The following is a 72,089-nucleotide window of genomic DNA, read 5'->3' as shown; positions in this document are numbered from 1 at the left end:
GTGGGGAGCTAGTTCAAATACCTACAGTGGTGAGCAAGTGATACATAAACAAGGGAAGTGGGGAAGGAGGGAGGACTCTGGTCAGTGGGAGAGCGTGTGCTGTGTCTGGAGAGGACAGCAGTCAGGAGCCCCAGAAGACTGGTGGCCTGTAAGAGTGTAGCCTGGAGCTGCCAGATTTTCAGAAGCCAAAACTGGGAGATTCCTCCCCCACGCCCTAGTGTGACGTAAGGATCTTCAAAAGTTGTCAAATGTTTTAAATACCTCTTTAGGTTGAATTTGGCCTGTAAAGGCCCTATTTTGACTTCCAGACTATGGCAAATTGAGCCAAGGAATGAACAACTGAGTTTATTGGCTATTGATAACCATTTATCAGTATGGATTTCTATTGTTTCAGAGGCTTTTGATCCAAGTCCCCAGCTTGGCTTTACTTATGTTTTAAGCAACAGATAGTGATTCAACAACAGATATTTTAATGAACATTAAAATAGAACTCAGGGTTCTGCTTCAAGCTTTGTGCAGAAATGGATCTAGATATGTATATTCTATATTGGGTACTCTCTCACTCCACTTTTTCTGCTAACAGTTGCATTAAAATGAAATCATTTAACCCATGGATACTGATGGCATATGGTATTAATACAAATCTATGACACTAATTTAAGCACACGAAAGTGAAGAGTGAACACCACTGGTTGAACAACAATGAGTAAATCTAGTGAATTGCTGTGAGTCTAAATTCTAGCGGCTGCTACTTTTCTCCAGAGATAATGTTGACTCATTCTTCCAAAACACTTAAAAGGGAGGTAAGGGGTAAAGAGAAAGCAAAATACAAACTTCAACTGGATGAAAGATACATTAAAAAGCAAGTGTTGCTCTCTTTACTCCTGTTGCATTGTCTGTGCTGCTCTGGGGCCCTGTAGCCTGAAAAGGGAAGAAGATTAAATATTTTCACATTTGTGTGTAAAGGCTGTTAAATAATATGGAAATCTCCAGAATACGCAGCAGAGACATGTTAAAGCCCAGTAACTCATCACAAGTTACTAGCTAAAGATTTGAACACTTCCTTACTTATCCTTAAGGACTCTAACACCAAAACCCACAAATGTCAGCATAAGTGGGTCATATTATACATTTATTAAATCAGTGGCCAAGTGATAATACTTTTTACAACTCAATGTTTTTAATGATCAGAATCTGTTCTTATGGTCTGTATTTTATTTTTCTTTTTTTGCGGGTGTAACTCAATTTACAAAGTGTAGAGAAGTTTTGAAAATAAAATCCCCATTTTAAAAAAAAAAAAGGACTGAATACTTAAGACCGGAAGAGGCCAGAACTCTAAGTTTACAAAAGTATGTACTTAAAACTCTTCTCTGCCAGGCAGAATCACTAGCTGGCTAGGGCCACCAGGATCTGTATGTTCTGACTGTCTTGATGCCACGTAACTGGGTGCTGGGGGAGCTACAGGATTGCCTGTCTGATCTTGAAAGACTTCCGTCGCCTTGAGCCAGCCTTGCTAGAGAATACTATGTAACTACATGTGACAGCTATACCCTTCCCAAAGGCATCCTGAATCAACCATAAGGCGTTTTGCAGCATTTACTGTCTTCCTTAGACTTCTGAGCTACTGTATCCCTGTGTTTTGGTATTGAATTCTGCTTATTCCAAAAGCTCAGACATCATCTAAGTAGTTGATACTACTTTCTTTTTTTTTTTTAATTAATTAATTTATTTATTTATTTTTGTCTGTGTTGGGTCTTCGTTTCTGTGCGAGGGCTTTCTCCAGTTGCGGCAAGCGGGGGCCACTCTTCATCGCGGTGTGCGGGCCTCTCACTATCGCGGCCTCTCTTGTGGAGCACAGGCTCCAGACGCGCAGGCTCAGTAGTTGTGGCTCACGGGCCCAGTTGCTCCGCGGCATGTGGGTTCCTCCCAGACCAGGGCTCGAACCCGTGTCCCCTGCATTGGCAGGCAGACTCTCAACCACTGTGCCACCAGGGAAGCCCGATACTACTTTCTACAGAAGGTTTACTTTATCCTGTTCCAAGTCCTCCTCTAATTGTTAGGACCTACGATTCATGTCTTAAAATTATTTTGGTTCTAAGGACTTTTTAAACAAGTCTTCACTAACTAAAATCACCTGTTCCTTGTCATTCTAGAAAGTTCTTTATCTTGCCCTTCAAACAAATCTACGTCTGTCTGTAGCTGGCTGGTCATATACAGTGAATTAGATGGAGACTGAAATACGCCTGCTGCTTTGCTCCTCAAACAAAACCCCCAAAATGCTCCACCTCAAGCTAGTTTCTTCTCCGACCAAACTATGGATTTTGACTCCTTTCATTCACTAAACCTCTTAGGCTTTAACCTCTCTGAGCTCCATGCTGCTTGTTTACCATAGCCCATCCTCCGATGGACAGAGCCCAGTGTGACTGGGCCATCTGGTGATAGATTCTTGGAGCTCCAGTATCGGAGCACATAGTTGGCCTTACTCTCAGACTCCTGACTATATGTCTACTTTCGACTCCAGAGAGTAAGTCCAATAATAAGTGTTAGATAAGTTTTATTTGTTCACAGAGCTCTATAGGCCACCAGATGATGGAGAGCAGACATTTGCCTCATACTTTTGTTTTTTGTTTTGTTTTTTTTTTTAAATCATTCAGGGCCACTTTGGACAGAGGCTCTGATTCTTTTAAATTTTTTTTTTTTTTTTACCTCATACTTTTAAAGTCACAGTGGTCCCTCCTGTGGTTCCTCCTCTCAGCTAGTCTGTGAAGAAGACCAAGACTATTCTGAGGGCAGGTGTAAAGAGAAATCAATTAGCTTACGGTTTCAAAATAACCATCAACTATTTTTCCCTTAAAATTTGAAGAAGTCTTATGTCAGGGAGATGTAGGACGTAGAAAAGTAGGCCTCCTATGTATCCTGAGTACTAATGGGAATATAAATTAATATAACTTATCTAGAAAGAAATTTGGCAGTTATCCTATCTACTCCCTTTCCACGAACTTGTCATAAGGAAAATTATGTTAATGCCAATAAAAGTAGTACATAACTAATTTTATTATAGATAATAAGAAATGAGCAACGAACAAATAGAACAGTTACTCTAGTATTCTATGGAGTACTAGGTACTCATTAAGAATCATATTTTGAAAATATTTGGGGAAAATGTTATTGCAAAAAAGGAAGATAGAAAAGTAGAGCATGATCCAACTTTATAAAAACATGGAGCATTTTTTTCTTTTTCTCATAGGTTGTTATTGGGTAATAGGATTGGGGTCCTCTGTCTTGTCATCTATGTTGACTACACTTTTTGTTGCTTTTAGAATCAGAAAGTTAAAAAATTTATTAAATGATCTGATGCCTTGACTGAAGCTGTTACTGTCAGGGCAGGTGAATGAATATAGCCTTGCATTGTTGCTACTCCACAGCCTGGGAGCGATGGTTCAGTTATAGTGTCTAAAACCTGGCATATGTGGGTTTGACTTGGCCTGGTGTCACCATGAAGGGAAGTGATTACAGAACAGTGGAAGTATAAATGGGAGGTGGCATCAAAGACTCCAGGGGGGAGGGTTCTGGTTTTAGAACTGTACTCAGTATCTAAAGACTGCTTCCTTCATTTCTCTATGCCGTGATCCTTGTGTTTACCTGTTTTTTAATTCATGTTCCATGTTTCTAAGTACTTTCCCCCCCCCATACCAGACTAGACCCTCTGTCTTGACAGGAACTACCTATTGTGAAATGCCTAGGACTTAGTCTATCATGAATGACTAGCTGTTGTATACCGGTGGTTTGTGGTAGGGTTACAAGACCTCATCTATTAGGAGATGAGGTTACCAAGACTTGAATGATTTGTTTACATCCCATCAAAGCCAGCTGTTGTTCAGGATGAGCCTCCACACTCAGAGGATGATTGAACATCTAAAGAGGTAGTCAAGCAGAAGCACCATTATATGACAAGCTAATTCTTAGAGGTCACTTGCTAATGTATTTAATCTCACATTCCTTTAATTTGCTTTATTAATAATCTCGTATTACTAAGGGGATATGTAAATTTCACAGTGTTGCTAGATAAAATACAGGACACCTGGTTATATTTACATTTCAGATAAACAACAAACAACTTCAGTAAATTTTCGGTGAGAATGTATCAAGTGTGTTCCAGTATAAGTATGCCTCAAATACTGCGTGTGACAGATATATACTAATTATTTATCTGAAATTCAAGCGTAACTGGTTATCTTATATTTTCACTAGTTAAATCTGCCCTAAACTTTGGGTAACTTATTTTGCTTAAAAAGTAGCAAATGCAAAACTTGAAAGTAGTTCTGATAGAGTTCAAAGCTTGTTCTCTTCACCTTGTATGCTGTTGCCCTTTTACTCCAGTTGTGTGGATTTGGTCAATGTGGGAGAGGCTGAAGCTTGGCATGTGAGTGTCCAGAGCTCAGCAGATACTGGGTTTATGCCAGCAAGATTACCCTGCAACTAATGAAGTCCTAACGGTCTCATTCAGGGTTGTCTGTGGGCCTTGGAGGGGGGTGTCTGTTCAGGTTGACATCTTGAACCTTATTTAGGTTTCTGTACCCTAGGTTTGTCATTTGCTGTCCCTAACCTTCATTTTTAAATTCATCGAGGTCATTTATATACCGTAAAATTTACCCATTTTAAGTGCACAATTCAATGCCTTTTAGTAAAACTGAGTTGCGTGATCATAACCACAGCTTTAGAGGTTAGAGAAATGCCTTAAATGACCCTGTTCATAGTTGATTATGAAAAACCAAGGTGATAGTCATATAATGGCCTTTATGGTCCTTAAAAGCTGGCTTTGTTATAACCCATTGGACTGGGGGGTGAGGAGGGTCACAGATAGCAGAGGGAGCTGAGGCATCAGATCTGACGTCCTACAGGCATACTCAGCTGTTTAGGAAGTTGGAGTTTCAGAGAAGACGACATAGAACGTGAACCATATGCTACCAAACTGCAGTAAAAATGGGTTGTGAAATAGTGGAAGCAATGCAAGTGTTCACCAACTGGTGATTAGTTAAATGAGGTAAATTGACACAATGGCATATTATTCAGCAATAAACTGGAACAAGCTACTGATGCGTGCTGAAACATGGATAAACCTCAAACATTATTCTAAGTGAAAGAAGCTAGACACAAGAGGCCACATATTATATAATTCTATTTATATGAAATGTCCAGAAAAGGTAAATCTATAGACAGAAAGTAGACTAGTAGTTGCTTAGGCATGGAGGTGAGGGAAGTGGACGGAATAAATGTAAATGGCCAAGAGATTTTATTGAAGGGATGGAAATCTTCTAGAACTGAGTTGTGATTGTTGCTGATACCTCAACGAAGTTATCTCATTGGGGTGGAATATCTCTTAAATCTTGGTCCAAAGCTTGTCTGTTTAAATTCAGGTTAGATATGCTGGTAATAAAATCTAGTTTTTTTGTGGTAGTGAAATCTTGTAGTAAACTGTAAACTAAGGGGTCATGAAGTGAATCTTACAGGTCTTGTTTGCTACAGTGATTTTTTTTCTCACCAAGGTGACTTAAGGAGCTGGACTTAGGTGACAAACACCTAGGGCTGAGAGGCATAAATGGGAGTCTTGGTACAGCCATTGACTGGCTGTGCGGCTGCACAGGTCACTTAACCTCACTTAGTCTCAGCAAAACAATACAGGCTTTTTGGGGAGACTACGTGCTTTAATATATATGAAAGCACACTGCAAACTATAAACTTTTGCAAGACTGAGCCATCTTAATATGGCCAAGAGTGAGTTTACCTCATCCAACTGTGGTTAGAACCTTCTTTTTTTATTAAAAGAACTAAATTTGAAGAAAAACATGAGCTGTTTTAACCATTAGAACTCTGATGTTGTAAAGTTAATCCCTCTAAGACTCCATTTTGTTCTGCTCAAGAAAGCAAGTCAACTTGGTTTCAAGGCTTTTGCTGTATTCAAGTGACTGTGATTGTGTTGTCTCGTTGCTCTCTTAAAGTGTGACAAACACATCACACACAATAAAGCACTTAAAACTGTTTTCTGAGATGGGTGTTTTCAGGACATGATTTCATTGACATTTGGCAAGTGTTAATTCTCATGTTCAAGGAAATTGCCTTTAAGATAAGGATATGCATAATGACAGATTGGAAGGATATTGGCCCCAAAGGAATGGATGAGGATTAGCAAAATGCATTTTTCATAAAAATAATTTGTATTCATATAATGACTGCCTTTATATTTTGAAGCATTTATAGGTGAACTTTTTTCTATGACTGACAGAGACAGGTGGAGAGATTTTATAATTTCTGATAAATGAAAATTTACTGTTCTCTTCACTGCCTGCATCTAAGACTGTTTCTTAGTTTTTGCTAGTTGAATAAAACATGACTTCTTTTACCATGAAAATCCTCAAGTATTTGAAAAGTTTTTTCAATTCTGAAACTAATTTTATGTATGGGCCAAAAAACCTGGAATTAGGCCAAATATAAGCCACAAACTGAGTCACCCAGAGGAGGCCACTGGAGGAACTGTCTTGTGTGACTTGTGTAACCAGTGTGGAGGTAATCATAGACCAAATACAGCATAGTTATAAAGAGATGGAAAATAGCTTCTAACCTATCACAGGCTTTTCAAAAGCAGGACTGGTATAGGGACTAATAGTTGAAGAAATAACTGAAGGTTACAATTCTTTCCGAGTTTTGAGCAGGACTTTAAAAAATATCTACACCCACTGGAATAAAACTTCAAAACATCTCAGATGAATAGCACAAAAGCTACCAGAGGGGGGAAAGACATTATCTACAAAGGGATAATTGACAACAAACAACAGTAAATCTTTGTATTCCAGTGGAATTTGGAGGAAAAGTATGGTCAGATTTCTTGCCTTGTGGTACAGAGATAGGTAATGTTTAACTTAATATTCAGTAGAAAAACAAATTCAAGTATGTACCTTTTAAAACTTTGTCACCGCTTAAAGTAAAGAAAGAGACTGTGGCTATTAGCTAGTAGGAGGGAGAAAAACATGAAGAAAAAATGGTGTCAGTTAAAGTGAAGGCAGGAAAATAGAAATGAAGGGAAAGCACAGTAAATTAAAAGGTGGTAGAATTGAGTTCAAATGTAGTAATCACAAAAATGCAAGTGGACTGAGATCCTCAGCTAAGAGTCTCAGACTAGAATATAAAGTCCAATGATATGCAGTTTACAAGAGAAGATGTAAAAGTAAGGGTAAGCTTGGGGTTAAGATAAACCAGGAAAATATTAACCCGAAGAAAACTTAGATTAATCAGAAAATACGATTACAGGAACAAAAACATTAAAAGGCACAAAGGGGGACATTTAGAAATGACAGGACTAATTCATGAAATGCAGCAGTCACAAACGTAAGTAGACTTTACAACAGAGCCTCAAAATATGACAGAATTTTGTACCTAACAATATGCGTTCTTCAGAGTCTACATAGGATGCTCTAAGAAACAGACCATAGACAAGGCTAAAATCTTAAGTCTGAACAAATTCCTAAAACTAATATCCAATAGGCCATTTTTCAGCTCAAAATAAATAAAATAGCAGTTTAACTTCACACATCTGAAAACAATTAGAAGTGAGGATGGTTTTAACTCCAATAAATATTACTCCTCTAAACTCAAGTATTTAGAAGGGTAGTAAAAGCCCTGTATTTCATAACTTACGGAATACAGCCAAAGAAATTTTAAGAGGGAAGTTCATGGTCTTTATTTTTTTTTTAATAACCTTTAAAAATTTTTTTTAAAAAAGATTTTATTTTTGGCTGCATCGGGTCTTAGTTGCAGCACGTGGGCTCAGCAGTTGTGTCATGCAGGCTTAGTTGCCTCGCGGCATGTGGGATCTTAGTTCCCTGACCAGGGATGGAACCAGCATCCCCTGCATTTGGAAGGTGGATTCTTAACCATTGGACCACCAAGGAAGTCTCGGTTCATGGTCTTCTCTTAAAACAAATAAGTTTTAAGGTACAACTCTAGAAAACTGGTAAAAGAAAAACAGTAAAGCCAAAGTGAGGAAGTAAAGACAGAAAACAATATGAATTAAAAAAATCATTTTAGATGTATACAACCAAAAGCTAAATCTTCAGAAAAAATGATACAGGCGAATCTCAGGCAAGAGTGATCTAGAAAATTAGGAAAAAAAATATTTGGAATGAAAAACCGTGGCATAACTCATAGCAACAACAGAAATCTAAATTACTTAGAGAAATTGGTCAATGAACTTAAACCTGGACAATTAGGGATTTTCTAGAAATAAGCATATATACACTGTATGTACATACATGTACACACATACACAATCTTGACTCAGAAGTAGCAAGCTTCAGTAACAAGTCATTAAAACAGATTTAAAATACTTATCTCCCTCAAAACTCAAGGACTAGAGAATTAAGAGTGAAGTTTTACCATAATTTAAGAGAACAGATAACTCATTTCTTCAGGATTTGCTGTAGAATATATTTAAAGGAAAATTCATAAAACTCACTTTATATGACTGTAACTAAAGCCAATGGGTCAACCAGAAACCATAGGCCAATATCACTTAGCAACACTGATATAAAAACTCCAATAAAAAATTGGATAAATAGCAAAGCTGTAAAATCAAGTGGGAATTTATACCAGGAATGCTAGAATCTTCAACATAGAAGCTATCAGTGAGTTCACTACATTAGCAAATTAAAAGAAAACAGGTGTATATGTTTATCCCAGTCAATGGCAAAAAAGGATAAAAATTTGAAAAGTCATTAGTGACAAATCTTGTAAATAGAAACAAAATGAGCAAACATCATAATTGATGCTGACATTTAAGAAGTATTCCCATTGAGGCTGGGATTGGGACATGATGAGAATGTCTCCATTTTTCCTACTTAATATTGTACTGGAGGTCTTACAATTTAATAAAACAGGGCAAAAAGAAGTAGAAGGACTTAAGAGAAGCCCAAACTTTGATTACAGATCTTTCTTGGTTTACAGTGGGGTTACATCTTGATAAGTTTATCTTAGGGTGAAAATACCGTTAAGTCGAAAATGCAGTGAATATACCTAACCTACTGAACATCATAACTTAGCCTAGCCTACCTCAAACGTGCTGAGAACACTTGCATTAACCTACAGTTGAACCATTATAAGTCGGGGACCCACTGTATTTGCAGACTGTTAATAAAAAAAAATCTAAGAGGATAAACCCATACTATAAAACTAATAATAGTTAAGGTAAGTTTCTTGAGATAAGAACAGTATAAAAAATAATAGTGTACTCATATACCAGCAGTAACCAATGAAAGAAAAAAGATCCTTTTCGGTATAACAGAAATACAAACCTGGTAAAACTACAAACCTGGTAGAACTACAAATGCAATAAAATATATAGAAGATCTTTAAGGAAAAATAAACTTTATTGAAGGAGATAAAAATCTAAATAAATGCAAGTACAAGCAAATCTAAATAAATGCAGGTACAAGCAACATTACTCAGTTGGAACACTCACTGTTGTTAAAGATGTCAATTCTCCACAGATTAATCTATGAATTCATTGTAATACCGAAAATCCCACTGAGCTTTTTAATTGAACTCAACCAAACAGATTCTGAAATCCTTCTAGGATAGTAAATGAACAGAAAAGATGTTTGTGAAAGGAACTTACCAAACATTAGGACGTATTGTGCAGCTGTAGTAATTAGCATAGCATACTGTTGGTGCAGGAAGAGACAAATAGATCATAGAATCTAGAAAGAAATGGAAAATTGTTCTATGAGGGAGGTGACATGGTAAATCAAAGGAGAAATGATGGGTCATTCAATAGATCACGCTGGGAAAATTACTTTCATATGAAAAAATAGATTGCCTCAAAAATTCATAAATTGTTCATAAAAATCCAGATGAATTAAATGTTTAAGTTAAAGAACCTTTAGAATATTCACAAGAAATTGTAGAATCATCTTTATGACCACGGAGAGTGGAAGAATTTTAATAGTACAATTTACTAAAAGCACAAAGCATGGAAGAAGCATAAATTCAACTACATCAACATAAACTTTTGTAAGTCGAAGGACACTATTACACACAAAATTCACAGGCAACAGATGGGGACAAGATACTTTTTAACCTATGTAACAAAGGATTAGTATCCAAAATGCATTAAGAACCACTATACCTCAATAAAAGGAAGAAAATGTAATAGAAACATGAGCAAACACTGTACAGAGGGAATTCAGAGAAATTCAGGTGTTTAATCCAATATGTAAAAAAATTCATCTTCACTATTAACCAGTCAACTGTCATTTCTTCATCAGAATGACCAAACTATTAAGTGTGAAAATACTGAGGATATGAGGAAAAGGGTCCTCTGAGGTACACTGCTGGTGAGAGTGTGAATTGGTAGAGCTACCTTGGAAAGGTTTTTGCCAGCATGAATTACAAGTATAAAATACTTGTACCCTAATGACGTAGAAGTTCCACCTCGAAGTGTATGCCCTACACATTCAAACCGGTGCACAAGGAGGGACCAAGGAAGGATGTTAATCTCAGGCCCATTTATACGAATAAAATAGGAAACTCCATAAATCTCTGTGGAGAGAAAAAAAAATGCACTGTCTTTACAAAATGGAGTAACAAACTGTGGTTAAAGGGTAAAGAAGTAGATCTCTCCGTACAATCAGTGTGGTCAGATGCCCAAAAGACATGCTTTACAGTGAACTCATAGTAATGGTTGCTCAGTGAAAGGGGAGTTAATGGATGTGACTGAGGCTGGAGGGCCAAGAGGATTTTGCATTTGTGTGTTTAAAAGAGGGTATGTATGAGTATAATTTTGGCAAGGTGAAAATACATATGCTTAGAAAATGTAAAGTGAAAACTAGATTGAATTTACAAATTGCTTTTCCTTGCATTGTGTCATTTGAGCTCTACACTGCCCTTTAGAAATAAACATTAATTACCAACTTATATGGGAAATGAATGTATAACAAAGGAAAGAATATACAGTGGGGAAAAACAGCCTCTTCAATAAATGGTGTTGAGAAAACTGGACAGCTACATGCAAAAGAATCAAACTGGACTACTTTCTCATATGATACACAGAAATAAACTCAAAATGGATTAAAGACTTAAGTGTAAGACTTGAAAGGATGAAGCTTCTAGAAGAAAACATAGGCAGTATGCTCTCTGACGTGGGTCTTAGTAATATTTTGGGGGGGTATGTGGCCTCTGGCAAGGGAAACAAAAGCAAAAATAAACAAGTGGAACTATACCAAACTAAGAAGCTTAAAAAAATTTTTTTATTGAAATGTAGTTGATTTATTACAATGTGTTAGTTTCCGGTGTACAGCAAAGTGATTTGGTTATACATAGATGTAAAATATATATTTATGTATCTATGTATAACCAAATAAAGAATTCCTTAAAACTATAATGCATTTAAAATGATTTTGACTAGGAAGAAGTTCTCTATAATTGTACATTGAACAAAGAACTTTGAGCTGAAAGAAAAAGGGCAGAATTAAGTGAATTTAGAGTTTGGTAATGTTTCATTGGACCATATACCTACATATAATCTCACTTCTTTTGTGAATAAGGGAAATATTTTGACTCCACAGTTTTCCATAGTCTATTAACATATCAATTTTTAGACTCAAGAAAATATTTTAAGAGAAAATAAATATTGGTATATGAGTTTCTTATTATAAGTGTCCTCATGAAAGATTTTTCATCTATAATATTTGACAGAGACAAGTGGCCAGAAAATGTTTGGAATGAGAAAATAATTCACCAGCTATGAGTTCAATTAAATATAATTTTTATTTCCATGTAAATGACCACTTACGATACATGGAAAAAGTTATATATAATCAGTAACACGAGCCAAGACTTGTCAATGAGTAATACATGACACCTTATAAATTCGAAAGAAGTATATTTAATGAAAAGAATATGAAATTCATTTCAGAGTAGAGGTAAGTACTGTATTAGTATCCTGCACAAAGTAATTAAAATATGCTGTCTCATGAATAAAGTCACAGAAAATGAGAGAGAAATTGTAAGATATAACCTGGGGTGATAAATGAAGAATTGAGATGTTTTTGAACAAATTATATGCCTTAGTTATTTACAGGGGATATTTTGAGACATATAATACATATGGATTATCTGAGAGGGGAAGTTAGTTTTTGCTGAGTAACTCATTTGCTAAGATGTATTAATGAGTTCAAGTAACTTTTTTGAGTGGCAGCGCTGTTCATGGAGTGGAATTGGAGGGCAAAGGTGAACAATATAGGGTCCCTCAGTCCCACAGAAAGCTCAAACCTAGCAGGGGAAATTCTTGTAGATGCAAATGGTCATAATTCAATGTGTTAAACATAAATCCCCTGAGTTCCCCACTTCAAAGCAAAACAAATAAGTGAAAGCCAACTTGGGAGCATCCATTTTAATCAAAGCCCCAATTCCTTAGTTTGGCATTTCAGACCCTTCTCATATATCTGTTCAGTTTCTTTCCCAGCACCCCACTCTTTCTCCCACGGCCCCTCCTCCTTTTTGGCCTCCCCCTCAACATGCAGCCTCTTCTTTAGCCACGGTAATCCTATCATTTCCTGAACTTAACACTCTCTTTTCATACATGAATGACTTTGCCTGTTCTCTCCACCCAACTGCCATCCAGTGAGTGCCTATGGTTCTTTCAAGCCTCAACTCAAACCTCATCTTCTCTGAAGCCTTCCCTGACTATTCATCTTGGTTACAGCAAGAATCCCCTTAAATTATAATTTTTAGTTTGCTTGTCAGATATCTCCACTAGGTTGCGAATCCAGGAGGGTAGAAGTTATATTCATTTTCTATCACTGTTCAACAGTGTTTGGAATACATTTAGAGTTTACTAAATGCTTGCTGAAAGAATAAATGGAGTGAAATAATGGAGTGCACAGAGGGGTTAGGATAAATTCTGTCAAGCTTCTTGCCCAAGAGCATTCAGCCGGTGCTTGTACTCCCTAAAAGTTCTCTCTCGGCTGAGGATCAAGATAATGGATTTGGTGTCACTCTGTGGGAATAGGTGTCAAAAACTGAAGGGTTTAAGATTTTTCCCTGCTTGCAACCTAAGAAGTGAGCCTGCCATAGTTTCATGGATGCCAAAGGAAACATCAGGCTCCTTGGCCAGAGACAAAGGACTTCATTACTCATGGTACAGTTGTCAGTATGAGCTTCATGTTTGTACCAGTTCCCCCAAGTCCCAAAGAAGTGACACAGAAGTGGGCCCGGGTAGATGTTGCACACACAGTGGGTTTGCATCCCAGGTTAGGAGCCCTGAACAAACAAAGCAAAATTTTTGAAAGTTTGGCAAGCAAACTTGCCCAGCCTTTGCCCCAAAGGGAGATAATACCTTTATTATCCTAGAGAGCAAGGAGGTAGTCGCTATCTCTTATCTTCTAAGGCTGTCTGCTAAATAGTTCCAGGGCTAGGGTGAGGCAAGTGAGGTGCCTATGGCACAACATTTAAGGAGGTACTCGCTCAAGTGCTGACCCTACACTTGCGCAACCCTGAGAGCGAGTGTTCCTCTCAATTTGGAATCCTAGGTGCTATGTTATCCTCACTGGAGTCCTGGATCTGTGATAGACAAACATCCCTGAAAAGATAGTGTGGAACAAAAGTTGTTAGTGCCTTTGCTCAGAGGACATGCCGGGATGCGAGATCCTCGTGGAGAATTGTTTCCCAGCCATAAGAAATTCCCTAGTTACAAACACACGATGTTTAAATGCCTCTCACCTCTGAATCTGTTAACAGGTCCTCTGATGCTAATACATTAGAAATTGAGACAGTCTTTAGTTTTCAAAGATATTTTAAGTTCCCATACAACTCAGCCATTCTACTCCCAGACATTTAAGAAAAATGAAAGTATATGTCCACACAAAGCCTTGTACATGAATATCCATAGCAGTTTTCTTTGCTGCTAGTAAAAAGTGGTCAAACCCCAAACATCCAGCAACAGGTGAATGGATAAGAAAAATATGGAATGTCCATATAATAGTACTCAGCAATATACAGGAATGAGCTATTGATACATTTAAGAACATGGTGAATGAATGTTAAAATGACTGCTGAAGGAAAGAAGTCAAAAAAAATCTATCTCCATCTGTCTATACTATTTGATTCCATTTATGTAAAAACATAAGAAATGGAAACTAATTTCTAGTGGCTGAAAGCAGATCAGTTAATTACATAAGAAACAGGACATTTTTCGAGGTGATGGAAATGTGCATAGTCTTGATGATTTTATGAGTATTTACACATCAGACGTTATCTTTGTACACTTTAAATATGGGCAGGTTATTGTATGTCAACCATACCTAAAGCAAACCCTTTAAAAAATTTATTTATTTATTTATTCTTGGTTACATTGGGTTTTCGTTGCTGTGCACGGGCTTCCTCTAGTTGCGGCCAGCGGGGGCTACTCTTCGTTGTAGTGTGTGGGCTTCTCATTGCGTTGGCTTCTTTTGTTGCGGAGCACGGGCTCTAGGCACGCAGGCTCAGTAGTTGTGGCTCGTGGGCTCTAGAGTGCAGGCTCAGTAGTTGTGGCGCACTGGCTTAGTTGCTCCGAGGCATGTGGAGTCTTCCCGGACCAGGACACGAACTCGTGTCCCCTGCATTGGCAGGCAGATTCTTAACCACTGCGCCACCAGGGAAGTCCAAGAAAACCCTTTTTAAAAGGATATCTTAGGTTCAGAAGTGGAGGGATAATAGATGTTTGACTTGCCCCTGGGTTCAGAGAAGAGGTATTTTACCTGCTTTCTGATGACTTCTTCCACATTGTCTGAACTTTCTCGATTTGCATCTGGAGTGAAATTCTTCAGAATTGAAAGATTATTTTATGTGAACAAGAGAGGCCGGAGCACAGGGGACCCATAAGGGGCTCTCAGTGATTCATAGCTGGTGTGAATCAGCAGTTAGAGTGCTTTTCTCCTAATGTGTAACCAAGATCACTGTATGGAAAAAAAGGCCCTGTAGGGTAGGAGATGTAGATCACTTTGGCAATGTAGGAACATTGAAGACGGAGAGCAAGTCAGAGTTGCAGTTTAGGATGGCAGTAAAAAGCTGGTGTTCTAGAAAGCAGTAGAGAGGGAGATAGATGTGTTAAGATAGCTCATCAAAATAAGTTGCTACACGATGTAGGTACCTGATAATTATTTAATTGGTGGATGAATGGACAAACAGGTGAATATTGCTTAGGGCTGGCCTAGGGCAAAGGAAAGATGAGGAGATGCTCTTTGCATATCTAGGTAAGTAGATTGGATATTTTATGGAAAATAGATTCTAACTTACAACTGACCAACCAAAACCTACGTGGACACCTGTCTGTTTGTAAATTGGAAGCTATGTCCTATATGTAATAATAAATATACATTGTGCCATGCTGTAGGACCTGTACCATTTGAAACCATGGGCATCCATCCATAAGAAATGCTCACTCTTCCTTTTTTTTTTAATATTTATTTAATTTATTTGGTTGCACCGGGTGTTAGTTGCGGCTTGCTGGCTCCTTTAGTTGCAGCATGTGGGCTCCCCAGCCGCGGCAGGCAGGCTCCTTAGTTGTGGCATGCATGTGGGATCCAGCTCCCCGACCAGGGATTGAACCCGGGTCCCCTGCATTGGGAGTGCGGAGTCTTAACCACTGTGCCACAAGGGAAGTCCCCCACTCTTCTTATGTATTAAGAAACAGTCACCTAAGTAATATTGAGAACACAAAAGCTAAGCTGGATTCTTGCTAGAAAATCAGTGCACAGTGGGTTTCAGAAAAGGGAGGAGTTCACTGTGAGTTGAACTTCACGGAGGAAGTTGAATATGAAATTGGTGTTGAAGGATGGATTGTAATTGGCAAATGTGAAGTGAGATGTATGAGGAGAAGAGTCTGGCTTGAGTTGAGGGAGCACATATGCAAAGGGTGGGTAGGCAGGTGTGGACCAAGTTAGTAAGGCTATAGAAAGCCAGGCAGAAGTTTGGATTTTATCTAGTAGACAATTGGGAGCCTGTGTAGGATGAATTCACTTGCAAGTAATACAAAAGTGACTTTCACAAATAAAGGTTTACTTTGCTTACATGATGAGATGCCCATTGCTGCTGTCAGGGAACCAGGCCTGAACACGTTGGCTTTCTGTTCTCATGCTTGCTACGTCATAGCCATAAGATGGCTGCTATAGGTCCAGGCATCACTTCTACATTCATGTTGGGAAAATGGAAATGGTGATGCCAGCCAGCTGTCGTCTCATACCTGTCCCGTTTTAAAGGGATCAAAGGCTTTTCCGAAAGTCTGTGTCAGACTTTGTTTTGTTTCATTGGACAGAACTGGGCCTCATGCCTACCCTTGGGGGCAAAGGAAGCTGGGGAAGGAAGTATTGGGCTTTTCAGTCTCTCTAATGGAGATGTCAAGCTAGAAAGGGGTTAGTAATGGCTGCTGGGTTAGTTAATAAACACATGCTGCAGAGAAATTGTGGTTCTTGAACAGGAAAATGGAATGTTGAAAGCATATATCCTACTCAAGCTTGTTCTCAGAAAAGTCTTAACTAGAGAAAAGAAAAATTGGAATGATTTAGATTATTCAGAAAATATTTACTCCCTTTTCCCTGCCACTGTGGACATATATTTCTCCATCTCACTGATGTTGGGTTTGGCCACACGATTGTCTTTGACCAATGGAATGTGGGTGTAAATGACAGTGCACTAGTTCTGAGTCTAAGCCTTAAGAAGCATCTTATGTTTTCACCTTATCTTTATTATGCTTCTGCCACTGCCCTGAAAACAGCATGCCATCCTAGTAGCCCACTGGCCACAGTACGATAAGAGATACATGGAACAGAATCATTCTGGTCAACCTGCAGCTTGAAGTAGAGCTAATCTAGCTGACCTTAGTCCTATGAGAATAAAGATGAATGGCCATGTTCTGTTCTACTGAGATTTTGTGGTCTTCTGTTGCACAGAAATAGTGATGGATATTACATCAAAGTCCTTAAGTTAGTGATCTCTCTAAGGCATTCTGTTGTTCAAAATTCAAAATAATATTGATATAAGGCATTTGTTCTGTGCTCGCACATAAATGACAATTGATACAGTTTTCCCTGGTAGGAAGGTAGACTAAATATCATTATCTCCATTTTATACACTAGAAAATAGAATATCAGAGAGCTAAAATGATCTCCTTAAGCTCACTTGGCCAGTATTTGAGAGACCATTGCTCTCTTTGGCTCGAAGTCCTTTTTCTCCCCTTCTATACCAATTAATTTGGTCCTACGGCTACAAAGCTGTCTGTTTGGGGTTATAATAGAATTTTTAGGTCTTAGCCTGGGACTACCATGCCTGGAACATTGTAGACATTTAATTAGTATGTTGAATGACTGAATAAGGACTCAAGAAATATATCTGTAGTTAGAGGGTCAAAGCTTTCCTAATCTTTTCAAGTATAAAATGAATAGACGCTTACATTGTCAGACCTTCCCAGTTTTGCTCTGCCAATCAAAATGCATTCTGTTTTATGAGGGTTAAACTCAGCAAGTTGATTTTCACCCATGTCCTTATCACAACTTTAGGGAAGCAAAGAGACTACATTTGTCAGGGTATCAGGAGAAGACAGAGGGAGTATTACTGGCATAGAGAGTATGCCATATGTGCTTGGTATACAATTCTTTATATTTTCTATCACGCGTATCACTGTAGCATTCAGGTAGACAGGAACAGTGGGATGCTTGGTAGTTGGGCCCTGGAGACCTTCTGAGTCATGTACATCGGCCTGTTTATATAACAGGCAGTAGTGAGATGAGAAAGGGAATGAAGACAGGCAAAGTTGGAACAGATAAAAGGAGGGAAAAAAAAAGACAAAGTAAAAATCCTCTTCTCTGAGGCAAGATCTCAGTAGAAGTAGGGCAGACACCATTCAAAACATCATTTTCCCTCAGTTCTACCACTCAACTTCTAATTAAAATAAATCATTGAATATCATTCAAATAAATTCTAATTAAAATGCAAATAACAAAATAATTGCATTTTCTTCAATTTTATTATTTTAATTCTAATTAAAATAAACCAGCAAAATTGGCTGTGTGTAACTACTATCTTCCCAGTGTACTGAAAGCCCCACCAGGTCCAGGTATGCGCAAGGAGGATGAAACAAACTTGGTTGGGATGTATTCCTGGGGCAGTATTGTTAAGGGATATAGGAGGTGGTGTGTTTTGGGATTTCTGAGTACAAAGTACAGGTAGCTTCAGTGGCTTCCCATTATCCTTGGGGCGAAGGCTCAGTTTTTTGGCATGATACTCAAGATCTTTCACAATCTGACTCTAACTTTTCTAACCTCACTTCTGGGTACTTCCCTTACACTACAACACTCTAACAACAAATTCTGAAATACTTTTTTTGGAAACAAAGTTATTTAATAAGGAAACAAAGTTATTTAATAACTGTAGTTAATGCAACTTTGACATAAAAATTTCCCATTTGTAAATACAATTAAGTTTCCCAGCTCATCACTCCTTTCTTGTAATAGAATTATAAATCAATGCGCCTACTTTGTGGTACTTCCCAATAGAGGAAACAGAGTTTGTTTCCCACTGCATTGATGTCAGGCCATGTGTCTTGCTTTGGACAGTGGAATATCAGCTGGTAGATGAGCAAAAGGTTTCAGTGTTCTCAGATAGGTTGGTTTGGTCTCTTGCAATTTTGCTAGAGAGAGAAGAACATGAGAAGAATATTTCACAAGTAGTTTCTGGCCCCAGAATGTTGAAGACACGTGTTACACACATGAACTTGATATGAAGCCTGGAGTCTAAATTGGGTCAGCCAAGCCTAGTGAAGAAATGCACCATACTCACAAACCCATAGGCAAGAAAAATAGATTTTTGTTATTGTAAGCTCCTGAAATTGAGGTTTGATCATGGTATTATACAATTCTGAACCATAGGAATTTTGCCTAATAATATAGATGGCAGATCCAAGCTTGCCTAAATATAATAATAAAATTCTTGGGCTTCCCTGGTGGCGCAGTGGTTGAGAGTCTGCCTGCCAATGCAGGGGACACGGGTTCGAGCCCTGGTCTGGGAGGATCCCACATGCCGCGGAGCGACTGGGCCCGTGAGCCACAACTGCTGAGCCTGAGCGTCTGGAGCCTCTGCTCCACAACAAGAGAGGCCGCGATGGTGAGAGGCCCGCGCACCGCGATGAAGAGTGGCCCCCACTCGCCGCAGCTGGAGAGAGCCCTCGCACAGAAACGAAGACCCAACACAGCCAAAAATAAAAATAATAAATTAATAATAAATTAAAAAATTAAAAAAAAAGTTCTTATGCAGGCCTTTTTAGGGCCTCATTCTCAAGGGACACATTAAGTATCTCCTGTATGTTTAGTACTTTATTAAATCTAACATCAAGCAATAGGGAAACAGAAAATGGGTTTTAGAGAAAAGTATTAATCATATTCTGAGATACAATGAAGTACTTTTTCTCAGTTGATTATTAACCCCCAAATTATTTATTTATTTTTAACATCTTTATTGGAGTATAATTGCTTTACAACGGTGTGTTAGTTTCTTCTTTATAACAAAGTGAATCAGCTATACATATACATATATCCCCATATCTCTTCCCTCTTGCGTCTCCCTCCCTCACACCCTCCCTATCCCACCCCTCCAGGTGGTCTCAAAGCACCGAGCTGATCTCCCTGTGCTGTGCGGCTGCTTCCCACTAGCTATTTTACATTTGGTAGTGTATATATGTCCATGCCACACTCTCACTTCGTCCCAGCTTACCCTTCCCCCTCCCCGTGTCCTCAAGTCCATTCTCTAGTAGGTCTGTGTCTTTATTCCCGTCTTTCCCCTAGGTTCTTCATGACCTTTTTTTTTTCTTTCTTAGATTCCATATATATGTGTTAGCATACTGTATTTGTTTTTCTCTTTCTGACTTACTTCACTCTGTATGACAGACTCTAGGTCCATCCACCTCACTACAAATAACTCCATTTTGTTTCTTTTTATGGCTGAGTAATATTCCATTGTATATATGTGCCACATCTTCTTTATCCATTCGTCTGTTGATGGACACTTAGGTTGCTTCCATGTCCTGGCTATTGTAAATAGAGCTGCAATGCACATTTTGGTACATGACTCTTTTTGAATTATGGTTTTCTCAGGGTATATGCCCAGTAGTGGGATTGCTGGGTCGTATGGTAGTTCTATTTTTAGTTTTTTAAGGAACCTCCCTACTGTTCTCCATAGTGGCTGTATCAATTTACATTCCCACCAACAGTGCAAGAGGGTTCCCTTTTCTCCACACCCTCTCCAGCATTTATTGCTTGTAGATTTTATGATGATGGCCATTCTGACTGGTGTGAGATGATATCTCATTGTAGTTTTGATTTGCATTTCTCTAATGATTAATGATGTTGAGCATTCTTTCATGTGTTTGTTGGCAGTCTGTATATCTTCTTTGGAGAAATGTCTCTTTAGGTCTTCTGCCATTTTTGGACTGGGTTGTTTGTTTTTTTGATATTGAGCTGCATGAGCTGCTTGTAAATTTTGGAGATTAATCCTTTGTCAGTTGCTTCATTTGCAAATCTTTTCTCCCATTCTGAGGGTTGTCTTTTGGTCTTGTTTATGGTTTCCTTTGCTGTGCAAAAGCTTTTAAGTTTCATTAGGTCCCATTTGTTTATTTTTGTTTTTATTTCCATTTCTCTAGGAAGTGGGTCAAAAAGGATCTTGCTGTGATTTATGTCATAGAATGTTCTGCCTATGTTTTCCTCTAAGAGTTTGGTGTCTGGCCTTACATTTAGGTCTTTAAGCCATTTTGAGTTTATTTTTGTGTATGGTATTAGGGAGTGTTCTAATTTCATTGTTACATGTAGCTGTCCAGTTTTCCCAGCACCACTTATTGAAGAGGGTGTCTTTTCTCCACTGTGTATGCTTGCCTCCTTTATCAAAGATAAGGTGACCATATGTGCGTGGGTTTATCTCTGGGCTTTCTATCCTGTTCCATTGATCTATATTTCTGTTTTTGTGCCAGTACCATACTGTCTTGATTACTGTAGCTTTGTAGTATAGTCTGAAGTCAGGGAGCCTGATTCCTCCAGCTCTGTTTTCCTTTCTCAAGATTGCTTTGGCTATTCGGGGTCTTTTGTGTTTCCATGCAAATTGTGAAATTTTTTGTTCTAGTTCTGTGAAAAATGCCAGTGGTAGTTTGGTAGGGATTGCATTGAATCTGTAGGTTGTTTTGGGTAGTAGAGTCATTTTCACAATGTTGATTCTTCCAATCCAAGAAGATGGTATATCTCTCCGTCTATTTGTATCATCTTTAATTTCTTTCATCAGCGTCTTATAATTTTCTACATACAGGTCTTTTGTCTCCTTAGGTAGGTTTATTCCTAGATATTTTATTCTTTTTGTTGCAGTGGTAAACGGGAGTGTTTTCTTAATTTCACTTTCAGATTTTTCGTCATTAGTGTATAGAAATGCAAGAGATTCCTGTGCATTAATTTTGTATCCTGCTACTTTACCAAATTCATTGATTAGCTCTAGTAGTTTTCTGGTAGCATCTTTAGGATTCTCTATGTATAGAATCATGTCATCTGCAAACAGTGACAGCTTTACTTTTACTTTTCCAATTTGGAATCCTTTTATTTCTTTTTCTTCTCTGATTGCTGTGGCTAAAACTTCTGACACTATGTTGAATAACAGTGGTGAGAGTGGGCAACCTTGTCTTGTTCCTGATCTTAGTGGAAATGGTTTCAGTTTTTCACCATTGAGGACGATGTTGGCTGTGGGTTTGTCATATATGGCCTTTATTATGTTGAGGAAAGTTCCCTCTATGCCTACTTTCTGGAGGGTTTTTATCATAAATGGGTGTTGAATTTTGTCGAAAGCTTTCTCTGCATCTATTGAGATGATCATCTGGTTTTTCTCCTTCAATTTGTTAATATGGTGTATCACGTTGATTGATTTGCATATATTGAAGAATCCTTGCACTCCTGGTAGAAACCCCACTTGATCATATTGTATGATTCTTTTAATGTGCTGTTGGACTCTGCTAGTATTTTGTTGAGAATTTTTGCATCTATGTTCATCAGTGATATTGGCCTGTAGTTTTCTTTCTTTGTGACATCTTTGTCTGGTTTTGGTATCAGGGTGATGGTGGCCTCGTAGAATGAGTTTGGGAGTGTTCCTCCCTCTGATATATTTTAAAAGTTTGAGAAGGATAGGTGTTAGCTCTTCTCTAAATGTTTGATAGAATTCACCTGTGAAGCCCTCTGGTCCTGGGCTTTTGTTTGTTGGAAGATTTTTAATCACAGTTTCAATTTCAGTGCTTGTGATTGGTCTGTTCATATTTTCGATTTCTTCCTGGTTCAGTCTCGGCAGGTTGTGCATTTCTAAGAATCTGTCCATTTCTTCCAGGTTGTCCATTTTATTGGCATAGAGTTGCTTGTAGTAATCTCTCACGATCCTTTGTATTTCTGCAGTGTCAGTGGTTACTTCTCCTTTTTCATTTCTAATTCTGTTGATTTGAGTCTTCTCGCTTTTCTTCTTGAGAAGTCTGGCTAATGGTTTATCAATTTTGTTTATCTTCTCAAAGAACCAGCTTTTAATTTTATTGATCTTTGCTATTGTTTCCTTCATTTCTTTTTCATTTATTTCTGATCTGATCTTTATGATTTCTTTCCTTCTGCTAAGTTTGGGGTTTTTTTGTTCTTCTTTCTCTAATTGCTTTAGGTGTAAGGTTAGGTTGTTATTTGAGATGTTTCTTGTCTCTTTAGGTAGGATTGTATTGCGACGAACTTCCCTCTTAGGACTGCTTTTGCTGCATCCCATAGGTCTTGGGTCGTCGTATTTTCATTGTCTTTTGTGTCTAGGTATTTTTTGATTTCCTCTTTGATTTCTTCAGTGATCTCTTGGTTATTAAGTAGTGTGTTGTTTAGCCTCCATGTGTTTGTATTTCTTACCGATTTTTTCCAGTAATTGATATCTAGTCTCATAGCGTTGTGGTAGGAAAAGATACTTGATACGATTTCAATTTTCTTAAATTTACCAAGGGTTGATTTGTGACCCAAGATATGATCTATCCTGGAGAATGTTCCGTGAGCACTTGAGAAGAATGTGTATTCTCTTGTTTATGGATGGAATGTCCTATAAATATCAATTAAGTCCATCTTGTTTAATGTATCATTTAAAGCTTGTGTTTCCTTATTTATTTTCATTTTGGATGATCTGTCCATTGGTGAAAGTGGGGTTTTAAAGTCCCCTACTATGATTGTGTTACTGTCGCTTTTCCCTTTTATGGCTGTTAGTATTTGCCTTATGTATTGAGGTGCTCCTATGTTGGGTGCATACATATTTACAATTGTTATATCTTCTTCTTGGATCGATCCCTTGATCATTATGTAGTGTCCTTCTTTGTCTCTTGTAATAGTCTTTGTTTTAAAGTCTATTTTGTCTGATATGAGAATTGCTACTCCAGCTTTCTTTTGATTTCCATTTGCATGGAATATCTTCTTCCATCCCCTCACTTTCAGTCTGTATGTGTCCCTAGGTCTGAAGTGGGTCTCTTGTAGACAGCATATATACGGGTCTTGTTTCTATATCCATTCAGCCAGTCTATGTCTTTTGGTGGGAGCATTTAATCCATTTACATTTAAGGTAATTATCGATATGTATGTTCCTATGACCATTTTCTTAATTGTTTGGGGTTTATTATTGTAGGTCTTTTCCTTCTCTTGTGTTTCCTGCCTAGAGAAGTTCCTTTAGTATTTGTTGTAAAGCTGGTTTGGTGGTGCTGAATTCTCTTGGGTTTTGTTTGTCTGTAAAGCTTTTAATTTCTTCATCAAATCTGAATGAGATCCTTGCTGGGTAGAGTAATGTTGGTTGTAGGTTTTTCTCCTTCATCACTTTAAATATGTCCTGCCACTCCCTTGTGGCTTGCAGAGTTTCTGCTGAAAGATCAGCTGTTAACCTTATGGGGATTCCCTTATGTGTTATTTGTTGTTTTTCCCTTGCTGCTTTTAATATGTTTTCTTTATATTTAATTTTTGGTAGTTTGATTAATATGTGTCTCAGCGTGTTTCTCCTTGGATTTATCTTGTATGGGACTCTCTGTGCTTCCTGGACTTGATTAACTATTTCCTTTCCCATATTAGGGAAGTTTTCAACTATTGTCTCTTCAAATATTTTCTCAGTCCCTTTCTTTTTCTCTTCTTCTTCTGAGACCCCTATAATTCGAATGTTGGTGCATTTAATGTTGTCCCAGAGGTCTCTGAGACTGTCCTCAATTCTCTTCATTCTTTTTTCTTTATTCTGCTCTGCAGTAGTTATTTACACTATTTTATCTTCCAGGTTACTTATCCATTCTTCTGCCTCAGTTATTGTGCTATTGATCCCTTCTAGAGAATTTTTAATTTCATTTATTGTGTTGTTCATCACTGTTTGTTTGCTCTTTAGTTCTTCTAGGTCCTTGTTAAACATTTCTTGTATTTTCTCCATTCTATTTCCAAGATTTTGGACCTTGTTTACTATCATTATTCTGAGTTCTTTTTCAGGTAGACTGCCTATTTCCTCTTCATTTGTTAGGTCTGGTGGGTTTTTGCCTTGCTCCTTCATCTGCTGTGTGTGTTTCTGTCTTCTCCTTTTGCTTAACTTACTGTGTATTTGCGGCGAAGAAGGTGATCTCTGCATCTTACTCTTCTGCCATCTTGAAGCTCCTGGTGTATTTTCTATTAACATAATCTAAGGAATTGTTGATTTTGTTTCTGGCCAGTCTCTTGATTTCGCTATGGTGATCTTTTTTTCCACCAGGTTTCTGAAGTTCCGTGTATGTTTGACTATTTTCTGTGCCTATTCCCTTAGAATTTTAATTAGAGGATCAAATTATTACCATTGTTATCTTTTGCTTTTCATTACTCATGACTCTTTTTTATTTGGTATTGTTGTGTATAGCTCTGTACTGGCTATGTGTTTTTGTCCAGATTTTTTTCTAGTTTTTAAATTAGTAGACTTTTTTAAAGAACAGATTTAGGACTACAGAAAATTAAGCAGATAGTACAAAGAGTTCCCATACAGCCACTCACTCTCTTCCTCCAGTTAGTTTCTCCTATTATTAACATCTTGTATTTGTTCAATGGATATAAGTTAATTTGTTACAATTGATGAACTAATAGTGTTACATTATTATTGACTATTATCCACTGTATATAGCACATTCACTTTTTGTGCTTTACAGTTCTATAGTGGTTGAGAAAGGCATGATGTCATCTAGTCACCAACAGAGCATCATGCAGAGTTTCACTGCCCTAAAAATCTCCCGTGCTCCACCTGTCCATCCCTCAAAACCTCACTTTGAGCCCCTGACAACTCTGAACTTTTTACTCTTTCTCAAGTTTTGCCTTTTCCAGAATATAATATTGATGGAATCCTACAGTATGTAGGCTTTTTATTTATTTATGTTTTTAACATCTCTGTTGGAGTATAATTGCTTTACAATGGTGTGTTAGTTTCTGCTTTATACAAAGTGAATCAGTTATACATATATCCCCATATCTCTTCCCTCTTGCGTCTCCCTCCCTCCCACCCTCCCTATCCCACCCCTCTAGGTGGTCACAAAGCACCGAGCTAATCTCCCTGTGCTATGCGGCTCCTTCCCACTAGCTCTCTGTTTTACATTTGGTAGTGTATATATGTCCATGCCACTCTCTCACTTTGTCCCAGACTACCCTTCCCCATACCCATATCGTCAGGTCCATTCTCTAGTAGGTCTGCATCTTTATTTCTGTCTTGCCCCTAGGTTCTTCATGACCATTCTTTTTTCTTCGATTCCATATGTATGTGTTAGCATATGGTATTTGTTTTTCTCTTTCTGACTTACTTCACTCTGTATGACAGACTCTAGGTCCATCCACCTCACTACAAATAACTCCATATGTAGGCTTTTTAAACTAGCTCCTTTTGCTAATCAATATACATTTAAGTTTCTCTATATCTGTTTGTGGTTTGAAATGTCATTTCTTTTCATGGCTGAATAGCATTCCATCATGTGGACTACCACAGTTTGTTTACCCATTCATCTGCTGAAGGTCATCTTGGTTGATTTCAGTTTTTGGCAACTATGAATTAGTGTACTATTAACATCTGTTTGAAGGCTTTCAAATGGACATAAGTTTTCAACTCTTTTGAGTAAATACCTAGGTGTTTAATTGCTAGATCATATGATAAGATTATGTTTAGCTTAAAAGAAACTTCCAGCCAGTTTCCAGTGTGTCTCTATCACTTTGCATTCCCTTTAGCACTGAATGAGAGTTCCTATTGGTCCACATCCTTGCCAGCATTTGGTATTGTCAGATGTTTGTTTTTGTTTTAGCCATATTAATAGGTATCTCATTGTTGTTTTAATCCCAAATTCCCTGAAGACATGTGATGTTGATCATCTTTTCGTATGCTATTTGCCATCTGTGTATATTTTTGGTGAGGTGTCTTTTCAGCTCTTTTAACCACTGTTAAATTGACTTTTTTGTTTTCTTATTGTTGAGTTTAAGAGTTCATTGTATATTTTTGATTCATGTTTATTATCAGATATGTGTCTTACAATTATTTTTTCCCAGTCTGTGGCTTGTCTTTTCATTCTCTTAACAGTACCTTTTACAGAGTAGAGGTTTTTAATTTTAATTAAGTTCAGCTTATCATTTTTCTCTTTCGTGGATTGTGCTTTTGGTGTTGTGTCTAAAATCTCATTGCCAAACCCAAGATTTTCTCCTATATTACCTTCTGTGTTTTTGTTTTTTTTTTTTTTTTTTTTTGCCACTCCGCATGGCAGGAAGGATCTTAGTTCCCTGGCCAGGGATCAAACCCATGCCCCCTGCCGTGGAAGTGCAGTCTTAACCACTGGACCACGAGGGAAGGCCCGGGCTTTTTTTTTAATTTTGAGTTTTCCATTTAGGTTTGTGATCCATTTTGAGTTAATTATTTTGCAACATGTAAAGTCTGTATCAACATTCTTTTTTGTTGTATGTGGATGTCTAGTTGTCCCAGCACTGTGAGTTAAAAAACTCCTTTCTCTATTGAATTGCCTTTGCTCCTTTGTTAAAGATCAGTTGACTGTATGAGGGGTCTATTTCTAGGTTTTCTATTCTGTGCCTTGGTCTATTTGTCTCTTCTTTTGCTAAAAGTATGTGGTCTTGATTATTGTAGCTTTAAAGTCCGTTTTGAAATCCAGTAATATCAGTTCTCTGACTTTGATCTTCTTCGGTATTGATTTGAGTTGGTTATTATGGATCTTTTCATTTTTTATATAAACTTTAGATTGTTTGTTGCTATCTACAAAATAACTTGCTGGAGTTTTGAACAGAATTGTATTGAGCATATAAATCAAGTTGGGAGTGACTGACATCTCAACAATCTTGCATCCTCCTATCCATGAACATGGAGTGTTTCTCTATTTATTTAGATATTCTTTAATTTTTTTCAGTGACATTTGTATTTCTCATATAAATCTTATACATTTTTTTAAGAATTATTTATAATCAATCATTTTTGGTGCTAATGTAAATGGCATTAGGTTTTTCAATTGCAAATTCCATTTGTTTATTGGAAAACAATTGACTTGAATATTAACCTTGGCTTATTAATACCAGGAGTTTTCTTTTTGTTGATTATTTGAGATTTCCTACATAGACAATTAGGTCATCTGTGAGCAAAAACAGTTTTATTTTTTCCTTTCAAATCTGTACATCTTTTGCTTCCTTCTCTTATCTTATTGCATTGGCTAGGACTTCCAGTACAGTGTTGAATAGGCATGGTGAAAAGGGATATCTTAACCTTGTTCCTGATCTTAATGTGAGAGCATCTATCTTCTCAGTATGAAGTAGGATGTTTTACCTGTTTTTTTTTTTTTTAGATGTTCTATTCAGTATATGAAGCTGAGCCAATGCCACTCTACTTCTAGTTTGCTGGGAAATTTTATGATGAATGGGTATTGGATTTTATCAATTTTTTTTTCTTCATCTATTGATATGATCATGTGATTATTTTCGTTAGCCTAGTGATATGATGAGTTATCATTACTGATTTTCAAATGTTGCACACCTGAAATAAATTCCACTTAGTTGTGGTATATAATTCCTTTTATACATTGTTAGATTTGTTTTGCTTATATTTTGTTGGGGAATTTGCATCTATGTTCATGAGAGATATTGGTGGTCAATTCTCCTTTCTTTTAGTTTCTTTATCTGGTTTTGACATTAGAGTGATGCTGGCCTCATAGAATGAATTAGGAAGTGTCCCCTCTGATTCTGTTTTCTGGAAGAGATTGTAGAGAATTGTTTTCATTTCTTCCTTAAATTTTTGTTAGAATTCATCAGTGGAATCATCTGGGCCTGGTGCTGTCTTTATTGGAAGCTTATTAATTATAGATTAAGTTTCTTTAATAGATACAGACCTATTCTGATTATTTATCCTTGTATAGTTTTGGGAAATTGTATCTTCAAGCAATTTGTCGATTTAACTTTTCAAATTTGTAGGCATAGAGTTGTTTATAATATTCATTTATTATCCTTTTAATGTCCGTGGAATCTGTAGTGATGGCCCTTCTTTCATTTCTGCTATTAGCGATTTAATTGGTGTTTTCTCTCTTTTTATTTTCCTTGAGTAGCCTGGTTAGAATGTTATCTTGTTTTTTCTTTTTTTTTCTTTTGGGCATGTTCAAAGAAACAGCTTCTGGTTTTGTTGTTTTTCTCTATTTTTTTCCCCTTTCTTCAGTGTCATTGATTTCTGCTTTGATTTATTATTTCTTTTTCCTCTGCTTTTTTTCTCTTCTTTCACCAGTTTACTAAGGTAGAAGCTTAAATTATTGATTTTAGATTTTTCTAGTATAGACATTCAATGCTATACATGTCCCTTTAAGTACTGGTTTTGCTATATTGCACAACTTTTGATAAGTTGTAATTTTGTTTTCATTTAGTGAAACATATTTTAAAATTTCTCATTAGATTTCCTCTTTGGCCCATGTGTTATTTAGAAGTATATTGTTTAATCTCCAAATACCCTTGATTTTCTTGCTATTTTTTTGTTATCAATTTCTAGTGTATTTCCATCGCAGAATGAGATCATTCTTCGTATCATTTATATTCTTTTAAATTTGATGATGTGTGTTTTATGGCATAGAATGTGATCTCTCTTGGTGTATGTTCCATGTGGACTTGAAAATAATGTGTTTTCTGCTGTTGTTAAGTATTCTATGCATGTCATTTAGATCTAGTTAATTGATGTTGCTTTTCAGTTCAACTGCACCTTACTGATTTTCTGCCTAGTGGATTTGTCAATTATGAAAAGAGATGTGTTGACATCTCCTTCTATAAGAGTAGATTTGTCTCATCAGTGTTTGCCTCGTGTATCTTAACAGAATTTTTTGGTGCATACACATTAAGGGTTGCCGTGATTTTTTTGAGAATTGGCCACTTAATCATTAAGTAATGCCCATCTTTATTCCTGACTTTCTTGTTCTGAATACTGCTTTGTCTGAAATAAATATAGCTAGAGCAGATTTTTTTTTTCACTCACATTAGCATGGTAGAGTTTTCTCCATCCGTTTACTTTTTTTTTTTGAATTTTATTTTATTTTTTTATACAGCAGGTTCTTATTAGGTATCTGTTTTGTACATATTGGTGTATATATGTCTATCCCAATCTCCCCATTCATCCCACCCCCGCTTTGCCCCCCTTGGTGTCCATACGTTTGTTCTCTACATCTGTGTCTCTATTTCTGCCTCGCAGACCGGTTCATCTGTACCATTTTTCTAGATTCCACATGTATGCATTAATATACGATATTTGTTTTTCTCTTTCTGACTTACTTCACTCTGCATGATAGTCTCTAGGTCCATCCACATCTCTACAAATGACCCAATTTCGTTCCCTTTTTTTTTAAAATTTATTTTTATTTATTTATGGCTGTGTTGGGTCTTCGTTTCTGTGCGAGGGCTTTCTCTAGTTGTGGCAAGCGGAGGCCACTCTTCATCGCGGTGCACGGGCCTCTCATTATCGTGGCCTCTCTTGTTGCAGAGCACAGTCTCCAGATGCGCAGGCTCAGTAACTGTGGCTCACAGGCCTAGTTGCTCCACGGCATGTGGGATCTTCCCAGACCAGGGCTTGAACCCGTGTCCCCTGCATTGGCAGGCAGATTCTCAACCACTGCGCCACCAGGGAAGCCCACCAATTTCGTTCCTTTTTATGGCTGAGTAATACTCCATTGTATATATGTACCACATCTGCTTTATCCATTCATCTGTCGATGGGCATTTAGGTTGCTTCCATGACCTGGCTATTGTATCTATCTCTTTACTTTTAATCATTTCATGTCTTTATATTTAAAGTGGGTTTCTTATAAACAGCATAGGGTTAGGTCTCCTTTGTTTTCATTCTTTTTATCAATCTCTACCTTTTAATTGGTATATTTAGACCATTCACATTAAAAGTGATTATTGATATTGTTGGATTAACATTGAGCATATTTGTAACTGTTCTCTACTCACTGAGCTTACTCTTTGTTTCTTTTTTAATCTCCTGCTCTTTTTCTGCCTTCTCTAGTTTTAATTCAAGATTTAATGTTATTCCATTTTCTCTCCTCTTTAGCATATCAGTTATACTTTTAAAAAATTTCTAGTGGTTTCTGTAGTGTTTGCGTTATACATTTCCAACTTATTCAACTCCTCTTTCAAATAACACCATCCTGCTTCACGGTTAGTGCAAGTATCTCGCAACAGTGCAAGTATACCATTTCTGCCATTTATTTCTCTTATCCATAATGTATCATCACTGGATGCATTGCTTTTATATTATTATTTTGAAGAAATAGTTATCTTTTTTGATCAGTTGAACATAATAAAAATAAAAGGCTTTATTTTATCTTCATTTATTCCTTGTGTTACTCTCTTCCTTTCTTTACGTCGGCCAAAGCTTCTGCCCTATATCATTTTCCTTTTCCCAGAAGAACTTCTTTTAACATTTCTTGCAAAGTAGATCTGTGTGACAAATTTCCATCAGTTTTTGTCTGTCAGAGAAAGTCTTTATTTCTCATTACCGTTGAAGGATTTTCTCCCCCTGGCTACAGAATTCTAGGTTGGTGGTAGTGTTTTTGTTGTTGTTGTTGGTTTTTTTCATTTCAATGCTTTAAAATTTTAACTGTAGTCTTTTCTTGATAGCTTCGTTTGTGAAGAGAAATCTTGGTAATTGTTACCCTTGTTCCTCTATAGTAAGTTCTTTTTTTCTGTAGCTCGTCTCAAGAATTCTCTTTTTGTTTGGTTTTCTGCAGTTTGAGTATGATATGCCTAGGTGTAGATTTTTTTTTCTATTTATCCTGCTTGGTGTTCTCTGAGCTTCCTAGATCTGTGGTTTAGTGTCTGTCATTAATTTGGGGAAATTCTCAGTCATTATTACTTTGAAAATTCTGCTTCTTTCTCTGTTTCTTCTCAGATTATTCCCACTATGCATATGTTACATCTCTTGTAATTGTTCCACAATCCTTGGTTACTCTTTTCTTTTTTAAAAATTATTTTGTTTTCTCTTTGCTTTTTAGTTTGAGGGGTTTCTATCAACGTATATCTTTAATTTCATTGAGTCTTTCCTTGGCCATGTGCAGTCTACTGGTGAGCCTATCAGTGGTATTCTTCATGTCAGTTACGATGTTTTTGATTTCTCACATTTCCTTTTGATGCTTTCCTACAGTTTCCGTCTCTCTACGTACATTACCTACTATTCTTGCATGTTGTTCACTTTTTCCATTAGAGGCCTAGCGTATGAATCATAAGTCTTCTAAAATCCTAGTCTGATATTCCAAATTATCTCCTATATCTGAGTGTGGATAATTTACTTGCTTTGTTTAATCAGACTGTGCTTTTCTGCCTTTTAGCATATCTTATAATTTTTTGTTGAAGGCTGGACTTAATGTATTGGATAATAGGAACCGATTTAAAGGGCCTTTAGCATGAGAGTTTGTGTTGATCTGCATAAGAGTTATGTCGTGTTTACTGTTTGCTCTTACTGTAGGTGCCTGAGATTTCAATTTCCTTGAGTGTTCTTGTTGTCTTTGGTTTTCCCTAGGAACACCTTCATAAGTAGTCTAAGCCTTGCAGTTCTTTCAGCAGTAATCCTCTGGTATTATTTTGGAACCTTGTTAATGCAGTGGTAAGGTGTACGGGAAGTGTTCTATAATCCTGTGATTAGCTCTCCATGTTTTAGTGGCTCTGTGCCCCTGGGCTATTGCCTTCACAAATGCTTCTCAGCTTTTATCCCCCCTGTTATGTGACATAGGAAGTCTGGAGGGGGCTGGAGTTAGGATTTTCCCTTCATCCAAGGTAGTTGGTTTAGGAAAGTACACAGAACAGAAACATCTGGGCCTGTGTTTCAAAATGGTTACTTTTTCCTAGGTGTATTTCAAAAGGGTTTATGTCCCCCTCGTGCCAGAAACATGAGGAAATTTTTCTTGGATCTTTACCGTGAAAACCTGTTAGGACCCCAGAAGGTAAAACTCACAGAAGTGTGCAGGCTCCCCTAAGACTAGGCTCCTAGGAGTTTTGGGCTCTGAAGCTTGTCACACATAGCCTCCAGTGTTGCATCAAGTACAATGTAAATTTTTCTACTCCTTCCTGGATCCAGGACTTTCCGCTCCCCGTGAGCTGTGATTCCCTGTATTTGCCTGCATCTTCAGTTTTGAAGCATTGGTTTTCCCTGTAACTTCAATTCTCTGATGGATCTAAGAAGAGTTGTTGATTTTCAGTTTGTTCAGCTTTTTGTCATTGTGAGGATGGGAGTGATGACTTCCAAGATGTTCACGTGGCAGAGCAGGAAAATTTTTGTCAAATAGTAGAGATGGTACCATATATCCGTGTCTTGTTTCTTATTTTATTGGGAATTCTGATAACATTCCACATTTAAATATGCTTAATATGTATAGATTTTACAGAAGCGAAATTCCCTACTAATGTAAGTTTGGGAAAAGTTATTACCATGGACTGGTGTAAAATTTTTATCAAAGGCCCTTTCTTTACCCCTGCATATAATTAAATTGTGATATTGTGATTTATACTAGGAAATATATATTTGGTCTTCGTCCCCAGAGCTGCTAAAACTGTTGGGGTTTCCTAAGTGAAAAGAGCAAGAAAGGTGAAAGGAGTGTTTCATGTTACTGGTAACAAGCCCCTTTCAACCACACCCGAGTTTATGTTAACGAGGTGACTTTTGGAAAGCCCCTAAGGGTGGGGGGCTGCCTGGGGGACCCACCATGTGATCAGGGGCTAGGAACTTTCAGTCCTACCCTCTGACCTCTGAGGGAAGAAGGGCTGGAGATTGACTTAATTACCAGTGGCCAATGATTTAATTAATCATGCCTGTGTAATGAAGCCTCCATAAGAATCCTAACCAAAATGGTCTGGAGAGCTTCCAGTTTGCTGAACGCATGTAGGTGCTATGAGGGTGATGCAGCTGGAGAGGGCATGAGAGCTCCACACCCCTTCCCCACACCTCACTCTAAGCATCTCTTCCATTTGGCTGTTAGGGAGTCACATCCTTTTATAATCATCCAGTAATCTAGTAAGTACACTGTTTCCTTGAGTTCTCTGAGCCATTTTAGAAAATTACCAAACCCAGGGAGGGGGTTGTGGGAGCCCCCAATTTATAGCCAGTCAGTCAGAATTATGGGAGACCTGGGTTTGGATTAAGTGTAGGGCAATCTTGTGGGAATGAGCCCTTACCTTGTGGGATCTGATGCTAACTGCAGGTAGATACTGTCAGAATTGAATGGAATTGTAGGATACTCAGCTGGTGGTAGAGAGTTGGTTTGTGCGAGCAAAACAAAACAAAACAAAAAACCCATACATTTGGTGTCAATAGGCTTGAGAATAGAAGTGTAGAGACAAATATTCTTTCCCTTTAGAAATGCATTTTCTCCTTTCTCTGTTAATGCAGTGATTTCCAACTGTCAGTATTTTCTAATATGATATCTTTGTGTTCCTCAGTCATAGCCCATTTCTTCATTTAATCACATGGTTATGTGTGAGTATCCTTTTATTGGGGCATTCTTATCTGGACTTTGTATCGAGGAGGGCTACCCTATTAAAATGGTTGATCCGTTTTCTATCTTTCTGTATGGTTTGGAAGAATTCAAATAAGATGGTGATTAGTTTTTCCCTGATCATTTGGTGTGAGGGGGCTCCAAACCTGGATTGTCCTGGAACATTTGGATGGTGCTCTGGGTTTGGACTACATTTTCAGTGTAGTGATTTATAGTTTGCTAAAAATTGTTCCATTTTACTTGGGTTTTCAAATTTAAAGGCATGATATTTATAATAAAAACAATCATATACAACATTACAGAGAATAAAATAATGAACCCAATATACCTGGAACTCAGCATCAAGAATCCTCAATAATTGTAGGAAACAGCTTGTTCAGATTAAGGCTTATTGATTTACCAGTTTGTTTATTGGCAAGTTCACTCCTGAGACAAAGCTGTGTGCTTCCATTAGGAGATACATAGTGTCTGTTTTCTGCTTCCTGGTGGTATTGACAGTTGGTGAGGATCTTCACCCTTATCCATTAATCCATTAGGGGCTGTAGAATGGTAATTCTCTCGTTCTATCTGATTCTATCATTCCATTGATTTTATATACATACATATACCTATATATTATATTTTTTATATGTATAGTGGGATCAATCAATCTATTGATTGTATTCTATATAATATTAAAAAAGGTAACTCATTTTTATATATATCCACATAACATTTTAAAGTGAATAATGCAGTGGCATTATTGCATTCACAATGTTGTACAATCACCGCCTCTATCTTGTTCCAAACATATTCCTCATTCCAAAAGGTAACTGCTACCCGAAAACTGGGTTTGCCTCTTGGTGGGTGTCGAGTCAAATACACAGCCAAGTCGAAGAGCAGGAGAAGGAAGGATTTATTACTTGCAGCAAGGAAGGAGAACCCTGGGGATCTTTCCCAAAGCAGTGTTTCCCTGGACAGCAGAACTGGGGAAGTTTTAAGCTAAGGGTACATGCATATTCATGAAGGGGCTTGAGCAGAGGAGAATTCAGCATAGAGTTGGGGCAAAGGTCAACAGAGTCCAAGCTTTATAGGGGTTTGAAGTCACAAGGGTCAGAAAAGATTACCGTCACCATTCCTTAGGTTCCAGTGGATCTGGTGGTGGTTGATCCTTCGAGGGGCGTTTGAATTCTGCAGAACAGCTGAAGATTGTGCTTCAGGCTAATCTTTACCCTTGAAAAGACTGAGTGTCTTAACAACTGATTTATTACCTTTGCTACTGTTACTACTCCTGCCTGATAACAGTCTTTTGTTGCTGCATTCTTCTATTCCCTTAAGATCAGTATTACGGAGGTCTGTTCAAGGGCAAACATTGTCTCCAGGCTTAGATCACAAAATGGCTTAGGCCAAAAATGGCTTCTCTTATGTCAAGAAAGCCATGCCTGGTTCTCTTTCTCCAGGGACCGCCTACCCTATCTGCTTACATAACCTCTTACCCTTCAAAAAGTTACTTCTCATTCATACCTCTCCCTAGCCCCAGGCAACCATCAATCTGCTTTCTGTCTCTATGAATTTGCTTATCCTGGATAATTCATGTAAATGGTGTCATATAATATGTGACCTTTTGTTTCTGACTCCTTTCATTTATCATTTATCATAATGTCTCCAAGGTTCATCCATGGTCTCTCAGTTATCCGTACTTCATTCCTTTTTATGACTGAATAATATACCATTGTAAGACTGTACCACATTTTGTTTATCCGTTCATTCAGTGATGGAAATTTTGGGTTGTTTGCATTTTTTGGCTTTTATGAATAATGCTTCTTTGAATATTTGGGTCAAAGATTTGTTTGAATACAATTTTTAAGTTATTTTGGTTATATACCTAGGAATGGAATTGCTGGGTCATACGGTAATTCTTTGTTTAAATTTGAGGAGCTACCAAACTGTTTTCCAAAGAGGCTGAACCATTTTACATTCTTACCAGCAATGTATGAGGGATCCAATTTCTTCATATCCTCGCAAACACTTGTTATTTTCCATTTTTATAACCAACCTAGTGAAATGGTATCCCACTGTGTTTTTTTTTTGTATACATTTCCCTAATGACTAATGATATTGAGCATCTTTTCATGTACTGTTTGGCCACTGGTATATCCTCTTTGTAGAAATGTCTATTCAGGTCCTCATCTCCAACTTCTGAGGGAGGCTTTGGATATTGACCTCCTAGGTAAGCTCACTCATTGGCGTATTTATTCAGAGGCCAGTCTCAACACACCATTAACAGATTCCAGAGTTGGACTTGAGGGCGCACTGGGGAAGTCTCAGGAGAAAGGAGCTCTAACGTGGGAAAGTGCTGGAGCTGAACACACGTGCTGGGACCAGGGCAGGCAGCTTTCAAGGGACCCTGGAGCGAGGGGCAGGAGGACTCTAGATAAATGAAGCCCACAGACAATCCCCAAATTATGGTTTATTCTTATATTAACCTTCCTTCATCAGGACTGTTTATAGTACTTTGGCTACAGGGTTTTTTGTTTGCTTGCTTGCTTTTTTTTTTTAAATTGCCTGAAATACAGTTTGAAGTAGTGAGGAGACAAGTGAATTAAAGGATACTAGGTCTGCCTCAGGCTGGGAAGAGTGGAACAGTGTGGCCTCTAGACGAATTCAGACCAAGGGTCTATTCCCAGCTCTGTCACGAGTCTTGTGAACTTGAGAAAATTGCAAGTTCATCATCTGCAAAGTGAGTCTGATAAGCCCTATCTTGTAGAGCTATTGTAATATACGTGATGTTTGTAAAGCACTTGCAACAATGGTCTTTCAAGAATGGCATTTATTACTACGATAGCTATGACCCCAGACCATAATACCAACTCTTTGGGATTTTTTTCTTTAATCTCATGAGATGTCAGAAAATACGCAGCACCTTTGGAACGAACAAAACTGCTTAGACAGTAAAACTATGTAAAATTTCCTCATTTGTAAATATGTCATTTGAGTGTAGAGGAATCTCTCCCAGCTGGATGCTACTCAGAGGTTCTAGAATTTGCGTCAAGGACCAACAACTTCCCTCCCAGGTGCCTTTTCATCCAGACCACCCCTATTTTCATTATAATTTCACCACCACCAAAAATGTAGCCTTCATTTGGAGTTCCCCAGATTACACTTAAGATAAGTAGTAGAACATCCCTTTAATGGAGTGGCCTCTGGCCCTTTGACCCCAGTGCAAAGAGTGCTATCACAGTGGCTTCTTGACATCGCACTTCAAGGAAGTATCATCCTTGTTTCTCAGAAACTCCCTGGAGGCGATGGGATTAAAACACCTAGTTTGTGCACTGTGTTCACCTGCACTGGGACAGGAACACAGAACCCATTTTATTCCTGCCCTGGGTGGAGAGTCTCTCTGTTTTACCCACAATCCCAAAGTAAAAATTCAGGGTAATCTTCCATTCCAGTCTTCAGTCTCTCAACTCTGAGGCCCACCATCTAAGGGTCCCATCCTCCCCCGCCACAATTCACTCAGCCTCATTTAGCCCACCATCCCGCCTAACTTAAAATCACCTCCTCAAGGGACCTGCAGTGTCCCAAAGCGCCAAAAACTTCCTTGCTTCAGAGCATTTACATTTGACTGCTCTCATCTGGAACATCCTCTCTTTTTCACCCCTTGTTTTAACTTGTCATTTATTTAGGTCTTAGAGTGTGTCTCACCATCTTCTTGATATGGCGGCAGCTCCTAGGCTCTAAAGTTCTATGGACAGTGGCTCAGTCTTCTTTTTCTTACCATCCCCAGTTCTGCCATGGAGCCTTCCAAAGAGTAGATGCTCAATTAATGGTTGGGAATAAGAGTGGCAACGATAAGGAGGTCTACTTTATTATTGTTTAATTTCTCTCACAATCTTGAATAATCTAAGAAAACATCTTTCAGTTTTACAAAAAGAAGCACTAAAAGAATAAACCAAACCAAAAATGTACCACCATTTACTCTTTTTCTTTTCTTATTTACTGGACCCACATTATTTAACTGCCGAGTCTATTCACAGTTCCATGGAAATCCCTCTTCCATTGCTGTGTTTTCTTGTTCGAGGTCATAAAAAAAATGGAAGGTTTCTAAATTTGTTTTATAAAATATCAAAACTTTAACTTGTACCTGATAAAAGTAATGAATGTGTGATCCATACTGTCACCAACAGAATGGCGATTTCCTTGGTTCTTGCCCTCCCAAAGAGGAAGAATTCAATCGAGAGGCGTAGAGCAGTTTTAAGTAGCAAGAGTTCAGTTAAGCAGAGCAAAAGTACACTCCCGAGAAAGCAGGAGAGCGGGCTGTCTGGAAACCAGAAGCAGCCCCGCAATGGGGTAGGGCCGTGTTTTGTAGAGTGGTGGTCCCTCCCTGTGTCCTGTGTTATTTGACTGACAAATCGATTGACAGCTTTAGGTTATGTAACTTTCCTGCTAGTATGCAGGCACTTACCCATAAGCACCCGAGCAGAACCCATGGGGTGGGGCGGGGAAGCAAAAGCCGCAATGCTAAATTATTACAAATGAGGCATAATGAACCCTGGGTTACCTTGAGTCACCTTCTCGGTCTTGGTGCGCCTGCGTCAACCTGTGCTGGCGGTTTTGTCTTGCTTGGTCCTGGTATGGCTGGAAACCTAGCAGTGGTCCTTGACCACGAGAGGGAGGATCTCTGGGCATGCTCCAACCACCGGTGTCCAGGTAGGGGAGGGAAAGACGAACCGTCCAGGATGGGGCAGGCCCGCTCATCTGTGACTCGCTATCCTCATCTTGGCTCTGGGCACCCTCTTCAGATCCTGGGCATGAAACCCCTGCATCACGGCAGCTAGTGGCTGGGACTCCCTGAGGCTCCCGGCGAGCGCCAGCAGCACGGGAGCTCGGGGGAGTACCCCGAGAAACAGAAGCGGGGGAGGAGGGCGACTCTTCTATCTCTGCTGCCGCCGCCTCAGTGGCCTGGGCACCCTTGAGACTCTGAGTCTCCCCCCGGGCCTGGTGGCGTCTCTCGCGGGCACGGCGCTTCCGCTTCTGGCCCCGAGGCACGATGACACAGGTCAGGGCCAGCAGGCGAGAGTGTGGGCAGGAAGGCAGGCAATGAGGGCACCTGGGGGAGGGACAAGGAGATGCTGTGAGCACCTTCAGCGGGGAGATTCCTCCCTGGCTTTAACCAAGGCCGCCTCTGCAGGGTCCTTGAGGGCACTGCTCGAGGACCCACAGGGCTCCCGTTCTCCTGCTCCGCCTGTCCCCTGAGACCCCTGTGGAGGACGGTAGAGTGAGCCTTGGGCTACAGGCTGCCAGCCTACCTGAGTGTCCCTGGGGTGACAGAAGGGGCTGCCAGTGGGACCTTCCGCGTTCTAGGGCGGGGAGTCTGCTCAGTTCATCTTCAGGATCTTTAGGTGGACGGCAGCCAGGGCCTGGGCTTCCTCCTCTCTGTTGCTCTGCAGTTGACACCTCAGTGGTCCCGGGGACCCATGAGGAGGAAGTGAGGGGTCCCCCAGCTCACCGCCCCGACAGGGGGAACACAGTGCTGACAGCTCTGTGGAGTCCTTTCTATCCTGGGATCACTGGGTCCTCAGTCCCTATTCAGTGCTCTCAGTTGGCTTCACGTAGGGCCTGGGACCCACCCTTCTGCCCTCTAATGGCTTTACCTTCAGGCTAAGGATCTCACCTCCCTTAGACCTGATGTAAGGGAGCCTCGGCCCGACTGCCCTGTCCTGAGCCTTCAAGTGCTGAAAGCAGGGGCAAGGCTAGACTCTTTGTCGTCCCCACAGCTCAGGGGGTGGGGCATGTTCCCCTTAGTCGTCACTCAGCGTTCTCAGTTTGACTCCTGGGAAGGCCTGTGGCTCCTCTCTCTTTGCCTGAGGACATGTGCTCGTAGAAGGGCCCACAGCTCTCTGAGACCCAACAGAAGGAAGTGAGGGTAGCCTGATTTCCCACATCTACCTGTGGTCTCTGAAGGCAGAAAGCTGTGGCAGGCAAATCCAGGCCTTATTATGGTTGGCCGCACCAGTCCTCACTCAGGCTCCTCCGTTTGACTCCTGGGAAGACCTATAATTTCTCGCTCTCTTCACCTATTAACTGTCCTCACTTCTCTGTCACCCTGGGAGGAGTTAAGGGTTGCCTCTGCTCGGCCTGACATCTATCCAGGCGTCTCCCAGGACTGACGGCAGGGGAGAGATGATGTGCTGCCCCCATTGTTATGGTTTTCCTGCTCCACTCCAGCCTTAGGTCCTCACCCCAACTCCTAGCACAACCTGGAAATTTCCCCTATGCTGAGTCAGCCAGCCTCAGAGCAAAGTCCTCACCACCCTGAGTCCCCAGAAGTAGAAGTCACAGTAGGCCACATGCAGCCACAGCTCTCTCTGAGGGGCTTCTGAGGACTAACAGCAGAGGGCAAGATTCTCCGGGCTCCACTCTTCTGGGGTTTGTGACCTCAATAGTCCTCACTGTGCCAGGATCTGGGACTCTTCCCTCTACTGACCTGAGTCCTCCAGAGCTGGAAGCAAGTGGGTGACACATCGAACTACCCCTGCCTGGGGCTTCCCAGGGCCGAAAGGGTGGTGGGGCTCTGTGTTCCTCTCTCTTTTCGGTTGGGCGTTCCCCTTGGTCCTCACTCAGAGTCCTTACACTGACTCTTCCCGTGACCTAGAGAGGCCTGTCCTCTCATACTACAGCCTTTAATTCCCTGAGACCACCTAGGAGGATGTGAGGGTTGCCTCACGTGGGCATGACTGCCTGTGGTCACTCATGGCCGACAGTAAGGGAGGGATTCTGTGGCGTCCCCACTTTTATGATTTGGGTGGTTCCCTCAGTCCTCATGGTCCTCTGCTCGACTCTTGGCAGGACCTGGAACTCCTCCCTGTGCGAACGTGAGGCTGGCCCCTGAGACCAAGTGCCTCATCTACCGGAGATGCTCTAAAAGGAAACGTGTGGGGCGCATCATGCCAACATTCCTGGATTTGCCGAGGGGAAGTATCCAGTGGCAGGGCTCTGTTCTAGGTGGAGTCCCTTTATCCTCATTTAGAGTCACTAGATTTCCAGTCTCTACTGAGTGAGGCTGTTCCCAACAGACCAAGGCCCTCGCCTCCCTGAGACCACTCCCAGTGGAAAGAGGGGGCACGTCAGCCAGAAAGCTTTGTCCTGGGCCGCCTGGGGCTGACATCAGGGGTGGGACTCTGCATTCTCCTCTGTTCTGGAGTGAGTGGTCCCCTTGCTCCTCATTCAGGGTCCTCATCGTGATGCCTGACCAGACCCAGGACTCCTCCCTCCACTCCCCTGAAGCTGTGCTCCTCAGAACAAAGGTGTTACCTTCTTGGAAATTTGGAATTGGAAGTCACGATGAACCAGATCTGTCCAAAGCTGTTGGGGTCTTCTGAGGAGCAGGATTTTACAAGGCCCCACTCTTCTGGAGTCAGTGGCCCCTCAGTCCTAACTCACGTTTCTTACCTTGACTTCAGGTAGCATATGGGACTCCAGCCTCCCTGCTGACTGTCTGCCTGCCAGCCTCAGGCCAAGGCTTTCACCTTCCTGAGACACCAGAAGGGGAGGTAAGAGACCTATTCCCTGGCTACCCCTGCCGGGGGCCTCTGTGTGGTCCCCTTTGTTATGGGGAGTCCACTCATCAGCACCCAGTGTCCTCACCCTGAATCAAATTAAGGCCTGTTAGGATCCCCTACTTGGGCAGGATTGGAGATGCTGCCACAAGACCAAGGAACTCGCCTCCCTGAGAACCTCTCCACCCTTGCCCCGGAGGAAAAGAAGGGGTACCTTCAGACACACAGCTCTGCCCATGGCCACACAAGGGAGAAAGCAGGGTACACTTTGTGGGGCCCCCTTCTCTTCTAAGGTCCTCACCTTGAATAACTATCAGAGGCTGGGACTCCTCCCTCCACTGACCTGAGGACACAGCTCTTAAACCAAGGCTTTTATGTCCCTGAGAAACTTGAAGAGTAAATGAGGAGATGCTGATCTTTTCAGGTTATCTGGCATTGCATATGCAGAAGACCCCATTGTCACCGAATATTTTTTTTTATTCATACCATTCACTTATTCAGCGTTACTATTACTGTGTTCCAAAACAGTGCTTTGGGAACAGGGCCCCTTTTATCCCATGAGATACATTTTGGAGTGGTGAGAAGAAAAATGAATTAAAAGACATAAGGTCTGGCTTAGGCTGGGAGGAGTGGAAGAGTGTAGGCTCTAGACTATTCCCGACCAGGGGACTAGACCCAGCAAGGTCACTTAATCAGTCTTGTGAACTTGAGAAATTTGCAAGTTATTCACCTATAAAGGGAGTCTGCCAAATCCTATCCTGCATGAATGTTGGAATGTTATGTACTACATATAAAGCAGTGGCATACTCATTAAGAAATATTGGGTTTTTGATGAATGGCAGTTATGATATGATTATTATGAACCCCCAAAATACCACCCTCCCATCAGAGTTTATTTTTAACCCAGTAGGTAGCAGAGAATATGCAGTGCACTAGGACAAAAGAAACAAATACAAATGAGAAAGTTTAAAAGAAATAAGGCAAACCACGAATTAAATACCTTTTACTCTATGTTTTCTCCATTTTTTGTTTCTAAATATTTTCTGTGGTCGTCTTTCAGGTTTCCATGAAAATCTCTATTGCAGTGCCATGTTTTCTACTTGTGGATCATACAGAAAATATAGATGGTTCGTGAATTTCTTTTACATATACCAAAACTGTAACTTTAGAACTCTTTAAACAGCAATAAATATGCAAGCAATGTCATGCACGAATTCATATTCTTAAGAAAACACACTATCTATTACAAGATAAAAACATTTGAAAAAACCTAAATAAGTCAATAAATAAGGTATAGAGGTTACTAGTTTAAAACAGGAAGATAAATAAGATCTATACTTTGTTCCCTCCACCCCTACTACTCTGCACTACTTAGGAGCTTGACTGCTCCCTTCCAAAACAAAGTGAACAAACTGCCCGCGGCCTCCCTCCCTAGATGTGGGAGGAGCTGCGGGGCCTTGGCCCTGGAAGTGCACTGCTCTCGGCCACAGCTGCAGCCCTGGCCGCGGCTCTCACTCCTGCTCTCTCTTCCTCATCTTGCAGAGCCTCCTCATAGAGATCTGGGAAGGCACTGGGGACGGTACCAGCGATCTTGGCCACAAACTCCAGCACTTTCATCTTGCTGGTTTCAGCGTGTGCTCTCGGGCCCCACAGGAACTCATAGCGCGGAGGATCGCTGTTGGGCACCTGGCGGTACGTCACGTACTTCTGCTGCACGAAATCTTCGCTGATGAGCCTCCTGGGCTCCCCAAAGATCGAGTGCCTCCTCCCAGCATACAAACCCACCTCATTGAGGAATTCCCAGATCTCCTCCTTGGTGGCATGGTTGCCCTTCATTAAGATCATGCCCAGGAGGGCTTCCCTGGTGGCGCAGTGGTTGAGAATCTGCCTGCCAATGCAGGGGACATGGGTTCGAGCCCTGGTCTGGGAAGATCCCACATGCCGCGGAGCAACTGGGCCCATGAGCCACAATTACTGAGCCTGTGCGTCTGGAGCCTGTGCTCGGCAACAAGAGAGGCCGCGATAGTGAGAGGCCCGCGCACCGCGATGAAGAGGGGCTCTCGCTTGCCACAACTAGAGAAAGCCCTCACACAGAAACAAAGACCCAACACAGCCATAAATAAATAAATAAATAAATAAATAATTTAAAAAAAAAAAAAAAAAAAAAGATCATGCCCAGGAGAATCATCAGGAGACCGGACGTGGGCAGCCCCTACTCATCACTCGGACTTTCCTCGCTGGGGAGGGCCAGCTTGCTGATGAGGGCGTAGGAGTGACGGCTGGGGTCGACTTCCTTCAGCTCGAGGCCAAAGACCAGCTCCATGTACTCAGAGGCTCTCCTGAGGATCTCAGGGAAGTGCTTCGTGTACTTCTTGCTGACAGCCTTCAGCATTTCTGCCTGCCGGATGGGCTCGTTCAGCTTGTACTTCTCCAGCAGGACCTGCACCAACATGCTGGCCTTCGTGGACAGAGGATCTGTGCAAGTGCTGTGAGTGGAAGGTGCTGCCTGGGAGGTACTTGCACTTTCCTCATCTTGGCTCGCCCGGGCACCCTCTTCATATCCTGGGCAGGAAACCCCTGCATCACGAGAGCTAGTGGCTGGGGCTCCCTGAGGCTCCCGGCGAGCGCCAGCAGCACGGGAGCTCGGGGGAGTACCCTGAGAAACAGAAGCGGGGGAGGAGGGCGACTCTTCTATCTCTGCTGCCGCCGCCGCTGTCGCCGCCTCAGTGGCCTGGGCACCCTTGAGACTCTGAGTCTCCCCCCGGGCCTGGTGACGTTTCTCGCGGGCACGGCGCTTGCTCTTCTGGCCCCGAGGCATGATGACACAGGTCAGGGCCAGCAGGCGGGAGTGTGGGCAGGAAGGCAGGCAATGAGGGCACCTGGGGGAGGGACAAGGAGATGCTGTGAGCACCTTCAGCGGGGAGATTCCTCCCTGGCTTTAACCAAGGCCGCCTCTGCAGGGTCCTTGAGGGCACTGCTCGAGGACCCACAGGGCTCCCGTTCTCCTGCTCCGCCTGTCCCCTGAGACCCCTGTGGAGGACGGTAGAGTGAGCCTTGGGGCACAGCCAGCCAGCCCTGCCTGGGCGGTACAGGGGTGACAGTGGGGGCTGGCAGGGGAGGTAGGTCCTCGCGGTTCCCATTCAGAGTCAGGATGACAGTTGCTGGCAAGACTCCCCCCCCCACCCCCCCCACCCCCCCCACCCCCCCCCACCCCATCCCGTCTGCTGCTCTGAAGTTGACACCACCACCTTCCATGACACCCAGGAGGAGGAAAGGAGGGAGTGTTCAGCCCACCACCGAAGGGTCCTGGGACCCTCCCTTCTGCTGCCTGGTGATGGCCCCTTCAGAACAAAGCTCTAACCTCCCTTGGACCTGGCAGAGGAAATGACGGGCAGTCTCAGCCTGACAGTCCTTCCTTGGGAGTTTACGGGTTGGCAGGAGGGGACAGGCCATATTCTCTCTCGTCCCTTCTCTTCGGGGTGGGTGGCTCCCTTAGTCCTCACTCGGGGTCCTCCCTGGACGGCCGGTGCAGCCTGGAGCTCCCCTCTTGCCCCGAGGGCCATGTGCTCGCACCAGTGCCGGCACCTCCTTGAGTCTCATTAGGAGGCAGTGAGGGTGACCACGCGGCCGCATGTGGCAGAGTTTTACCAAGCCTGCAGCGTGCGGCAGACAGGTCGAGGCCCTGTGGTTGGCGGCCCCACTGGTCCTCACTCAAGGGCTTGGGCTGACTCTTGGGAGTGCTCAGGGACGCGCCTTCCGCTGGCCCGCACCTCCCCTCTCAGACAGCAGCCCTCCCTTCTCCGTGTGCGGCCAGAAGGAAGCGGCTGACAACAGGGGAGGGGTTCTGAGGTGCCCTTGCGACGGGGAGGACGGTCCTCACCCTGACTCCTCCCGTGCCCTGGAAATCCTCCCTCTGCTGACCTGCGGCCAGCCCCTCAGAACAAGGCCCCCTCCTCCCCGAGTCTCCCGCGTCCGTCCGTCCATCCGTCCGTCCGCCCGCGTTCGCACTGGGGGAGCCCCTCCGTCTTTAGACCTGCCCGGAGGCTCCCAGGCTGACGTCAGGGGTGGGGCCTGCGTGGCCGCCATTCTGGGGTGTGGAGCCCCTCGGACCCCACGAGGGTCCCGTCCTTCACTGCACAGGGCCTGGGGCGCTCCCTCTACTGAGCTGAGCCAGGGTCCACCAACCTCAGAGCGAGGCCTTCCTTGCCCGAGACCCCGCGGGGGAAGCGGATGGACTTGGGGCCTAACGGCCAGGCCCGAGCCTCTCGGGCCGAGAGCAGGGGCGGGGTGGGCGGGGCCTGTGTGGCCGCCTCTTTGCGGAGGGAAAGGGGATTGGGGGTGTCGGGGGCGTGTCCCCACACTTCTAACTGGGGTCGTCTCACACCTTGACACCTGACAAGATGTGGGACTCCTCCCGCGGCTCACCCTCGCAGGACGGCAGCTCTCAAAAATGGCCTCGCCCCCGCAGCGTGGTTAGGAGGACGTCACTTCTGGTCATGCGCATCTGGGCTCCAGGAGGACAGCAGGGGCGGGGCGGGTCCGGGCCGGGGCGGGCGGACCCCGGCCGGGGTGGGGCGGGGTGGGGCGGGGCGAGGCGAGGCGGGACGGGAGGTGTGGGGTGGTGCAGGGTGGTGCAGGCGGAGCTTCCCGCAGGACTGGCACGTGGGCCTTTCATTGACTCTCGGCAGGTCCTGGGACTTTTCCCTCTGCTGAGCTGAGTCAGCAGGCGTCACACCTTGGCTCTCATTTCTGTCGGCACCCCCAGCCGGAAGTATCTGGGGGCCTGAGCCTCACAGCCATGCCTGGGTCCCCCGAGACTGACAGTGAGGCCTCTTTGGGGCCCCCTGTTCTATGGTGGATGCTGCTCTCAATCCCCTCTCAGTGTCTTCTCTTGACTCCCTGTAGGTGCTGGGCTACCTCCCGTCTGCTGACCTGAGGCCAAGGCCTCGCATCAAAGATATCAGCTCCCTGAGACTGCTGGTGTGAAGTGCAGGCACACCTCATCTGGACACTTCTGCCTGGAGCCTCCCAGAGATGGCTGGTGCAGGTAAGATGAGCTGAGGGGAAAGGAGGCGAGACTCTCTTCTGTGGTTTGGAGCCCGTCAGGTCTCACTCAAGGTCCTCACACTGACTGCTGGCAGGGCCTGCGATTCCATCCTTCTCTGGTATGACTCCATCCCTGTCCCCAACCATGCCCCACAGAATCCCAGAGGAGTTAGTGAAGGGGCTCCTTAGCCTGACAGTTCTCACTGTGGTCTCTCTTTGTTGACATCAGGGGCATTGCCCAAAAGTTCAGAAATGAATTTCTGTCCTTTTGTACAACTGCTGTGTTACTTGCTATTCTCTTTGAGTCCGTGTGTGATAGTCTATTAAGATGATCATTTAAAAAGGCCAGTTGTCATCCACTAACAAAGTTTCAGATGGTTATCTCACAGCCTGTGGACCATACTGCCACATCCAGCCCAATCTTTGGTGTCCCATGCTCCTGGCATGCGGGCTCTGAAATGCTGCCTCAGGTTCCTTCAGTGAAGCAGTAGAGATTCATGGTCCCAGAGCACAGTGGAAGAATCAAGGGCTCAAGTTTAAAGGCTTTTCTCTAATCAATCCTGTCATCTGCCTCTCTTGCAGGCTACAGACCTGTCTCGAATTCAGGGCATCCCCCTACCTGCCCACACTCAGGTTCTAGTTCACTGGAGACTTACTGTCCCTCAGGGATTATTTAGTTTTGTGTTTTTGCTTTTGTTAATGTTTTCTCTTTATTCCTTCTGTAATTTTTCCATGGTTGATTTTGGGTACAGGAAACAGTAGCCCATGTTTGATTGTCATCAGCTGCTATGGATAAGGTACTAAATCTGTAAATGAATTAAGGAAAATCGATATTCTTACAATGTCTGTGCCTCACGAATACACATAACATACTATTCTGGTTGAGACTTCTTTTTCCTAGGTCAATCAGGAAATTCTTATTGTTGCCTCCATGTAGATTATATACATTTTTGTGTGGTTTCTTTCTAGGTATGTATTTTATATTATTGCTTTTGACTATGGTGTATTTTCTTGTTTTCTCCTTTTTTGATTTTTTTAACATCTTTATTGGAGTATAATTGCTTTACAGTGGTGTGTTAGTTTCTGCTTTATAACAAAGTGAATCAGTTATACATATACATATGTCCCCATATCTCTTCCCTCTTGCATCTCCCTCCCTCCCACCCTCCCTATCCCACCACTCTAGGTGGTCACAAAGCACCGAGCTGATCTCCCTGTGCTTTGTGGCTGCTTCCCACTAGCTATCTATTTTATGTTTAGTAGTGTATATATGTCCATGCCACTCGCTCACTTTGTCCCAGCTTACCCTTGCCCCGCCTCGTATCCTCAAGTCCATTCTCTAGAAGGTCTGCATGTTTATTACTGTCTTGCCCCTAGGTTCTTCATGACAATTTTTTTTTTAGATTCTATATATATGTGTTAGCATACTGTATTTGTTTTTCTCTTTCTGACTTACTTCGCTCTGTATGACAGACTCTAACTCCATCCACCTCACTACAAATACCTCAGTTTCATTCCTTTTTATGGCTACTATTCCATTGTATGTATGTGCCACATCTTCTTTATCCATTCATCTGTTGATGGACACTTAGGTTGCTTCCATGTCCTGGCTATTGTAAATAGAGCTGCAATAAACATTGTGGTACATGACTCTTTTTGAATTATGGTTTTCTCAGGGTATATGCCCAGCAGTGGGATTGCTGGGTCGTATGGTAGTTCTATTTTTAGTTTTTTAAGGAACCTCCCTACTGTTCTCCATAGTGGCTCTATCAATTTACATTCCCACCAACAGTGCAAGAGGGTTCCCTTTTCTCCACACCCTCTCCAGCATTTATTGCTTGTAGATTTTATGATGATGGCCATTCTGACCGGTGTGAGATGATATCTCATTGTAGTTTTGATTTGCATTTCTCTAATGATTAATGATGTTGAGCATTCTTTCATGTGTCTGTTGGCAATCTGTATGTATTTTTTGGAGAAATGTCTATTTAGGTCTTCTGTCCATGTTTGGATTGGATTTGTTTTTTTCATATTGAGCTGCATGAGTTGCTTCTATGTTTTGGAGATTAATCCTTTGTCAGTTGCTTCATTTGCAAATATTTTCTCCCATTCTGAGGGTTGTCTTTTCGTCTTGTTTATGGTTTCTTTTGCTGTGCAAAAGCTTTTAAGTTTCATTGGGTCCCATTTGTTTATTTTTGTTTTCATTTCCATTTCTCTAGGAGGTGGGTCAAAAGGATCTTGCTGTGATTTAGGTCATAGAGTGTTCTGCCTATGTTTTCCTCTAAGAGTTTGATAGTGTCTGGCCTTACGTTTAGGTCTTTAATCCATTTTGAGTTTATTTTTGTGTATGGTGTTAGGGAGTGTTCTAATTTCATTCTGTTACATGTAGCTGTCCAGTTTTCCCAGCACCAGTTATTGAAGAGGCTGTCTTTTCTCCATTGTATATTCTTGCCTCCTTTATTAAAGATAAGGTGACCATATCTGCGTGGGTTTATCTCTGGACTTTCTATCCTGTTTCATTGATCTATATTTGTGTTTCTGTGCCAGTACCATACTGTCTTGATCACTGTAGCTTTGTAGTATAGTCTAAAAGTCAGGGAGCCTGATTCCTCCAGCTCCATTTTTCTTTCTCAAGATTGCTTTGGCTATTCGGGTTCTTTTGTATTTCCATACAAATTGCAAAATTTTTTGTTCTAGTTCTGTGAAAAATGCCATTGGTAGTTTGATAGAGATTGCATTGAATCTGTAGATTGCTTTGGGTAGTAGAGTCATTTTCACACTGTTGATTCTTCCAATCCAGGAACATGGTATATCTCTCCATCTATTTGTATCATCTTTAATTTCTTTCATCAGCGTCTTATAATTTTCTGCATACAGGTCTTTTGTCTCCCTAGGTAGGTTTATTCCTAGATATTTTATTCTTTTTCTTGCAGTGGTAAATGGGAGTGTTTCCTTAATTTCTCTTTCAGATTTTTCATCATTAGTGTATAGGAATGCAAGAGATTCCTGTGCATTAATTTTGTATCCTGCTACTTTACCAAATTCATTGATTAGCTCTAGTAGTTTTCTGGTAGCATCTTTAGGATTCTCTATGTATAGTATCATGTCATCTGCGAACAGTGACAGCTTTACTTCTTCTTTTCCGATTTGGATTCCTTTTATTTCTTTTTCTTCTCTGATTGCTGTGCCTAAAACTTCCAACACTATGTTGAATGATAGTGGTGCGAGTGGGCAACCTTGTCTTGTTCCTGATCTTAGTGGAAATGGTTTCAGTTTTTCACCATTGAGAACGATGTTGGCTGTGGGTTTGTCATATATGGCCTTTATTATGTTGAGGAAAGTTCCCTCTATGCCTACTTACTGGAGGGTTTTTATCGTAAATGGGTGTTGAATTTTGTCAAAAGCTTTCTCTGCATCTGTTGAGATGATCATCTGGTTTTTCTCCTTCAATTTGTTAATATGGTGTATCACGTTGATTGATTTGCGTGTATTGAAGAATCCTTGCATTCCTGGGATAAACCCCACTTGATCATATTGTATGATCCTTTTCATGTGCTGTTGGACTCTGTTTGCTAGTATTTTGTTGAGGAGTTTTGCATCTATGTTCATCAGTGATATTGGCCTGTAGTTTTCTTTCTTTGTGACATCTTTCTCTGGTTTTAGTATCAGAGTGATGGTGGCCTCGTAGAATGAGTTTGGGAGTGTTCCTCCCTCTGCTATATTTTGGAAGAGTTTGAGAAGGATAGGTATTAACTCTTCTCTAAATGTTTGATAGAATTCGCCTGTGAAGCCCTCTGGTCCTGGGCTTTTGTTTGTTGGAAGATTTTTAATCACAGTTTCAATTTCAGTGCTTGTGATTGGTCTGTTCATATTTTCTGTTTCTTCCTGGTTCAGTCTCAGAAGGTTGTGCATTTCTAAGAATTTTTCCATTTCTTCCAGGTTGTCCATTTTTTTGGCATAGAGTTGCTTGTAGTAATCTCTCATGATCTTTGTATTTCTGCAGTGTCAGTTGTTACTTCCCCTTTTTCATTTCTAATTCTATTGATTTGAGTCTTCTCCCTTTTTTCTTGATGAGTCTGGCTACTGGTTTATCAATTTTGTTTATCTTCTCAAAGAACCAGCTTTTAATTTTATTGATCTTTGCTATCATTTCCTTCATTTCTTTTTCATTTATTTCTGATCTGATATTTATGATTTCTTTCCTTCTGCTAACTTTGGGTTTTTTTTGTTTTCTTTCTCTAATTGCTTTAGGTGTAAGTTTAGGTTGTTTGAGATTTCTCTTGTTTCTTGAGGTAGGATTGTATTGCTGCAAACTTCCCTCTTAGAACTGCTTTTGCTGCATCCCATAGGTTTTGGGTCGTCGTGTTTCATTGTCATTTGTGTCTAGGTATTTTTTGATTTCCCCTTTGATTTCTTCAGTGATCACTTCGTTATTAAGTAGTGTATTGTTTAGCTTCCATGTGTTTGTATTTTTTACAGATCTTTTCCTGTAATTGATATCTAGTCTCATAGCGTGTGGTCGGAAAAGATACTTGATACGATTTAAATTTTCTTAAGTTTACCAAGGGTTGATTTGTGACCCAAGATATGATCTATCCTGGAGAATGTTCCGTGAGCACTTGAGAAGAATGTGTATTCTGTTGTTTCTGGATGAAATGTCCTATAAATATCAATTAAGTCCATCTTGTTTAATGTATCATTTAAAGCTTGTGTTTCCTTATTTATTTTCATTTTGGATGATCTGTCCATTGGTGAAAGTGGGGTGTTAAAGTCCCCTACTATGATTGTGTTACTGTCGCTTTCCCCTTTTATGGCTGTTAGTGTTTGCCTTTTTTATTGAAGTGCTCCTATGATGGCTGAATAAATATTTACCATTGTTATATCTTCTTCTTGGATCGATCCCTTGATCATTATGTAGTGTCCTTCTTTGTCTCTTGTAATAGTCTTTGTTTTAAAGTCTATTGTGTCTGATATGGGAATTGCTACTCCAGCTTTCTTTTGATTTCCATTTGCATGAAATATCTTTTTCCATCCCCTCACTTTCAGTCTGTATGTGTCCCTAGGTCTGAAGTGGGTCTCTTGTAGACAGCATATATACGGGTCTTGTTTCTATATCCATACAGCCAGTCTATGTCTTTTGGTGGGAGAATTTAATCCATTTACATTTAAGGTAATTATCGATATATATGTTCCTATTACCATTTTCTTAATTGTTTGGGGTTTATTATTGTAGGTCTTTTCCTTCTCTTGTGTTTCCCGCCTAGAGAAGTTTCTTTAGTATTTGTTGTAAAGCTGGTTTGGTGGTGCTGAACTCTCTTAGGTTTTGCTTGTCTGTAAAGGTTTTAATTTCTCCGTCAAATCTGAATGAGATCCTTGCTGGGTAGAGTAATCTTGGTTGTAGGTTTTTCCCCTTCATCACTTTAAATATGTCCTGTCACTCCCTTGTGGCTTGCAGAGTTTCTGCTGAAAGATCAGCTGTTAACCTTATGGGGATTCCCTATGTGTTATTTGTTGTTTGTTCCTTGCTGCTTTTAATATTAGTTCTTTCTATTTAATTTTTGATACTTTGATTAATATGTGTCTTGGCATGTTTCTCCTTGGATTTATCCTGTATGGGACTCTCTATGCTTCCTGCACTTGATTAACTATTTCCTTTCCCGTATTAGGGAAGTTTTCAATTATAATCTCTTCAAATATTTTCTCAGTCTGTTTCTTTTTCTCTTCTTCTTCTGAGACCCCTATAATTCGAATGTTGATGTGTTTAATGTTGTCCCAGAGGTCTCTGAGACTGTCCTCAATTCTTTTCATTCTTTTTTCTTTATTCTACTCTGCAGTTGTTATTTCCTCTATTTAATCTTTCAGGTCACTTATCCGTTTTTCTGCCTCAGTTATTCTGCTGTTGATCCCTTCTAGAGAATTTTTAATTTCATTTATTGTGTTGTTCATCACTGTTTTTTGTGCTTTAGTTTTTCTAGGTCTTTGTTAAACGTTTCATGTATTTTCTCCATTCTGTTTCCAAGATTTTGGATCATCTTTACTATCATTATTCTGAATTCTTTTTCATGTAGACTGCCTATTTCCTCTTCATTTGTTAGGTCTGGTGGGTTTTTGTCTTGCTCCTTCATCTGCTGTGTGTTTCTGTGTCTTCTCATTTTGCTTAATTTACTGTGTTTGGGGTCTCCTTTTCACAGGCTGCAGGTTCGTAGTTCCCGTTGTTTTTGGTGTCTCTCCCCAGTGGCTAAGGTTGGTTCAGTGGGTTTTGTAGGCTTCCTGGTGGAGGGGACTAGTGCCTGTGTTCTGGTGGATGAGGCTGGATCTTGTCTTTCTGGTGGGCAGGTCCACGTCTGGTGGTGTGTTTTGGGGTGTCTGTGGCCTTACTATGATTTTTGACAGCCTCTGTGCCAATGGATGGGGTTGTGTTCCTGTCTTGCTAGTTGTTTGGCATGGGGTGTCCAGCAGTGTAGCTTGCTGTGCGTTGAGTGGAGCTGAGTCTTGGCATTGAGATGGAGATCTCTGGGAGATTTTCGCCATTTAATATAACGTGGAGCTGGGAGGTCACTTGTGGACCAGTGTCCTGAACTTGTCTCTCCCACCTCAGTGGCACAGCCCTGACGCCTGGCTGGAGCACCAAGAGCCTGTCCTCTACACGGCTCAGAATAAAAGGGAGGAAAAAAAGAAAGAAAGAAAGAAGATAAAATAAAATAAAGCAAATTAAAATAAAATAAAGTTATTAAAATAGAAAATAAAAAAATTATTAAGAAAAAAAATTTTTTAAGTAATAAAAAGAAAAAAAAAAGGACAGACAGAACCCTAGGGCACATGGTAAAAGCAAAGCTATACGGACAAAATCACACACAGAAGCATACACATACACACTCATAAAAAATAGAAGAAGGGAAAAAAAAATATATATATATATCGTTGCTCCGAAAGTCCATCTTCTCAATTTGGGATGATTCGTTGTCTATTCAGGTATTCCACAGAGGCAGGGTACATCAAGTTGATTGTGGAGATTTAATCCGTTGCTCCTGAGGCTGCTGGGAGAATATTCCCTTTCTCTACTTTGTTCGCAGAGCTCCAGGCATTCAGCTTTGGATTTGGCCCCGCCTCTGTGTGTAGGTTGCCTTAGGGTGTCTGTTCTTTGCTCATACAGTACGGGGTTAAAGGAGCAGCTGACTCGGGGGCCCTGGCTCACTCAGGCGGGGGGGAGGGAGGGGTATGGATGCGGGGCGAACCTGCGGCGGCAGAGGCCGGCGTGACGTTGCAGCAGCCTGAGGGGCGCCATGCGTTCTCCCGGGGAAGTTGTCCCTGGATCACAGGACCCTGGCAGTGGCGGGCTGCATAGGCTACCGGGAGGGGAGGTGTGGAGAGTGACCTGTGCTTGCACACAGGCTTCTTGGTGGCTGCAGCAGCGGCCTTAGCGTCTCCTGTCTGTCTCTGGGGTCTGCGCTGATAGCCGCAGCTCGCGCCAGTCTCTGGAGCTCGTTTAGGCGGCGCTCTGAATCCCCTCTCCTGGCGCACCAGGAAACAAAGAGGGAAGAAAAAGTCTCTTGCCTCTTCAGCAGCTCCAGACTTTTTTCCGGACTCCGTCCCGGCTAGCCGTGGCGCACTAGCCCCCTTCAGGCTGTGTTCACGCAGCCAACCCCAGTCCTCTCCCTGGGATCCGACCTCCGAAGCCCCAGCCTCAGCTCCCAGCCCCGCCCGCCCCGGCGGGTGAGCAGACAAGCCTCTCGGGCTGGTGAGTGCTGCTCGGCGCCAATCCTCTGTGCGGGAATCTCTCCGCTTTGCCCTCCGCACCCCTGTGGCTGCGCTCTCCTCCGTGGCTCTGAAGCTTCCCCCCTCCGCCACCCGCCGTCTCCGCCCACGAAGGGGCTTCCTAGTGCGTGGAAACCTTTCCTCTTTCACAGCTCCCTCCCACTGGTGCAGGTCCCGTCCCTATTCTTTTGTCTCTGTTTTTTCTTTTGCCCTACCCAGGTACGTGGGGAGTTTCTTGCCTTTTGGGAGGTCTGAGGTCTTCTGCCAGCGTTCAGTAGGTGTTCCGTAGGAGTTGTTCCACGTGTAGATGTATTTCTCATGTATTTGTGGGGAGGAAGGTGATCTCCGCGTCTTACTCTTCGGCCATCTTGAAGCTCCTTAGTCTGTTTTGTTAGTTTTCTCAATCTCCAGATTCAGCTGTCTTATGACTAGTTCAACAGCATCAACAGAATTGAGTAAGTTAATTATCAAACAGAAAATGGGTTAATCATAGGTAATGTTAGAAAAACAATGGTTTTTGAAGCCTGTCAGTCCTATAGCTCAGTCTTGGCTACTTCACTTAACAGCTTTTGCCTAAAATTGGCTGAGCCTTAGTTTCCCCACTTGTAAAATATGATAATGCCTACTTCATGGGATTACTTGAAGGATTAAATGAGATCCACAGGTTGACTACTCTTCATTTTCAATTTCAGAGAAATCCCATAAACACTATAAATTACAGTCTCTACTCTATAAAATATGGCCTCTTATCTTTTCCTTGGCTTAAATTTGTTTATGGTCTATAGTGTGTTTTGGGAATGTTCTTGAAAATGTCGGAGTTTGCTTTTTGTAGTCAGCTTTGAATTTGCTCTCCACAAAGTGAAGAAGCAGAAAAGTCAGGTGGTAATGACAAAATGCACTTACCTGGCCCTCTGATACAGTTAACCCATAAATCCAAGGAACTCATTTAAGAGAAGGCACTGTATTTGAGTCTGTGTGCCTTCTCCTTAGCCAGTGGCAAGTTTCCTTGGCCTTTATTAAGGGCAAAAAAAGAAAACTTATTCGCCGGGAAAAAGAAAAAGAAAAAGAAATATTTGGGGTTAAAAGTCTACCTGATTAGCCCTGTAACATCCTTAAAGTGATACTTTCATTGGCAAGAAAATTCCTCCTTTAGTTTTCTTTACTAACCTACCCTTTTTCCCCCAAATAAAAGCAATATCTTATTTTTAGAGAGCAAAACTTAAATCCAAAGTATTTCATTGTTCAAATAGTTATGAAAAGGCTGCTAAATCTATCATTATAAATCTCCTTCATATGAATTGAAGGAAATAAAACAAAGCACCCACCCTTGTTTTAAACAAATAAGGCACCATAACTAGCACAGTTTCTGGAATCTAACAGATCCCCAACAAATAAATCAGGCCCACGTAATTGTAGCAGTTGTCAGGCTAAAACTTTTCTATATTCACATACATCCATAGTTCTAAGTTATAAAATTTGAGGTTTTAGAGCCTATTAATGGAGGTCTAAGGACAATATGGGTTGGTCAGTTGGTTGGACTTCTGAGACCAGACCCACTTTAATGTATCATTTATGTCAACTTTTCATTGTCTGCCTGATTTTGTTGCATACTCTTAAAGAACGGCCCACCCTCTTTTCTCTTTTCCACCTTGAAGACTCTCTAACGCCCCTCCTCAGGTGAATTTGGGGACTCCTTCCCTAATGCGTCCATAAGGACTTATACACTCTCCATTGTGGTACCCCAGTGCTGTATTATAAGTACTTAGTTCTCTCTCGCTGTCTCTCCCCCAGCCCGACACACACACACACACACACACACACACACACACACACACACACACACACACACACACACACACACACACACACACACACACACACACACACACACACACACACTCACACACACACACACACACACACACTTCTCTAGTATGTCCCCCAGAAAGGTCATAAGCTTTGTCCATCAGTGTTTCCACAGCACTTAACACGTGGCAGGCACACAGTAGGTGTTCAGTGTTTGAACTGAGTTTGCTGAATGGATGGATGGAAGAATGAACAAATCTTAAGGGGTTTGAAGCTTCATTGCTTTTCAGTGGAGTCCTCTGATGTCCTCTGAACTATCTTGCCGGCATCTGGAAACGATTAATAACTAGGGAAGAAGGAAAGGGTTCAAGGAGTGAGAGTCAGCCGTCTTGCCACCCGTCACAACATTAGAAGAGACCTTGTAAACCCAACAGTTAGCTTCTCCTTCCTCTGCCACCTACCCAAGGAAGTTGTAAGACAGAGTAGGGTTCCAGCTGCTGAGGAGAGATACTGGTGATTTCTGCCATGCCATGGGGGCCACATATGAGTTGTACAAGGATCAGAATACAAAATTGGAAATGCTTTAGATTCTCCGAAGGTATTTTTTCCTTCTTTCAAGTTATTGTCAATCAAAAAAGTGCATTCCAAGGTCATAATAAAATGATGCAGGAATTGTTCATGCCACTGTTCCCTGATTACTGCAGTCAATCAAAAATCCATTTTATGTTATTTCAACATGATGGTGCTTGGTTTATTCAGCTGCATACCTAACAGGGTCTTTGATTAAGCACATGGTCTGGGATTGAGCGAATGTTGTCTTATGTACTTTGTACACAGACCTCCCCTTTGCAGATGACCCTCTAATCCCCCCCCCTACCCCCAGAAGCACTTCTCACTTGAAAGAAAATGTAACCCAGCTTTATAGGAAAAGAAACACTTTCATCCTACTTGCTTAAATTGTCTATTTTCAGTTATGTTTTTCTTTGTACAGTACACTTTCCAGAAGGTGAATGCAGGTGCTCTTCCACATATATTTTCGAGGTATGCTTTTGCTCCAATGACAATTCACTTGTTACTTATACGGTAAGCTCGGGAGTGTGGTGTTGGTCACAGCTGCTACCCTCTGTTCTTGCAGTTGGCAGCACACGTTCACCAGGGATCACCTACCCTGTTCACCCTCAAGCCCACAGTTGGAGAAAACTGCTTTTATTGTTAAAGCTATTCAGCTGCAATTAAGAGGGCACCTGAGAATTTGCAAACTCTTCAGTCCATTAGTTGGTGCAGCATTAGTGTCTGCGAGTAAAGGTTGCTTGTATCTTTTTAATTACTTAAATTCAATTTAACCTCCAACAGGATTGGCTGGATCCTTTCCAAGTTGTATGTAGTTCTAGAATCTCAATGACCTTACTTTGGAGAATGCCCTGGGTTTTATTTTGGTGGCTAGCAACACCTATCATGTTCAAAAATTTGCATTTACTGTACTTATTTTATGATCATTCTATCTTCTATTTTTCCCCTATGAACTTGTGACACTGATTTACAACATTATGCATTAGAAAGCATTTAATGTACTGGGGATAGCATGAAAGTCCTTGATTAACAGGGTATGTACCTGTATCAGTTATCTGTTGCCACAGTAATGCTGCATAGTAAAGTTTTTGGTGACATACAACAACATACATTTATTTAGCTGATCCAGGCAGGGCTTGCTCCTGTGTCTCTAGTCAGCTGACATTTAACCAAGGCAGCTTTCTTGATACTGGCTGGGCTTGCTCAGAGGTATCTTGGTATGCTAGCTGTCAGCTGATCTAAGATGGCCTTGGCTGGAAAGACAGGAGCACTTCAGCTCTGCTCTACGTGTCCTTCATTTTCCAGCAGGCTGGCCCAAGAATGTTCTCGAAGCAGTGGCAAAGGACAGGAGCAAGCAAGCCTACTTGCACAAGCACTTGTCAAGTATCTGCTTGCATCATGTTCGCTAATATCCTATTGGCGAATGCAAGTCAAAGTGAGTAGGAGTAGGTGGATACTGGAAACTTACAGAGCAAAGGGCACGGAAATTGGGTGGAGTGAAGAACGAGGTCCAGTTTCTGCAATCAGTCTGTTGTAGAATCTTCCGTTCTCAGCCTGTCTGAAGCCTGTTGTTACTTGCCATGGATCATGCATGCTTTGCCCTCACAGATTTAAACAGCTTGCTCCCTTTTTTGATCATGGGCTCCTTTTCCTTGTTGCTTTCACCCAATTGCCTTCTCTCTGTTTTCCTTTTCCTCGCTTGCTTTCTCTTCAGTCTTCACCTCCTTTTCCTGTTTTCCATCCCCCTACCTTCTCTCCTTCCTTCCTTCAGAGAAACTAAAAACATACCTAAAATTCATATGCACATTGATAATTGTTTGAAAGGAGTACTTTTCTTTTGGTCCCTGGAGCTCTCATTACTGATTAACTCCTTAGAAAAGGAATTGCTGAAACCTCTATTTCTCCAGAAACTTAACAGTGTGGGTGGGCCTGGTGTGGGCAGGAAGAGATAGTCAGACTTAAGTTGTCCTGAAAGGGAGAGAGGAAAAAAAAACCTCCATGAACCAAACACAGAAGCAAAACCTAAGTAGGTTTCCCAACAGTTTTTTGAAGTTTGCTCCCAAATTTACCAACTGGAAATTTGAACTGGGCTTTTCTTTTTAATTAAGGGTTTAGAATAGACGTGGATGCAGGTGGTATTTTGGTTGGTAGTATGTGGTGATAGTTATTGTTGCCATAGCTACCCGAAAAATGTTCAACAGAATATCACTTCATGTTGCAACTTCAAATAAAAGCTGTAAAAGTTCTATGCTTCTCACATAGATTTAAAGGAAAAAGAGTCTGTTATATTCAGGCTGGAATCTGTTTCTTAGTCTGTCCCCGAAAATATGGCTCAGTGTTCAAAACAGGTCAATTCAGGGGTAAGTAAATTTTCTTAATAGGTTTAAACTGAGTTCAACTACCTCCTTCCACAGACTTGGCTTACATTACACTAATTGATAACAACTTAGCAAACTGAGATATGTTAAGGCGATTTATTATGGTAAATATTTAATGAAGTTTTAGGTTTCTAACTCTTATCAGGGAAAAGAGCCCCGCCTTTATATAAAGCTCATACAGTGTGCCAATCCTTGATTACGAAAAAAACAAAAAACTAAAAGCAAAAATATGTAAAAGCTTTACATAAAATAACATGTACTTCAAGAAGCCTCAAAGGCATTTTAACAAATTCTGCTTCCATTAATCTGCCTTGGGATAACCTGGGCTGGGTTTCATGTGGTTAATTCGATGTGAAATGGCAATTCCACTTCTCAAAACGTAGTATGTTTAAGACAGTGAGGAGTTTGATATGATTCCTCAGCCCTCTAACCCAAGCTTAGTTTTCTGTAAATTAGAACTAGATTTCATTTCTAACTACCAGTCTGTGTCATTGGATCATTTCCCTATCAGTTAGACCCTTTGAGCCTAAATTTCCTCATTTGTGTAAGTGAGGCTGTAATACCCACCTCCCAGTATTGTGGTGAGGATTGAAGGTCAGCAGAGATGAAAGTGATCAATAAATTAAGTGCCATGCAAATATAAGGTCTTATCATAAACAGAGATGTTCTGATAAGCATTGGGAAAACTCAGCCTTCCCCCAAATAACTTTGGTCAGTGGTGTGAATCCTTGGTGTGGGCAGAATTCTTGGACAACAATTAAAGATAGGGAGTGAGATCTGATTTGTTTTTCATCTTCATGGCATGGATTTCAAGGCCTTCACAGGTAGATGTAGTCTCTAACAAGATTTAATTTTTACATTTTCTAAACGAGCTCAAAACTAAAGGGACAGGAAGAATTGCAGTTGTTTGACTGAGAATCTGAACCTGCACCATCTAAGAGGTTTTCTATTGTTTTAATTTTTTCATTGAGGTATAATTGACACACAACATTATTAGTTTCAGGTATACAACATAGTGATTTGATGTTTATATACATTGCGAAATGATCACCACAAAAAGCCAGGTTAACATCCATCATATACATAGTTACAACAGTTTTTTCTTGTGATGAGAACTGTAAGATCTATTCTCTTAGCAACTTTCAAGTACACAATACAGTATTAACTATAGTCACCGTGCTGTACATTATGTCCCTAGGATTTATTTTGTAACTGGAAGTTTGTACCTTTTGACCTCCTTCACTGGTTTTGCCCACCCCTCACCCCTTGCCTCAGGCAACCACCAATCTGTTCTCTGTATCTATGAGTTTTTTTGGGTTTTGTTTTTGTTTTTGTTTTTTGTTTTTTACAATTTCACATAAGTGAGATCATTTGGTGTTTGTCTTTTTCTGTCTGACATATTTCACTTAGCAAAATGCTCTCAAGGTCCATCCATGTTGTTGCACATGCCAAGACTTCCTTCTTTTTTATGACTAATTAAGATTCCATTATATATATATATATATATATATATATATAAACACAATTTCTTTATCCATCTATCCATTGATGGGCACTTAGGTTGCTTGCATGTCTTGGGTATTGTAAATAATGCCACAATGAATGTAGGGGTGCACACATGTTTTTGAGTTAGTGTTTTTTGTTTCCTTTGAATAAAAAACTTAGAAGCGAAATTGCTGGATCATATGGTAGTTTTGTTTTCACTTTTTTTTTTTTAAAGAAACCTCCATACTGTTTGCCTTAGTGGCTGCATCAATTTACATTCTCCCTAACAATGCACCAGGATTGCCTTTTTCCTATCCTTACCAACATTTATTTCTTGTCTTTCTGATGATAGCTATTCTAACAGGTGTGAGGGGATCACTGTGGTTTTGATTTGCATTTGCCTGGTGATTAGTGGTATTGAGCACCTTTTCATGTGCCTGTTGACCATCTGTATGTTGTCTTTAGAAAAGCAACTATTGAGATCTTCTACCCATTTTTTAATCAGATTTTTTTTTTGCTATTGAGTTGTGTGAGTTCTTTATATATATCGGATATTGACCCCTTATCAGATACATGATTTACAAATATTTTTTCCCATTTGGAAGGCTGTCTTTTCATTTTGTTGGTTTCCTTTGCTGTGCAGAGCTTTTTAGTTTGATACAGACCAATGTGAAGGAGCTTCCTGCCTATGTTTACTTCTAGGAGTTTTATGGTTTCAGGTCTTATATGTAAGTCTTTAATAATCCGTTTTGACTTCATTTTTGTTGATGGTGTAAGATAGGGGTCCCATTTCATTCTTTTGCACGTGGCTGTCCAATTTTCCCAACACCATTTATTAAAGAGACTGTCTTTTCCCCCATTGTATGTTCTTTGCTCCTTTGTTGTAAATTAAATGACCATGTATGTGTGGGTTTATTTGAGTTCTTCATTCTGTTCAATTTATCTATGGGTCTATTTTTATGCCAATACCATGTTGTTTTGATTACTGTAGCTTTGTGATATTTGAAATCAGGAAGTGTGATGCCTCCAGCTTTGTTTTTCTTCCTCAAGATTGCCTTGGCTATTAGGGGTATTATGTGGTCCCATAAAATTTTTAGGATGGTTTATTCTGTGAAAAATGCCTTTAGAATTTTGATAGGGATTGCACTGAATCTGTAGATGGCTCTGGGTAGTATGGACATTTTAACAATATTAAGTCTTCCAATCCATGAGCATGGAATATTATTCCATTTATTTGTGTCTTTATTTCTTTACTCAATGTCTTACAGTTTTCAGTGTACAGGTCTTTTACCCCCTTGGTTAAATTTATTCCTAGATATTTTATTCTTTTGTTGCCATTGTAAACAGGATTGTTTTCTTAATTACTCTTTCTTTTTATTCATTTTTAGTGTATAGAAATGCAGCAGATTTTTGTATATTGATTTTGTATCCTGCAGCTTTACCGAATCCATTTATTGCTAACAGTTTTTTGATGGAATCTTTAGGCTTTTCTATATACAATATCATGTCATCTGTAAATAGTGATAGTTTTACTTCTTTCTGATTTTGTTGCCTTTTTGAGGAGTTAAGTGACACTGGACAGTGTTTCCACTATCCTTTTGAAACTATAACATCTTTTCAGTTCACCTCATTTCTCACATTAACTTTGAAAAGGGGCTGCATGGCATATATTTATTTACCTTGAAAGTAAAGTGAGCTCAAAGTAATTTTGTTTTGAGGCGTTCTTAGAATTTTTGACATCCCTTGAGAGCCCAGGGCATCACCAAAACATGAATTGAGGTCATTTGTTTAGCGGCTACAACAAGACTCACTGGTTAGTGACCAGCAGGTTTCAGAGTGATTGGCTGTGTGTACTAATGGATGACTGGGCTGCTCGTGCTGCCAATTCCCAGGCCCTGTTCAAGTGGAACAATCAGAGCTGGTCCATCTGATGCACACATATGGTTATATTACTCCCTGGAGAAAAGGATTTCACTTCCGATGGGTTGGGTACAAAAATCTCTTCATCGTGTGAAATGGCTTTATTTACAGTTACATTATTAGTACTACTACTACTAGAAGTCTTACGTTAAATCAAAAAATAACTCCTTGTGCAATTATGAATTAGATTCATGAAAGTGGTACAGAAATGGATGCACTTCCAATTTCTCTTTTGATGTCAAGTTGATCTAGCATAGCTTGAGAGATTTTAAAAGGCATCGGCACCCTATATATATATACTTTTTTTTCATTGTAAAGATAATTTATTTAAAAACAAACTAACATTAGGCATTAGTAGGTGTTTTGATACTATTTAACTAAGAAACTGCTGTTAAAATTCATTACAATCTTATTTTTTCTTTTTATAACATCTTTATTGGAGTATAATTGCTTTACAATGTTGTGTTAGTTTCTGGCGTATAACAGAGTGACTCAGCTATACGTATACATATATCCCCATACCCCTCCCTCTTGCATCTCCCTCCCACCCTCCCTATCCCACCCCTCTAGGTGGTCACAAAGCACCGAGCTGATCTCCCTATGCTATGCAGCTGCTTCCCACTAGCTATCTGTTTTACATTTGGTAGTGTATATATGTCCATGCCACACTCTCACTTCGTCCCAGCTTACATGTCCCCTCCCTGTGTCCTCAAGTCCATTCTCTACATCTGCATCTTTATTCCTGTCCTGACCCTAGGCTCTTCAGAACGATTTTTTTTTAGATTCCATATATATGTGTTAGCATATGGTATTTGTTTTTCTCTTTCTGACTTACTTCACTCTGTATGACAGACTCTAGGTCCATCCACCTCATTACAAATACCTCAATTTCGTTTCCTTTTATGGCTGAGTAATATTCCATTGTATATATGTGCCACATCTTCTTTATCCATTCATCCGATGATGGACACTTAGGTTGCTTCCATGTCCTGGCTACTGTAAATAGAGCTGCAATGAACATTTTGGTACATGACTCTTTTTGAATTATGGTTTTCTCAGGGTATATGCCCAGTAGGGGGATTGCTGGGTCGTATGGTAGTTCTATTTTTAGTTTTTTAAGGAACCTCCATACTGTTCTCCATAGTGGCTGTATCAATTTACATTCCCACCAACAGTGCAAGAGGGTTCCCTTTTCTCCACACCCTCTCCAGCATTTATTGTTTGTAGATTTTTTGATGATGGCCATTCTGACCGGTGCGAGATGATATCTCATTGTAGTTTTGATTTGCATTTCTCTAATGATTAATGATGTTGAGCATTCTTTCATGTGTCTGTTGGCAATCTGTATGTCTTCTTTGGAGAAATGTCTATTTAGGTCTTCTGTCCATGTTTGGATTGGATTGTTTGTTGTTTTCATATTGAGCTGCATGAGTTGCTTCTATGCTTTGGAGATTAATCCTTTGTCAGTTGCTTCATTTGCAAATATTTTCTCCCATTCTGAGGGTTGTCTTTTGGTCTTGTTTATGGTTTCCTTTGCTGTGCAAAAGCTTTTAAGTTTCATTAGGTCCCATTTGTTTATTTTTGTTTTTATTTCCATTTCTCTAGGAGGTGAGTCAAAAAGGATCTTGGCTGTGATGTATGTCATAGAGTGTTCTGCCTATGATTTCCTCTAAGAGTTTGATAGTGTCTGGTCTTACATTTAGGTCTTTAATCCATTTTGAGTTTATTTTTGTGTATGGTGTTAGGGAGTGTTCTAATTTCATACTTTTATATGTAGGCATTAGTTCAGTTTTCCCAGCACCACGTATTGAAGAGGCTGTCTTTTCTCCATTGTGTATTCTTGCCTCCTTTATCAAAGATAAGGTGACTGTATGTGCGTGGGTTTATCTCTGGGCTTTCTATCCTGTTCCATTGATCCATATTTCTGTTTTTGTGCCAGTACCACACTGTCTTGATTACTGTAGCTTTGTCGTATAGTCTGAAGTCAGGGAGCCTGATTCCTCCAGCTCCATTTTTTGTTCTCAAGATTGCTTTGGCTATTCGGGGTCTTTTGTGTTTCCATACAAATCGTGAAATTTTTTGTTCTAGTTCTGTGAAAAATGCCAGTGGTAGTTTGGTAGGGATTGCATTGAATCTGTAGAGTGCTTTGGGTTAGTAGAGTCTTTTTCACACTGTTGATTCTTCCAATCCAAGAACGTGGTATATCTCTCCGTCTATTTGTATCATCTTTAATTTCTTTCATCAGCGTCTTATAATTTTCTGCATACAGGTCTTTTGTCTCCCTAGGTAGGTTTATTCCTAGATATTTTATTCTTTTTGTTGCAGTGGTAAATGGGAGTGTTTTCTTAATTTCACTTTCAGATTTTTCATCATTAGTGTATAGGTATGCAAGAGATTTCTGTGCGTTAATTTTGTATCCTGCTACTTTACCAAATCATTGATTAGCTCTAGTAGTTTTCTGGTAGCATCTTTAGGTTTCTCTATGTATAGTATCATGTCATCTGCAAACAGTGACAGCTTTACTTCTTCTTTTCCAATTTGGATTCCTTTTACTTCTTTTTTTTCTCTGATTGCTGTGCCTAAAACTTCCAACACTATGTTGAATAATAGTGGTGAGAGTGGGCAACCTTGTTTTGTTCCTGGAAATGGTTTCAGTTTTTCACCATTGAGGACGATGTTGGCTGTGGGTTTGTCATATATGGCCTTTATTATGTTGAGGAAAGTTCCCTCTATGCCTACTTTCTGGAGGGTTTTTATCATAAATGGGTGTTGAATTTTGTCGAAAGCTTTCTCTGCATCTATTGAGATGATCATCTCGTTTTTCTCCTTCAATTTGGTAATATAGTGTATCACGTTGATTGATCTGCGTATATTGAAGAATCCTTGCATTCCTGGGATAAACCCCACTTGATCATGGTGTATGATCCTTTTAATGTGCTGTTGGATTCTGTTTGCTAGTATTTTGTTGAGGACTTTTGCATCTATGTTCATCAGTGATATTGGCCTGTAGTTTTCTTTCTTTGTGACATCTTTGTCTGGTTTTGGTATCAGGGTGATGGTGGCCTCGTAGAATGAGTTGGGGAGTGTTCCTCCCTCTGCAATATTTTGGAAGAGTTTGAGAAGGATAGATGTTAGCTCTTCTCTAAATGTTTGATAGAATTCGCCTGTGAAGCCCTCTGGTCCTGGGCTTTTGTTTGTTGGAAGATTTTTAATCACAGTTTCAATTTCAGTGCTTGTGATTGGTCTGTTCATATTTTCTATTCTTCCTGGTTCAGTCTCGGCAGGTTGTGCATTTCTAAGAATTTGTCCATTTCTTCCAGGTTGTCCATTATATTGGCATATGGTTGCTTGTAGTAATCTCTCATGATCGTTTGTATTTCTGCAGTGTCAGTTGTTACTTCTCCTTTTTCATTTCTAATTCTATTGATTTGAGTCTTCTCCCTTTTTTTCTTGATGAGTCTGGCTAATGGTTTATCAATTTTGTTTATCTTCTCAAAGAACCAGCTTTTAGTTTTATTGATCTTTGCTATGGTTTCCTTCATTTCTTTTTTATTTATTTCTGATCTGATCTTTATGATTTCTTTCCTTCTGCTAACTTTGGGGGTTTTTTGTTCTTCTTTCTCTAATTGCTTTAGGTGCAAGGTTAGGTTGTTTATTTGATATGTTTCCTGTTTCTTAAGGTAGGATTGTATTGCTATAAACTTCCCTCTTAGAACTGCTTTTGCTACATCCCATAGGTTTTGGGTTGTCATGTCTCCATTGTCATTTGTGTCTAGGTATTTTTTGATTTCCCCTTTGATTTCTTCAGTGATCACTTTGTTATTAAATAGTGTATTGTTTAGCCTCCATGTGTTTGTATTTTTTACAGATCTTTTCCTGTAATTGATATCTAGTCTCATAGTGTTGTGGTCGCAGAAGATACTTGATACGATTTCAGTTTTCTTAAATTTACCAAGTGTTGATTTGTGACCCAAGATATGATCTATCCTGGAGAATGTTCCATGAGCACTTGAGAAAAATGTGTATTCTGTTGTTTTTGGATGGAATATCCTATAAATATCAATTAAGTCCATCTTGTTTACTGTATCATTTAAAGCTTGTGTTTCCTTATTTATTTTCATTTTGGATGATCTGTTCATTGGTGAAAGTGGGGTGTTAAAGTCCCCTACTATGATTGTGTTACTGTCGCTTTCCTCTTTTATGGCTGTTAGTATTTGCCTTATGTATTTTGGTGCTCCTATGTTGGGTGCATAAATATTTACAATTGTTATATCTTCTTCTTGGATCGATCCCTTGATCATTATGTAGTGTCCTTCTTTGTCTCTTGTAATAGTCTTTATTTTAAAGTCTATTTTGTCTGATATGAGAATTGCTACTCCAGCTTTCTTTTGATTTCCATTTGCATGGAATATCTTCTTCCATCCCCTCACTTTCAGTCTGTATGTGTCCCTAGGTCTGAAGTGGGTCTCTTGTAGACAGCATATATACGGGTCTTCCTTTTGTATCCATTCAGCCAGTCTCTGCCTTTTGGTTGGAGCATTTAATCCTTTTACATTTAAGGTAGTTATTGATATGTATGTTCCTAGTCCCATTTTCTTAATTGTTTTGGGTTTGTTATTGTAGGTGTTTTCCTTCTCTTGTGTTTCCTGCCTAGAGAAGTTCGTTTAGCATTTGTTGTAAAGCTGGTTTGGTGGTGCTGAATTCTCTTAGGTTTTGCTTGTCTGTAAAGGTTTTAATTTCTCCATCAAATCTGAATGAGATCCTTGCTGGGTAGAGTAATCTTGGTTGTAGGTTTTTCTCCTTCATCACTTTAATATGTCCTGCCACTCCCTTGTGGCTTGCAGAGTTTCTGCTGAAAGATCAGCTGTTAACCTTATGGGGATTCCCTTATGTGTTATTTGTTGTTTTCCCCTTGCTGCTTTTAATATGTTTTCTTTATATTTAATTTTTGGTAGTTTGATTAATATGTGTCTTGGCGTGTTTCTCCTTGGATTTATCCTGTATGGGACTCTCTGTGCTTCCAGGACTTGATTAACTATTTCCTTTCCCATATTAGGGAAGTTTTCAACTATAATCTCTTCAAATATTTTCTCAGTCCCTTTCTTTTTCTCTTCTTCTTCTGGGGCCCCTATAATTCAAATGTTGGTGTGTTTAATGTTGTCCCAGCGGTCTCTGAGACTGTCCTCAATTCTTTCCATTCTTTTTTCTTTTTTCTGCTCTGCTGTAGTTATTTCCACTATTTTATCTTCCAGGTTACTTATCCGTTCTTCTGCCTCAGTTATTCTGCTATTGATCCCTTCTAGAGTATTTTTAATTTCATTTATTGTGTTGTTCATTGTTGCTTGGTTTCTCTTTAGTTCTTCTAGGTCCTTGTTAAATGTTTCTTGCATTTTGTCTATTCTGTTTCCAAGATTTTGGATCATATTTACTATCATTATTCTGAATTCTTTTTCAGGTAGACTGCCTATTTCCTCTTCATTTGTTTGGTCTGGTGGGTTTTTACCTTGCTCCTTCATCTGCTGTGTGTTTTTCTGTCTTCTCATTTTGCTTATCTTACTGTGTTTGGGGTCTCCTTTTCGCAGGCTGCAGGTTCGTAGTTCCTGTTGTTTTTTGTGTCTGTCCCCAGTGGCTAATGTTTGTTCAGTGGGTTGTGTAGGCTTCCTGGTGGAGGGGACTAGTGCCTGTGTTCTGGTGGATGAGTCTGAACATTGTCTTTCTGGTGGGCAGGTCCTCGTCTGCTGGGGTGTTTTGGGGTGTCTGTGACCTTGTTATGATTTTAGGCAGCCTCTCTGGTAATGCGTGGGGTTGTGTTCCTGTCTTGCTAGGTGTTTGGCATAGGGTGTCCAGCACTGGAGCTTGCTGGCTGTTGAGTGGAGCTGGGTCCTAGCATTGAGATGGAGATCTCTGGGAGAGCTGTTGCTGATTGATGTACCGTGGGGCTGGGAGGTCTCTGGTGGTCCAATGTCCTGAACTCAACTCTCCCATCTCAGAGGCTCAGGCTTGACACCTGGCCAGAGCACCAAGTCCCTGTCAGCTACACATCCAGGTATGTGGGGAGTTTCTTGCCTTTTGGGAAGTCTGAGGTCTTCTGCCATCATTCAGTAGGTGTTTTGTATGAGTTGTTCCACATGTAGTTGTTTTTTTGATATATTTGTGTGGAGGAAGCTGATCTCCACGTCTTACTCCTCCGCCGTCTTGAAGGTCCTCTATAATGTTCAAGGTATATAAAGCAGAGTTGTGTTCTTCCATATGGTAGCTATTAGCAACATATGGCTTACGTAACGTCACTTAAAAATTCACTTCCTCAGTCATACTAGCCATATTTCAAGTGCTCGGTAGCCACATGTGACCAATGGCTACTGGGTTTAATAGTGCATAATCAAAACATTTCTGCCATCACAGAAAGTTCTGTTGGATAGTGCTTGTATAGAGAGAGATGCGAATATTTTTCTCCATTAAGCAAGATGTGAGTTAGCCTAGGAAAAATGTCAAGAGCCTTTAGAATTTTATGTCCTTAGAGAGGAATATAAAATATTCCATTTACTTGCTTCAAAATTAAGAATATGAGTCATAAAATTTTATTGAATAGCTACATCAAATAGTAAAATCTGAAACTCATTTCCTATTATAATAGTGTGCAGAGGGAGAGAAATCAGGGAGAGTAACAGAGGGACAGAAGCAAACTCAGTCATTTAGATACCCATACACATGCGCACCCTGGGACCGATGGGGGAGGAGAAGGAGCCATAAAGGTGCAGGCCCTGATATAGAAATGGGGAAAGAAAGGTGGAGGACAGGGAGAGGGGAAAGAGAGGAATCAGAGGCAAAGACAGATTTCACCTTTAACTAAGGGGTGTGTTGCCAGGAGGTCACAGATCAGAGCCCAGTGTTGCTGAGAGTTTGCATCTTATATCTTCCGCCCTGTGACTTACTTTTTGATGGGTCCCTGCTCTCAGCATTTGGAATGCTCTCAAGAAGGCTCCTTGGAGTAGCTCTTTGCAACCTGGACTGCAGAGTCTTAGAGCGATGGTTCCCAGGGCCATGGCGGCAGCAGCAGCAACACTGAGAACTTGTTAGAGATGCAAATTATCAGGCCCCACCCAGCCACTCAGTGAATCGTGAGCTCTGGGTGTGGCTCCCAGCCCTCTCTTGTAAGAAGCCCTCCAGAGATTTTCATTCACATTCATGCTTAAGCATGAGAACCTCTTTTGCCAGTTACAGTTGAGAATGGGAGGGTCTGTAAACTCCTTGATTTTTTTTTCTGGAGAGATTCCTCACTTTCATCAAGTGCTCAAAAAATCTGATCCTGCTACCCCCTAGAAGCTAAAAACATTCCCTTCTGTTCTACACTATGAGGATCGGAACTCTGTGCCCAAGTAAAATTATAATGGGCCGTGAACAGCCCATTGCCTGAGAAGTCAGATGAAATCAAGCTGAGAAACACCTCAAGTTGGGGTCTGACTTACTTCCCTCCTCTTTTAGGAATTTAACCTGATTTCCATTCTCTAAAAACTGATTTTAGAGCCTGGTGATAAAGAAGTTTGAGTCAAGGCGTGCAGGTGCCTGATGTAGGGATTAGATTAGGGCAACCTTCAAAGAAGGAAAGCTCTTCCTTTGCCTCCATTCCCTACCTCAGGGACACACAGAGGCATTCAAAGGATCCAAATGAGAAATCCAGCCTTCCCCACCTGACATATTGTATTACTTGCCTTGGGTGGATGGGGATTTTCTAGGTGTAATTAGTTAACATCTATTAAGCAAGGCCATTTATTAAGTACTGCACCCTGTGGAACCTTAATACACTGTAATTGATGACAGCAGAGGCAGCATCTTTCTAGTTGGTGCTGTCTCAGGGTAGCCTGGTATTCTGTTGACTCCATGGTGGCCTGAAGCTTATGGGAGCTTTTGTGCTTGAAGATATAATGCCTAATAGTGACCTCTCAGAGTTTTCAATTTGGAGAGTGACTGCGTGCACTCTGGTGGTTCACGCAGCTGTTGTAATGGTGACTTATCCAGTTCAAATTAATCCCAGCCCTGTGGGACTCCAGATCTTCAAAGGAGTACTTAATCAGCATGTATGTGTGTGTGTGTGTGTGTGTGTGTGTGTGTGTATGTATATGGTATATTAGAACTGGCTACATGTAAGGACTGGGTTCTGTATGTGACCAAGTATAGAGGGAGATTACCAAGCAGAAGAAATGATGTCATTTTTTTTTTTTGCAATTCGTGTAACTTTGTAATAGCTAACACCTATCTAGAACCATTCTAGTAGGTAGTATTTATTGGCTATTCAGTGTGCCAAGCATTATGCTCAGTATTAGACAATTTCTTAGTAAATCCTCCTCCACCCCCCAAATTAGATACATTGTTGTTCTCAGTTTATTGATGATGATACTTGGCTTAGAGAAGTTCAGTAACTCTACTACTATCACACAGTGTATTTGTCAGTATAGGCCAAAAGCTGTAACAAACAACCCCAGTATGTCTGTGGCCTTAAGGTTTATTTCTTGCTCATATCCAGTCCCATGCAGGCTAGTAGGGATGGGAGGACTGAGGGAAATGGAGTTATGTTCCATGCAGCTATTCAAGCTTCTTTCCCTCTTGTCTCCACCCTCCTCTGGGTCTTGGAAGGTTTTGATGGGCCAGACCTGGAAAGGGACACATCACTTCTATTCCAGAACTCGGTCACAGCGCCACAATAGACTATGATGGAGGCTGAGGAATGCAGTCTAGATGTGGGACTTGGGAAGGAGAGGAGAGCAAGGATATTTTTGAGTACTAGCAGCTTGTAAGCAGCAGAGTTGGGACCCAGACTCGCAGTTATCTAATTCAAAAGCCCTCTTCGTTGTGAAGTCAAAACTGACATTTTGCCCTGACTCCCTTATAAATAAGCATGTGCAACATGCTTTGCAGTTATGGGGAAAAACCACTTTGTTCCCTGCAATAAGCCAAAAATAAGATTACCTGTCTAGTTCTGATCCCCCAATGAATGACATCTTGCACGTTACCTGTAAGACTGGACTCATCTGGCTAGAACTTTAGCCTTGACTTTAGTAACACTGATGTCTGAAGAAATGGTACAACCTTTGTGGATATGATAATCACATGAGAAAGTTGCTATTTTTCTACCATGAACAGACTAATGGCAATCTTTTTGTTCTCTTTAACACACACACACACACACACACACACACACACACACACAACACATACACACCCCTTCAAACCATTCCTTCTGAAGTCTGACTTGTATTTTATTGCAAGTAAAATTTGATTTTCTAAATGCTTTTGTCTTTCAGTCTTTTTTTTGATAACACATCAGTTCTGACTTTCAAATTTATTTTTTCTCTTGATTAAATTTCCCAAGTATTTCACTTCATGCAGTAGTTGTGTTTCTAAAAAGTTCTGTGTGAAACAAATCATTTTCAAGTTGAACCAGTTTGTAAATCAGTGGAGGAGCTTGCTGTTTAAAGAAAAGCTCTTCATACTTTCCTTGGCTGAGTGAATGGCATCAGC

General features: G+C 40.7%; 1 pseudogene; it reads right to left on the bottom strand.

Moving 5' to 3' along the window:
* Nucleotides 1-12,955: 12,955 nt before the first annotated feature.
* Nucleotides 12,956-44,431, bottom strand: LOC118888963 (annotated as a pseudogene).
* Between the last annotated feature and the right edge of the window lie 27,658 nt (nucleotides 44,432-72,089).

The sequence above is a fragment of the Balaenoptera musculus genome, chromosome X (genome assembly GCF_009873245.2).
Source record: "Balaenoptera musculus isolate JJ_BM4_2016_0621 chromosome X, mBalMus1.pri.v3, whole genome shotgun sequence".
Taxonomy (NCBI): domain Eukaryota; kingdom Metazoa; phylum Chordata; class Mammalia; order Artiodactyla; family Balaenopteridae; genus Balaenoptera; species Balaenoptera musculus.
The sequence above is the reverse complement of the archived record's forward strand: the minus strand, read 5'-3'. Positions and strand labels throughout refer to the sequence as shown.